We start from the raw sequence: 63,071 nt of genomic DNA on the forward strand, positions 1-63,071 counted from the left end.
ATGCTGATTTCTGTGACATGGAAAAGGCTAACAGACCCTTTTCCCAGGCCCCAAGAGATCAGTGGTTTCTGAGTTGTTTGATGCTTTGTGTAACTACGCTTCACTTTTGAATTTTTGAAACCTGCATGTCTTTAGCATTTATTTTAAATAACACTTTTAAAACTTAAAAGTACTAAATATTGTTGCAATATTTGTGTATAAAAGCCAATATACCCAAAAAAGCTCAACAATATTCCTGCTTATTTGTTTTGTTGATTTAATCCATATCCATTTCCAAGTTTTTAATTTTGTTTTCCTTCTGGTGCTGATGCTGGCACTTCAGCACGAGACACATGACTTATTTCACTATTGTTTTCCCTTGGTGCTTCCTCATTTGCCATTGCTCTCACAATGCAGGTGACATGACAGAATTCCCAGGTAAGGCTGATTTGTTTGTGAATTTAGCAGAGTCCTGTACAAGTTCCATGTTGCCTCGTTGTATCTGTGTGAACCATGGATACAAGTGAAACATCTGCAGGCAATTTCTTTTGCATGAGGCTCTTCATAAATGTTATGTTGTTCTTTTAGAACTTGTCTGACTTCATGGATTACAATGATTTCCCCCCTGTGTTTTGCAAGCTATTTTGATTTCTCTTTGTTTTCCAGTAGTGCTAATCTTCAAACAAATCCARCCCCCCAACTAATGTCTGTTCAGGTTAAATGTTCTTGAGAAATGTCGGGTTTGCACTGAAGCTTTCCAGAATTAATTCTCTTTTAATGCTTCTCTCTACCCACAGGTACAACCCCCACAATTCAYATATGGGATGCCATGAGCAAGCAAACCCTTTCCATGCTGCGCTGCTTCCACACCAAGGGGGTCAATTATGTGAACTTCAGTGCCACTGGCAAACTTCTGGTGTCAGTGGGAGTCGACCCAGAACACACTATCACAGTGTGGAGGTGGCAAGAAGGTAAAAACCAGGGGGAAACTGTRTTCCTTCTGCCTGATGGAGCAGTGCACAATGATTTGCTTTGCCACAGTCTTTGCACTAGATTTGTGTCCTTACTCTGAGTATCCAACTCCATAAATCCCAAAATCAGCTAAAGGAGATGGCAAAGGGCTAGAAAATATGAATAAGAAGTTTTAGACATCTATCTTGAGTGACAGTTGAGGAAGGAATGTTGCTTCATATAAAATTAYATGAAATTAAGGAAAATAATTTCTTTCCTAAAATACTTGAAATTCTGTGCTGGAGATAGGCCTTTGGGAAGTAATTTCCAGGAAAGAATTATCTGTGGAAATGTGGAGGGGAGAGAAAAGTGTCTCAGTTCATTGGTGTGTCCCTGTGAATTTTTCACCAGATGATATCCAACATTTCTGTGCTATTTCACTGACCCAGGAGACAGATTGTGCTATGAAAGCCTCAAATCTGCATTTCCTAAATCTGTGGGATGCAATGGAATAACCAGGGACCTTGGGAGTTGCATTAAGATGTTTGATACATTAAATAGTGTTGGGATTTGCAGCTTTCCTAAATCTGGGACACAGATCTCTAATCCAATAACAGCTCAATTTATTTGATAAAATCACATCAGAGCTTCATTTTTATCCTTTTCCCATTAACCCAGGGGCTAAAGTTGCCAGCAGGGGAGGACACCTGGAGAGGATCTTCGTTGTTGAGTTCCGCCCAGACTCCGACACCCAGTTCGTGTCTGTGGGGGTCAAACACATGAAGTTCTGGACCTTGGCTGGCAGCGCTTTGCTCTACAAGAAAGGAGTCATTGGTTCCATGGAAGATGCCAAAATGCAAACCATGCTTTCTGTTGCCTTTGGAGCAGTGAGTTCAAATTACCTGCTACATGATTTTAGGTTACTTGTATATTAAACACGCAGGTGTCAGTTTTCTTTGCTGAAATACAGCCCAGTGGGGACAGTGCTTGGTAGTGAAATGTGGATTTAAAACCTGTGCACCTTGAGATCCTTCCCTAAATTTCCTAAGCACAGTTAGGAATGTCTTCTGTTAAGTTCTGTGAATGCCTACTGCCCTGGCTTTTATTTGCTTTGCTTTGCTGGTTAGTTAGCACTTTGGTGTTTAACTTAAAAAACTGTAATCTGTTATTTTGTGTATAAATTTTTCTGCTAATGGCATTTGGTGTGACTCACGCCAGCGATACAAACAATGATGAGGTCATTAAGGACTTTTAGATTTAATTTAAATAATTTTATTTGAAGCTGAATGAAAATGCTGAGGTATCTGTTGTATCAGAGATTGCTGCTGTCTGTTGCAGAATAACCTCACATTCACTGGTGCCATAAATGGAGATGTCTACGTGTGGAAGGATCATTTCCTGGTCAGGCTGGTGGCCAAAGCTCACACAGGACCAGTGTTCACCATGTACACGACTCTGCGGGACGGRCTCATTGTTACCGGAGGAAAGGAGAGGCCGTAAGACACACAATCTCCTAAAGTGCCCAACTTTTGTCTCTCTTGTGTGGTTTTTGTTTTAGTTATTTATCCAGCACCCCAGAGATAAACAGTTCTCTGTGCTGYAGCAGTTTCGCTCTCAATTTTGCATAACCTGACTAGGTTACTCAGCAAGTGAAGGACTAAGGAAAGACACTGGAGGGTCCCAGACACACACTCTGAACATCTTAGAGATTGCTCCAAACACCTGGATGAGCTCCTTGTTGCCTGAGCTCCTGTCATAAGTGGGGTTTTCTTCATTTTTTAATTCTGTCAAACTGTGCCAGCTTCTCCCAGTGGAGATGCTGCAGGTCTTGGACTTAACCACCAGTAACATATTTGCCGAGTGACAGTGATTTGAGATAAGTGACARCAACAGTTTGGTTTGTACAAATTATAGTGCTGTTTAAAACACAAAGTGTGAAAGCATTTAATTTTTTGTTATTTACTTCCTGTTGCACCATAGAGAGGTRTCTTTACATAGAGTGCAAGGTGGTTCAATGTATGTTTTGTGATTTAAGCAGAAAAATACTGGTGGGATTTCCATATGTAAAGGAGCCATGCTTGTAACACCAGGCCTTCTTTGCAGCACGAAAGAGGGGGGAGCAGTGAAGCTGTGGGACCAGGAGATGAAGCGGTGCAGAGCCTTCCAGCTGGAGACCGGGCAGCTCATCGAGTGTGTGCGCTCTGTGTGCCGGGGCAAGGTGAGGAGGGTCCCGTTCCTTGAGGGGAAGCGTGGCTGCAGAGAGGGCAGAAGGCACAGCTCAGCTGCTTTCCTGAGGCACAGCAGAGCACAGCTCCTATTTGTTCTGTAGATCCACACAACCCCCACTGAGAGACCTCGAGTTCTGGTGAAGTGGAATGCAGTAGAAATAACGGAGTAATCTTACTTGCTGCAGTCWCTCGTACACCTGTTTAAACTGTAAATGTGAAAGGAGCACATGATGCTGCACAGGATGGGACCTGTCCAGCTGCGTGCTCCAGGGATGGTTGCTATTTCACTTTGCACATCTGAGAGGAATCTGACATATTCCTTGATACCAACACCACCAAGGAATGTTCTTTTATATTTCCAATCAAGATGCCATTAATCAATTCCAATCTTGATCTGTTTATGCTTTTTCCAAGTATTTGCAAGGAAGCTCTGGCAATTTAAACCATGGCAGTATGTTACTGTTACACTGACAACCTCTCTCCACTCTTTTGGGCTACAAACAGGGGAAAATTTTAGTGGGAACGAAAGATGGAGAAATCCTTGAAGTAGGAGAAAAAAACGCTGCTTCAAACTTGTTGATTGACTGTCACATGGAAGGGGAAATCTGGGGCTTGGCAACTCACCCCTCCAAAGACATATTTATCTCTGCAAGCAACGATGGAACAGCCAGGATCTGGGACCTCTCAGACAAAGTGAGTGTTGTAAATGTTATAGTGTGGGATTAGAAACGAGCATTTCAGCCAAGCATCCTTTTTTTTCCATTTGCACCTTTGAGCAGCCCTGGAATAAGACCAGGGTTTTGCCTCTGTCCTGAACAGGGTTTGGTCCTGTTTTGCCCCAGTTCTTTCCTTGTCAGGAGTGCAAAGGAGAGTCCTCGGCATAGGAATGATGCTGGGCTGTCCCACAGGGAGCATTCCCAGAGGAATGTAGGGATTCATCAGCACACCTSTGCCCATGGAATGCCTCTTGTTGGRCATTGCTTATTTTGGTCTARCTCTGCAGGCTGGGGGATCAAGGAAGCATTTTAATTCCACATTGCCAGTCTGGGTGGCACAGCTTGWGCTGTCACACACACAGCCCCTGCCCATCATTCTGCCTTCCTGGCAGGCACAGCTCCCTCCTCTTCAGAGCCTTCCTTTGGAACCCAACATGTTGCCTCAGGGCTTTTTCCCAAGCCAAACTAACAACCATTTTTAACAACAACAAATAAAACATTAAAAAAAAAAAAAACAAACCAGGAAGGTTTTTGCTCATTTTGGCCAACATAAACTTTTTCAAAAGGTTATTACCTGAGCCAACAGGGAGAATTTTTAATGAGGAAAATGAATATATTATAAACACAGTCAACTAGATAAAAATGCAAATGCTTTCTAGGATGTTTTCACATATGCACTGAAATGGGAAAGCTCTGCTCCAATCAGCAGTTACTAAAGCTGCCAAAGTCACCTTTGAAACAAATTAGGAAATAGACTTTTTGAGCTCTTTCTGCTAAATAGTGCTTGTTCTGGTGTGAAACTGAATGTCAACCTATAAAATAATGCAAACATGAACCTCCCATCTGAATCACATYTCTATTTTGAAGTCTTCTTTGCGACATATGCCCAGTGGGATGTAAGTCTCGGTGTGACATTTCAGGTTTATGTTTAGAAGGAAACAGAGACAATTTGTTTTTAATTAAGAGGGTTTTGTACTTTGTGTTTGGAAGCTTTCCGTGTGCTGGGGAGGTGTGAGCCTGTTGCGTGTGTCCCCGCAGAAGCTGGTGAACAAGGTGAGCCTGGGGCACCCCGCGCGCTGCGCCGCCTACAGCCCTGATGGTGAGATGGTGGCCATCGGCATGAGGAACGGAGAGTTCGTCGTCCTGCTGGTCAACAGCCTCAAGGTCTGGGGCAAGAAGCGGGACAGGAAGTCTGCAATTCAGGATATCAGGTATGAAGTGCTCAAAATACGCAGCCCTGGCTCAAGGTAATATCCATCAAGTCCCAAGTGGATTTGGAAGGCTGTGTTTCTTGAAACCTGTGTGAGCTCATGAGAGGCACTGTGGTGATGCATCAATTCAGTTACAGCCACGCTGCACAGCTGTGATTATGGAAATTAATTTCCTGAATTGCAATTCCTGTTGCTGACTCCCAGAGGATTAGTGTCACTCTGCACATTGTGCTGTGGCTTTGTGTGACTGCAGTATCAGCATCAGTTGACTATAAACAGTAGAATAGAATCATGGAATAGTATGGGTTGGGAGGGATCTTAAAGCTCATCCAGTCCCACCCCCCCCTGCCATGGGAACACCTTCCACTATCCCAGGTTGCTTCAAGTCCTAACCAGTCTGGCCTTGGACACTTCCTGGGAAGGGGGAGCCACAGCTTCTCTGGGTAATGTGCCAGGGCCTCACCACCCTTACAGTGAACAGTTCCTTCACAATATCCCATCTAACCCTGCCCTCTGTCCAAGACATCCTCAGTCTGCCTCTGCTGTTAAGCATCAAGGTTTGCTTTGGGTTCAGTTTTGCGGTCAATAGAAAGTTTTTTTGTTTTCCAGTAGAAAAAAGTTACTGTCGTGTTACCACAAGGAACAAAAACAAATCTTGCACCAAAACAGCCAGTGACTTCCCCACTCATGTTTTGTTGTCTAGGATCAGCCCAGATAACAGGTTTTTGGCAGTGGGCTCACAAGAACATACTGTGGATTTTTATGATCTCACTCAAGGCACAACCCTAAACCGAATTGGCTACTGCAAGGACATTGCCAGTTTTGTCATACAGATGGACTTCTCTGCAGACAGCAGGTACATCCAGGTATGTCTGGGATAGCCCCAGGAGTGCTTGGATTTAYTGTGCCATCATAATGAGATAGAGGCACAAGCTGTGGTAAGGGCAAAATGTTATCCCAGTTAACCCTCAGTGCAAGGAGTACAATGCTGAGAAAGAAATTGTGGATTGTAACCATCTGAAAGTCCTCCTCCWCCCTGAGGCTGGGATGTGTGTGAGAGCTGGGTTAATCTGTGAGATTTCCTTYAGAAATGTTTCTGATTTAGTAAAATTAGGTTGAGATAAAGTATAGAAGTGAAAGAAAATCTGTCAGCTCTGCATGTGAACRTCTCCTTTCATCATCATCCTGTACTGTTATTCCTTTATATAGCACATGATGAATTYCAGCTAATGAGGAAAAAAGAGAAATGTTATCCTAGATGTTTAATTTGAGACTGCTGGAAATCTTAAACAAAAATCATGTATTTCTAGCAGTTTCCAGATTTTTCCTTTCCCACTTTCAGGTATCAACAGGTGCCTACAAGCGTCAAGTTCACGAGGTGCCACTGGGAAAGCAAATCACAGACCCTGCAGTCATAGAGAAAATCACCTGGGCCACATGGACCAGGTAAAACCACACGAGAGCGTGGGCCAGGRGCCAGAGCTGAGATCCAGTCACGAGGTTTGAGTGTGTAAATGCTGAGATGTCCCCAGGGCCTGGCAAACCTGCGAGCACACCCAGGCTCTGCTTCCTCAGAGTTCCGCCTGACGCCCTTGGGATTTTACACACAGTTGTGGCTGTTTGGCATCCATAGTAATTAGTGCTGCAGTAATTACACCAGGGGCTGTCACAGAGCCACACTGGCTCATTGCCACTCGCCCCAGGCCCCTCACATGGCTCTGGGCCACTCTGGGCTGCCTTGTCCCACATCAGCAAACGCCAGCAGCACGGAAGGCCTGGAAATATGCACTGATTGTATTAAGAAGTTGTGAGTGTTATTAAAATCCATCTCCTGAYGTGGATGGACACAGGAATCTCTCCCAGCATGGCAGAACTGTGGCAGTGCTCTTCCTGTGAGAAGTGGGACAGGCCAAAGGCAGAGCTGACAGTGGRTGAGACAACCAGGCAGGGTTAGGACAGGGTAAATGAGAATCCTCCTACTCTGGCTTCTCTGCTGACATAAAGATCTGTCCCAAATTCCCTGTTTCTGAGGGCTCTTGATAGTTGGTGGGAGTGGGGCAGACACCTCTGGCAGTGACTCTGTGGGTAAATGATTGAGGAACTGAAGCCAAAGGCAGAACATCTATTTCTGAGAATKAGTCGACATCCAGACAAGCATTCCCTCATCCAGGAACTCACGGGTAGGGAACACCGCAGGCAGAAGTCCTGGGGGAGGGTTGCAGAGACCAGAGCTGCACAGGATTCTGGCCAAAATGATGACAGTGGTTTCATGGGAAATAAACCTAAGGATTTATGGATAGAGCTTGCTTAAGAATCACACAAAAATGATGTATTAATGTGATGGGTTCTGTGATGGTGTTCAGGGCTATCATTTAAAGGGGACAATTTTACTTTAAATGCAGCAGCTTTTTATTACTGGGCTGTGTTGGCTCTGCACTCTCTGGAAGAGCGGCAGCAAGTTAACTCTTATGRCCTGATGCATTTTATTTACCTTGATTTCGGGACAGCATTCTTGGAGACGAAGTAATTGGGATCTGGCCACGAAATGCAGATAAAGCAGATGTCAACTGCGCCTGTGTGACCCACGCTGGCCTGAATATAGTCACAGGAGATGACTTCGGGCTGGTGAAGCTGTTTGACTTCCCATGTACTGAGAAATTTGTAAGTGCCTGTTTTATTTTTACCTGAGTAGCTTGTGCTATTCCCAAACCCCTGAGCACTCAGTTTTACAGCATCCACCCATCCATGGGCAGCTCCCAGGGAGCAGAAAGGCCTCAGGGTTGGGATGGCTGTGCCTTGTGGCATCCCTGAGCTGCTGTCCCCTGTCCCACAGGCCAAACACAAGCGGTACTTTGGGCACTCGGCACACGTCACCAACATCCGCTTCTCRCACGATGACAAGTTCGTGGTGAGCACCGGAGGAGACGACTGCAGGTAACTGGGGCTGGGCATGAGGAGCACATAGAGACACTGACAGACAGATGGAGACACAGGCACAGACACACAGAGACACATGCACACACGGATGTACGGACAGGGACACCCACACAGAGACACACACACACAGACGCCTGCGCAAACACACGGAGACCCACACACACAGACACACACACAGAAAGGGACATGCACACACAGTTGCAGACATCACACCCACAGACACACTCCCCCACGCAGACAGACATTATCAGACATAGATACCACATATACAGACCCCTCTCAGAGACAACACAAGTGTCAATTATGATCAGACATCACACACAGACACCACAGAGACTCACACAGACACCCCTGCACATGGTGCACGCACACACATACAGTGTGCACACACATGGACAGTGTGCCCACACGCTGCACACACAGTGCAGACATGGATACACTGTGCACACGCACAGACACAAAGCACACACTGCAGATACAAAGGGCACACACAGATGCACACACCAAGATACATTCACACACAGTGCACACACAGAAAACACAGTGCACATGCACATGGACACACAGATGCAGAGACAGCACACATGTTCACAGTGCACAGACACTGCCCACAGAGCAGACACACACACTGCACATACACAGGACACAGAGACAGTGCCCACACCCATGAACACTGCATGCACACACAGAGACACACAGACACTGCACAGTGCACACACAGACACATGAACACAGAATGGGCATGCAATGCACACAGTTCACACTGCACACACAGGCCCCAGTGCAAACACCACACGCACAGTGCACACAGAAACACARCACACACACTGCATGAAGAGCTCACATACACATACACAGTGCACAGACACAGCCACATTCTGACAGTGTACACACAGTGCACACAGACACTGTGCACACACTGCTTGCATTGCACAGACTGCACACATACACATGCAATGCACACACATTGCATATATATACACACACACAGAGCAATAGTGCACACACAGAGTGTATTTCACACATGCACACACTCAGAGTCTGTATTACGCATGCACAAAGTCTGTATTTCACACACACACTGTGTTTGGATCTGCTCCTGTCGGGCAGTTCTGAAGGCCGATCCCTGTTCTGCCTTTTGTCTCCACAGTGTGTTTGTGTGGCGCTGCCTCTGAGGAGCCTCTGGCTGCTGCTGTCCTGCCCSGGCAAGGGCTGGGCTGGCTGCTGGCCTGGGCTGTCGGGAATGCCCCTCTGGCTGCAGGAATCCCAGCCCTGCTGCAGGCTGACATTTCCAGATCACTCATCCCAACTTACTGAGAGGGAAAGGGAGCTGGCGTTGGAAAGCCCAATGCCCTTGTGAAGGAAGCTGAGGTTTGAAGGATAACGTGGGAATCCCAAAGGGATAAACAGTTCACTCACAAAGCTGCTTTTTTCTAATACTGTGCTGTTCAAACCATGACTGAAAAGGGAGAAAACGCTGACGGAATGCTGGGCCCTTTAATTTCCAAATTTGTGGCTTGAACAAAGGTCAAAAAGGGGGTGRGTTTTAACCAAACCCGCTTCAAACTCCAATTTGGTGCACTCAGTAAAGCTGGGAGCATTTAACAAGCAGGCTGGGGGGAAGGTCACCCTTCAGCTTTCATTAATTGAAGGGGCAAAGTATCCTTTTTTTTTTTTTTTTAGTCCATTTTATTTTTAAATATATATATATTTGGCAGAATTTTCTATCCATGAAGTGCCTTGGAATAATTTTCTAGTAGTTTGGGCTGCAGCCTTGCCTCCCTCCACCTGCTTACCACACACGGTGCTATGACTCTCACCCAGAGGAGGGCTAACCATTCACACCTTTTCCAGCTGTACTTACATTATCCCTGTTTTCTGCTTTGGGTTTTTAATACTTTCATAAGTGAATTCCCAACTGTTTCCAACAGTGAGCGGCTCTGTGCTGTCAGAAGGCCAAAGTGATTCCAGCTCCTGGGCAGCTGCAGTGCATTCTTAACTCCAACAGTGAGTGAGAAGAGAGGGTTTGGACAGATTTGGTTAAAGATAATTTAACACCAATACTGAGSGAGTCATTCCCCAAGTGTTCCTGCATGCTCCCCATTTCTGGGAAAATGTGCTTTACACTCCTACAGGCAGTGGCTAGTCAGAATCTTGTTCTGGTTGGAAAGCCTCCRTGAATCCCTATTTCCTGTTCAGGAGAGGGCATCCTAAGCCTGCCTAAAGGAATCCCTGGAACGTTACTATAGCAGGGCTATGTCCTCCAGCCAGTCCCTGCTGCAGTCCCTGTAAGCAGAACATAAATCCCTGGTACCAGGAAATGCAGCTTTTTTTTTTTTTTTTTTAGAAGCTCAGCCTGGCTGACTCTGGGCTCCTCTYCCCATCCCTGCTTCCCCCTCACCTGACACAGCCCCTTGTCCTGGCCTGGGGGACAGCTGAGATCCCACCAGAGCTGCCTGGGTGGTAATTCAAGCCCTTCACTATGTGTTACAACATTTTGTCACAACCAAGAAATCAAGGGATAGTGGAATGGGAGAAMGTTTAGAAAGGAATAGCAAATATTCGCAATGTCAAAATATGTATTCAATTCTGGGCATGGACCAACATCCACGTTTTGAAATTACCTTTCTTAATTGAAAAAAAATAAGGGCCAAAATAAAACATTTAGACTTACATTTAGCCYCTGAAAAGCAATAGTGCTTTAGAGTCCCAGTTCAGGACAATAGGATTTTCAACTCTGGCACCTTCCTGCCTGGTCGGTTTCTGCTGCCCACTGCATAGAAAAGTAGCAAAAACATCCCATTAAAGGAGTGGATTCCTGTCTATATAACACACAAAGTGCTTCAGCAACCTCAAAGAATCACCTTTTATTTTTACAACTGAATTTATTAATGCCTTATATGACTATACAGCAGAGCAGTTTGTCAGATACACAGTACGAGTCCCTATGCAGTCTTTTTTTTTAAAGAAACCTTCGGGATCAAATCCTGTTCTGTCAGGTGGTGACATCAGTGAGCACCTCTGCTTATGTTGTAACCACTCATGTTTGCCTTCCTTCCACGTTGATTGTATCCCAAATAAAACCAGTTGCGTGGCAGAATGAATTAATCAACAGTGATGTGAGAAATATCTTCAAGCAATAGTGTCTGTCAGGAAAACACTGATTTATGGTTTCTATGTTTCTATGGTCTGGCTTCCTGTATAAAATGCTCAGAAGTAACGCTGTATTCTACTGTAAACTGAAATATTAATGCATGAATTTATATTTTTCAATGGTCGAGATGCCATTCATTTAAAATTGCATCTCAAATAAATTTGTACACGAATTTTCAATGTCCAGCTCTTAAATCAGAATCAACACATTGATCTGGAAAGATTATTGGGATTTATTTCCTTCAAACTTGAAAATGGCATCTACCATTCCTGKCTCAAAAATCCAAGAACCTGYTATCCCCTCCARAGCTYCCRGGGACACTGGAGCTGGCCCTGAGCAACCTCCTTCACACTGCAGAGAAAAGGGACCATGACAAACACACCCAGCACCGTGCTSTACTTGGACACTACTGCCACCATCATGGACAATGGATATTTATCACAATGAACTTAAAATAAACACAAATAGTATTAAACTTGCCTCAAGAACACCAAATACCAATATTATTTTATGTCTATAAGCTTTATTGATACTTGGGGTTTTGGGGATGGTTTGTTTTTTTTGCTTTTTTGTTGGGTTTTTTTTTTTTTACATTTCACAATGCATTCCACAGACTTAGTTCAGTACAGCTCAAACTGCAAGTGTATAAATTTTCACTTATCATTTCTTGCATAACAGGACAGGGCTTAAAGTTTCCAAACAACATTTGCAGCATTAGATACTCGGTCCACAGATTATCAGAGTCTGAGAGCTGGAGAATTATTTGCTCAAGATCAACTACTGTACATTTGTGCAACAAAGTGTATGCTGTAATTTTCTTTTACTCTATGTGGAGGTTCTTTGTTCATTTCTCTTTTGTTGTTTCCAACAGATGCCAGTGTTTACAGAGACTTTTTAGTTTCTCAAGCTTGTGTGCTCTGGAGCTCATCCAGGCCTCAGTCAGTTCTCTGAAGTACAAAGCACTGTGGAGCAGCTGAAAGATCTAAGCTTTGTGAAACACATATATATATATATTGGCAATTGATAAAACAATAAAATCACAATACAGCTATACTCATACCAAAAAGGCAAGATTTTTCAAAACTTGCTAAACTGGTATATTCTTCTAAAACATCTCATTTTAGAAAATCTGCATCAATCTACACAGACCATACACAGTGCACAAACTGGGAAGTGTTCTCCTCTGCCCCACCTGCTCTACACCTCCAGAACGCAGCAGGAACTACCTCTGATGAAGCAAATGTACAGCTGTCTCAGTCATTTGTATTAGCCAGTGCTGCACACAGGATAAGGAAAGATGATTAGTTTTAGATCCATACATAGCAGCTTACAATACTTAAGATGATGAAACACATGGCAGTCAAAACAGTTATTTTTCCTCAAACACTGTGTTGCTAAAAAATAAAGATCTGTGAAATTGCACTGCAATGTCAAGGGGTTTGCTATTCCCTGACCCTCCCCGTGTAAATCCAATGAGTATTTTCCCCCTTAAAAGATGAACTTCCTATTGATAAGTTGCTTCAGGCTATTTTTATTCAGTTTTGCGCTTCAACCCAGGGATCTTTGCTTGGATCCTGCAAGAGGAAGAAGGAAAAGAATAGCATTTGAGTAATGGACAAAACAGAGAAGGTGTACACACAAACATCAACATGTGGAAAGAGCCCTCACAACACYCAGCTTTATGCTCAGAGGCCAGTGAAACTGCTGAACTCCCCATACCCCCCCCAATTGCACCTGCTGAGGGGCTCAGGTGTCACCAATGGGTTGAAATACAGAGATTTCCATTAGAAATAATACAGGCTCTCTTCAATACAGTGTCAGCAATAAAGGAGCTGATTTCCCAACCAGCCCAGAATCAGAGACCTTTTCCCTCCCTGGCCTGGCACATGGAAGAACCCATTAGTCCCAGACAGAAGTTGCAAATGTGCCAGGAACTGTCACCAGCACAAAGGGAAATTAATAAACCCAAACCAACTCACTTTGCCATGGCATCTTTGATATTCGTGTTCACGAGTCCCAGGTAATGGTCGATTTGGGCCTGGAATTGAAGCAGACAAAAGTTACAGCCCAGCTGTCCCTTTGCAGTCCAGCAGAGTACTGTAGAACTCTGAGCAAGTGGGAGGTCAGCCTAGGGTATTTTTCCCAGTGTGATGCCAGAACTCCAGGAACATGCCCACTGCAGAATCAATCCCTGGCTTTGCCCTGGTCCATCAAGCCCGAGTTGTGGGTGTAGAGCCAGGCTCCTCTGGGCCCCATGGAGCAGCAAAGCTGCTTAGCTGGGCTGGGTAACCAGCTTAGGCTGCAGCCTGGCCAGAGGATTGAGCAGCTCGGGCTAAGCCCCACACACTGYCCATGCTCCTGCCTTGGGGCTCCAGGGCTCCTTTCCCTGTGGAGAAGCCTGGAGAGGACACCATGAGGCTCCACCATCTGCTCCTGCCTCCCCCCAGCCCCAGCGTGGCCCCCACGGCAGCCTTGTTGTTGAAAGGGGAGACGAACGGCTAAGCCAGAGCTGGCTGCCCCCTCCTGTGCAGTGACCTGCCCAAGACAGCCCTGGCTATAATTTAATCAAAAGCATTTTACTTTGGCTCCTTGCTGCCTCCTCCTTTTACATGGGACTCTCTCCGCAAGAGCAACACTGGACTGGAGCAAGCAGCTCCCACCTCCTGTTTTTGCCAGGGCTACAAATTCCACAGAGCCTTGGGAAACCAATCCTGAGTATCAGCTCCAAAAGGCACAGCACAATTAACACACCATGCCCAGTCCAGACCAAAGCTGGWGCAGCACAGAAAGGCTGCAGGTTCATCAAGACTTTTCCATGACTTTTTGCCTGAAAAGCCTCTTCCAACACAAAGGAAAAGGGAAACTGAACTTCAAACTGAAGTTGCATTCCCGGGCTCTGGCTCTTGGGTAAAAGCATATTTTTGAATTAAAGATCTCAGAAGACCAAAACGAATTTTATTTCTGGTTTTGCTTCAAAACAGAGCTGATTTTATGAAACGTTTAATGAATTCTATTAAACACTCACCTGATGTCTCTCATAAATAACAGGAACACTGAAGAGTGAAATCAAAGCTGGAAAAGAGCATATGAAATGTATAAATATTGACAAACAGGAATGGTGTTCAGACAGAACAAAGACTGGCTTCCACACTGACACATCTTGCAAAAAGGTACAAGGAAAAGAAATAACTAAGCTCCATGCACCAATTGTTGGTCAGTAAATTAAATAATCCCTGTTAAACGGAGCCTGGGCTGTTCTCCAGGTCTCACCAACAGTACAGTAAGTTTGGTCACAGGTCCCTTTTTCACTGTGGGTTATGCAAATTCTTCCCAAAGGCTGCTCAGGCATCAGTCGATTCTGACATCTGAAGCCAGCCTACCCTGGGATCCAAGAAACAAAATCCTGCAGTGGGACTGAGCCACAGCAGATCCTGCACCTCCTCCRAAGTCCCAGCATAGCAATGACATTGAAGATGGGCTAACCCTGACAGGGACAAGCACAACAAACCTGCCCATAAACAGTGTACTGTCTGGAAAATTAGTAATCTCAAGGAATTTAACAGCACAACTCAAAATGACCAGTTCTGTTGTGTTACCAAAAAAAAAAGGACCTAAATCTGCAATATTTGAAGACAACAGGAACAGCCTCCCAGTGTTGACTAGACCCCACTGCTCCCCACCAGGGTTATTTTGTGTGCCAGKTACATAACACTTACCCAGGATCAGTAATGTCAGACCATTGAACAAGGCACCAACGTAAGTGAAAACCCACATCAACACTGCGAACTGCARAGGGAAAAAGAGCCCGTCAGTGTGTGACCGGGACACACCACAGTTTGCTGTAAACACAAATAACAAACTAAACAGGCCCAAACTCCACTTCACCTCCTGTAACCAGAGCTGGGTGATGAGATGGCTCAAGGATTCAGTAATAGGATACGTGGTCTCCTGCGTCCAGGTCATGGGGATGAATTTAGCCCGAGTCAGCAGTGACCAAACACTGCCCTGTGCCTTCAACAGGGCTCTGCCAATTCCACGGTGAGGAATGATGGGCAAACACAGTTCCTATCTCCCATCCTCCARTGAAAGGGGACAGACCAGGCTAGAAGAGGTCAAAGGGCTGGTGCCTGACAGCCAGAGACAACAGAGGTCGCTTTTGTGTGTGATGGCCTTGCAGCCACACCCAAGTGTCCACCCACCTGCCCAGCCATGCTCTAACCACACCAAGCAGAGGGTTCTATCACATGGGGAAAGTCTGTCCAGAGGGTGGCATGGTAGGGTGGGCATGATTCACTTTTTCACCTTAAAAAAAACCCAAAGGCACTTTGGAGATTAAAAAATTTAGGAGAGAGGAGTCAACAGTACCCTAACATGCCTAGAAGCTGGCTCCAGGTCAGGGCCAAGCTCAGAGGCAAAGACATCCCTAAAGCTTCACACTGCCACCACTGCTGGCTTTTAATCYCAGCCCCATTCCCCCTCCCTGCTGACAGCACTTGTCCTGCTCCCAAGCAGCACAGGCTCCCCTTCCCAGCTCCACACAAAGGTCTGCCCTTGTTAAAGTGTCAGGTGCAGTGTCCCAGGCACACCTCTGACCTATAGCAGTGGGAGGAGGCCCAGGGCTGCCAGCTCTATTTCAGGGTAGGATTCCTCCCAAGGAAAATCAGCCGCTTTCTTCTAGAGTTGCAAGAGGAGCTGAGCAGCAGCCAGAAACAGTGGCTTTCCCAGTGTTTATTCCTTGGTCTGCACAGAGCAGGGACCCCCAGCCCTTGGTCAGATCAGCACCTGGGGTTGTTTTCCAGCAGAACCCTGGACAGACAGACAAGTACCGTGGGAAGGCTGGCACTGGCACCAGGCACAGCAGACTTGGGCACAGTGAACAACYCAAGGGGAAACTCCCATCAGCAGGAGCAGCACCCAAGGGAAGGATGGATTGGTACAAAGCACTGGCAAGAAAACCACGCATGGTGCAGGACTGTGGGTGTGGGCCAGGATCCTGATAACTGCAGCCTGCAGCCAAGGTTCTCTGAACTTACATACCCCAACATCCAATTTTAGCTTATCAAAAGATGTAAAATATCCAAACCAAACAAAATCAACAGCCAGCAACAAGATAAGGATGCAACAATCAATACAAGTTTAATTCCATGACCTCTGTGATGAAATCAAGTTGATTTCAAGAGYTTCACTCAAAACTGATCCTGTTCAAAATTCAGGTGCATTAATTGCAAGTAATGCAGTTCTTTATCCATCAGCACTTTTGAGATGTGACACAGCAGCACCAGGGAGGGGCACAAAGTTAACCCTTGGAGAGGCTGCACCATTTCCAGCAGCTGCATTCCCACTAAAGCATTCTGGCAGGTTTTCCAAGAAAAATAAAGCAGAATTTGCTGAACTCCCTCATTATTGATTCAAACCCTGGCCCAGTTCTGCCCTGCARTGCCAGGGTGAGCCTGGAGCTGACCTCCTTGCACCAGGCATYGTAATGSAGCAAACACKTCCATGTCAGAGCAGCCTGCACATGCAGCATGACCCTCCAGAGAGGGAGGAAAGGCACCAGCTTGCACTGGGCAAAGAGGCCCTGAGAGTGTGTGATGGCTCACAATGGTTCTCTTCCACCCCAACAGCTATCCATGACCTGCTCAACATGGACACAATTCCTGAAGCTCAGCACCACCCAGCCAGCAYAGCAGTCAGCAACATTGCTGTTGACTCTGCCCAGGGTAGAAAATGKGAGTTTATGTAAGCACAGGGGTAACAAGACACAAATCAATCCCAAAGTCCAACAATTATCAGAACTATCCTATWCAGTGACCACTTAATTTATGGTTCAAGAAAGATCAAAGTCCAGGAGTTMACAAAGCTTTTCTCCACCCAAAGTCTGTCTAGAGCAGCATCAGGGTAGAACCATAAACTGCTACATGTGCAGTTTTTAATCCCCTTTACTTGCAATTACTGGGTGGGAGAGGGACCCTGATGTCACCACTTTTCGCTCTGCACCCTGCTGACACTTCAAACAGCTGTCCCAGGATTATGTAGAGTCCATCTCAACACCACGTTTATCTACTGGCCTCTACTTTGCTTTTCTTATAAACAACACAAACCCAGAGACCCTCACAAACACAACAAGGCTTGTCTGCAACACACCTAAGAGACCTTTAYAAACACAAAAAAACCTCCCCTGAAACATCTCTATATAAAGGTCTAAGACAAGAAAAAAAAATAATACCAGGCAGAAGGCAGCCCAGGATCGAACTCCAGAGTTGATACTGCTCCTCCCATCTGCTCTAGACGAGGGGAGGCTCAGCCTGATCCCTGCAAGGATGTGTGTACCAGTAAAAGCCCTGTGTGGCTCATGAACTGGACCCAGTTTTGCCAGTCAAAATGTGCAAATCCAGAACTACCCTTGTGCCCCCCTTTACTATAGAATACTCAGAATACAGCACAGCTCTGTTCCTCAAAGCCACAGTTGAGCAAGTGCAAAAGCAGCCGTGGCCAGTGCCAGCACAGGCTCTTCCAGGACAAAATGTAGCTTCTCCTGGGGCTCTGGCAAGGGTTCCTCTGGAATTACAGCTCCTCAAGAGCTGTGACGAATTTCTCCTTGTGCTGCATAAATATTTAGAGCCCATTTTAAGACTTCCCTGACTGAAGCATTGTTTAATAAAGAAGAAAAAAAATCTTAACAAGACCGATTTTACAGTCAGAACTATTACACACAATAAACTGACCTGCAGACATTTTCTACATTAAAGCTCTGTAACTTGAATTATACACAAACATGTGGTTTCCTATAGTGAAGATGTTTAAACTACACAAGCCAAGATATTTTTATTTTTTAAACCAGGGCCATTATATTACATAAGACCCTAGCATCCCAGTGTTCTCCTCGAGCACAATCTCTTCAAAATCAGTAACTTGTGCTTGTGAACTGTCCTGACATTCACTGGTTTCTGATAAAGGGTTGTTTCCAACTACCATAAATTAGACTAATTAACCTACATAAAACGTTTTAAATGTCACAAGGAGAGAGGGGAAATGAATTAGTTCAGCTGAATAAACACATCTTTCCTATGGACTGTAATATTTTAAAGTGATTAGAGTGCCTTGAAGACATTCTGGCTGGAATTAACTCTGCTTCTAAGATAATTTCTCCAGAAGGCCTCATTTTTTACACCAACATTTACTGGAACAGCAGCTGGCAGCTCACTGCTTCCTTCTCCTTCACTGCAAGGGGTTGTGATCCCTAYACAAATGGTGTGAAAAGTCTCCCAACTCAGACCAAGGCACAGATCACAAAAGCTGAATCAGAAACACAAGGGACCTTGTGAGTTTTTCTGTGCTGCTGATAATCAGATCCAAACATTGCTTAAGCAGCAGCACTATAGGTCATGTCCCAAAAAAACAACTACAAAAGGAATGCACAGCCAGCTTCCAAAAACCCTTTTCCTGCACAGCATTTTACAAGCACRGAGATTATTGCACAACCCCCAGGCCAATACTCCACCTCTCTGCCTCCTGAGGAGTGAGATCTGTCCCAGGAGCAGCAGAGCCYCCTTGCACCTCCTCTTGCTTCCAGAGGGAACTGACTCACGGCAGGAGCATTGCAGGGCATCGGGTGCAGCTTTTCTGGCACAAACTGTGTTTAACTTGGAGCGTTGTAAGAAACTGGATCTACAAACTGGGTAAGATCCCGAGATCTGCCTGCAGATTTCTACTGCACAAATACAACAAAGACTTGGACAGCCTTCCTGGTTTTCCCCACGTTTCACAAGAACCCCTCCCCCAACCCCACAACAACTCAAAGGACTTTACAAAGCACTAAGTAAGGGGATTTACTGTGGGATAAATGCAAGTTTTTTTTCCAAGAAGATTAGGCACACTGAAAAAGAAGTRGACAACACACTGTACTGGGTAAAGGAAACGCCAGTTTAAAAAACAAAGAAAGGCGGTTACAGCTTGAAAGGAGAGAATATAATTCCCCCAGACAAAACCAAAGGGTTTTCAGCCAATTCTTTTATTTTGGAGGGATTTTTTGGTATGTTTTGTTGTTTTTGTTTGGGKTTTTTTTTGCAACATTTTGTTTAGTTTATTTCTACTCTTCACAGTCAGTTCTGCCACTCTCAATAAATTCTGTGAAATTCTACATGGATGTACTCAAGCTCTTATGCAGCACTGCTCACRCTGGGTCATCTGCAAACCCATTTCAGTAACTCAAATCATTAAAAGCAGCAGCTTTCACTCCCAGATCCAGGGGCTGGAACAAGTGTCCACCTTCCCAATAATACAAGGGCATTGCTCAGCCCCCACTCTTCCAGCAGAAAGTGGAACAAGAAGTCCTGTTTAGGGCAGGGAACGGTGCACTAACCACAAAGAGAACACAAACTCCAAAACCTAGCCCAGACCCAGGTTATTCAGAGGGACACACACATCCCAAAATGCCCAGACTGCAGYATGGCTTGTTTTTTAAAAAGATTCCTGTTGTGAGCATCAGCAAGGAGATGGAACAGGGCATTGAGCTTACTTCTGCTATCCATTTGTTTTACTGCTCTGTCCACATGCAGATCAGGTTATCCTTCACAGTTATCCCTATCACTGCAGGCAGCACTCGATGACCAGCCCTGTGCCAAACACCACCTCCCATGAGCAAACTACACCTCGTTATTTACTTAAGCASAGCCATTGTTCATTCTGCAAGGACCAGCAGGCCTGGCTAACCTGGGTCAGAAGGAATGTCCTCACAGAGGCAAACTCACCTTGAGGGAATCCACCAGGTCATCGACGAGGAAGAGGCGCCGCAGCTCCCGGACGGTGCCGTTCACGTGGCCCAGCACGACATTGCTGTACTTCTGGATGAGCTCCTCCGACACAGCCACATCCGAGTCCAGGTAAGCCCTGCGAGAGAGCCAGGAAAGCTCAGTGTAACAGTGCTGCCAACAGGATCCATGGGCTGGATACAGTATCACTATAACCTCCTTTCCCTGTTACAGASAGACAAACCTCACCCTATGAGGAATGCTGAAAGGACAGAACACAACAGCACTAACTTATTCTTTAATCAAAAATCCATACTCTCTTAGAAGAGAAGAAAATCATCTTTTTCTCTCTCCTATTTACTCAGTCACCTGCACCAGGCAAAAAAGGTGGGGAGGCTAAGACAAGGAAAAGGAGTCGTACAAAAACAATGTATCCATTTCTGCCCCTGAGGGCCCCTGTGGAGTTACCAACTGCAACATACTATAGCACAGGAAAATCAGCTACATTTCTCACCCTTTGCTAAAAAAAAATATTTTACAGCTAGGGACAGCAGTTCTTTTACATAAAGATATAAAACCCTATCTGGTTACATGTTCTTTCCACTCCACTCTTACTTTTATCTGTAGTTGCAGTGGCTATGGCACTTTAGAGTCTTTAAACAAAGTATAAATTATTTATCTAATGTGTATGCTTGAGGCAGAAGGAGAAATGCAGCACATCTGCAACAACAGGGAACTCATTTTACTCATTTAAAAGTTGTTAAACTTTTTTTAGTGGGACTCTGCTTTGGGGTGTTTTTTGTTTTTCTTTTAAATTAAAAAATTGCACAGTGATTCCCTGTATGTCAGTTAAGGCAAAACTAAACACGACCTTGTGGCAAGTCCAAGATAAATGAAAATACTTCAAATGGTAACTGCAGCAAGTGGCYATTTCAAGGCTACATTCTGCCATCCATCCTTAGCTTCCATCTGCTCACCCTTCCCAGCTCATCCACACGATACTCAGTACCCGCATCCAAAATCCAATTGCTCTCACAGGATTTTTCATGTAAAAATACCCTTTCTGGAGGTAAACTATACAGAAAAAAGTAAGCAACCAGGTATATTGGACAAGAATGTCTGGAAGCTACTTAGGAATACCAGTATTTTTAGAAACAAACTGCAGAAAGAGCACAGGTAGAACAAGTTCTGCTTGTTCTTGCTAAGAAAAAAAAAATATTGCTAGGATAATGAGAAACAGACAATTTAAACTGGGAATTATTCACCCGAATAAGGTGGGGTGTTTTTTCCCCAGAATTTTGTCCCACAGACTGGCTTCCACTGGAAAAGGAGCCACTGCACATGGTCTGGGAGGAATAGAGGGAAACCTACAGAAACATTYTGCTTTGCCTCACAGAAGACAGCAGGAAGGGAACACCACAAAATTAGTAAGAGGGCTGTAGACAGAGGGGCAAACAGAACTTTCTGRAGGGTGCAAGGGGAGACTCATCAATAAAAGGGAGAAGCAAGGCTGTGCAGAGTGGGACAGGGCTGGCATGGAAACCGGAAACACTCACTCCTGCAAGTCCTCCMACACAGATTAATAAGGTTTTATTTCTCTTAAGAGGCAGCTCTGCAACAGTGGGTACCTGGATCCTATCACTGACAGGGAAGCCTTGCAAGTGGGGAGCACAGCAACACTGCTGCACACTAAACCATATTTTAAGGGCCTTCTTAAAAGTTTCAAAAATATTAAAGTAGTCCCCCTGTCATGGTTTAAAACCCTGCTAAATTTAATCTGATTTTTTTTTTTTTCAATTCCTTGTGCCCTCGGCCCATTTTCTGTATTTATGATTTCTGAGAAAATCTGAAAGTGAGGAACACATTTTCCAGTGCAGGGTCTATTTACATTATTATGCAACATCTTCCAGCACGTGTCACCCATTGCTTCTGGCACCACCAACACTGCTGCTGTCCAAAAAAACGTACTTTTGTTTAATTAAAAGAGAAATCTCACCTGAAGGGGTGGCCCTCATCAGACTTCTGGATTGCCTGGATAACTCCCTTGTATATCCTAAAGCTGATGGTGACAGAGAGCAGGGCCAGGGCAATGTAGGCTGTGACGCTCACGATGCTGAACACTGTTAATGAGAGCAGCAGGAACAAGCTGGCTCCAAACACCACCCCGGTCTTCTTAATGTCTCGCCAGTAAAGGAGGTCAACAACTGCAATTTAAAAGAGGTAAGAAATTAGAACAAGACACATTTTGCAGCTGTATGAAGATGGTAAAATTTTCATTATTCATTCAGCTGCTGAGAGTCACYGAGAATGGACCTGCACACCTCTGTCAAACCAGAGCTGAAATCAACCCAGAACTAGGTTATTTRGTACTGGTTCTGCTCTGGACTTCAGATTATCAGGATTACTGCTATTAGGATTACCCCAGATGCAATTGTTAAAATTTAAAAACAATGCTGCCCTTAAGCAATGTCAGAACTCATCTCTTCAGCTACTGTGCTCTGTTCTGCACCAGAACCACAGCAGTTTGTGCTTCATTTCCTCTTATTGTCGGGCATTTTGTGGAGGTCACTCCCTGGAGAGACTGATTCCAATTCCCTGTTAGGACAGATTACAAGACACCAACAGATCTCTAAACCATTATATCTATCCAAGCTTGGTAGAGGCAATGGCASTGCTCAAAGACTCATTAACAGTTCATTTTGTTTTCTTTTGATGAAAGCATTCCCATGGGATTTTATAATGTTGATTATGGGTGACAGACTGAGCCATCAAGAGGGAATACTCTCCCTGAAATGTCAATCCAGGCTAAATCTACTGTGCTCCAATGCAAAAGGCTTCATTTGCAAACCAAGTTTAGTTTTCCTTAAGTGACCCTCATTAGAGAGCACAATATTATGCCATTTTTAGCATCACTGTTCAGAGCAAACTGCACCCTTGCACAAGTCATAGGTAATGGCTTAAYACACCCATTGCAGATCTGTTTGTTAACAGCAATAACCTACTAGAGAGTTCAAGATAAATTATAGAAAAATAATTACTATTGCACTGCATATTTAATAATCCTATCTCATCCTAAGCATCATCAAAATGAACAGTAAAACAGTGTATCACAGCTTAGAACAGATTCTTTGTCTGCATGGCTGTAAAAAAATTTTAAATATAATGTCTATTATTTCCTGCAGGATGAAAACATGGTCATGCACCAACATTCAGTACTTGGTGGCCTCTGTAGGGCAAAGTCTGTGCAGCCCCTTTGTAGGTACAACATGCCAAGACCCATGAGGCTGGGGTATATTTTCCCAGACTTTCAAGAGCTGAAGTCCTTTCCAGTTATTCCCATAGGGAAACTGTAGTGCATAGCAGGAAAGACAAAAACCACGGTSAGAAACTTAAACCCACCATAATGCAAAGCAGCTTACCCAATATTTAATTCACATTTCAGTAGAAGTTTTCTGCTTCACAGACAAAGCCAGGTTAAGCTGCACCAACGCCTTCAAATCATCACAGACCAGAAGTGCTGTGGAAAGGGCCTCACCCCTCCACCACCATCCATCCCACTCCTTTCTTCCAGCCTGGCTGCCTGTGCTGTGTCAAAACCATCCCTGAAAGCCAGGAGCCGACCAGATCAGGTCCTGGAGCTGCCACCATGTGACTGCACAAACATATGGGCTGAGAGATAGAGCAGCATGCCCAGAGCCCGGCATCTCCAATCCAAACTCCTCCTCCCACGGCAGCCTAGGCTCCAAGCAACACAATTTTTTTTAATGTTTGTAAAAATCAAACAAAAATCAAGTCATCGYAGATTTGCTTTTGTGTGAGTTGCAACCCCTAAAATTTAACTTTTTCTTTGGGTTCTCTCTTTGCTTCCAGACACAAAAGTATCTGTTTGTGTCTGTACACCTTGCATTAAACATCAACCAAACTGTGAGACTGACCTAAGAATCCTTGTAACCTGTAAACCTAAACGGAGCTGCAAGGAACCATAACAGCTGGGTGAGATCTTCCCAACCAGTCTTGCCAAAACCAGTTTAGGGATTTTTAATTTGGCAATTAATTCGTGTAAGGAATCTCAGAAAAAAAAAAAAAACCTCATTTCTTTTGGAGTATTTACTGCAAGTACTGAAATTACGTTTATTTTTAAATGCTGCAATTTGAGCATCCATGCACTCGAGGTTGGTTCTGCCCCAGTATCAGGTGACACATTCAGTATGAGCCCTACTCCTCCCTGTCTGCAGACAGCATTATTTCTGTAAATGAAAGACTCCCTCCTCTATGCACAGCTTTAAAGCTCTAGGTTCTTCCTGCTCCATAGGAAATCACTCCATGCATTAATGCATTATACCAGTTATAAGGAATGCAAAGAGAGTAATTCATCTGTGTGACAGTTCCAGAATGCCAGAAACAAAGGTAGATTGCTGGAATTAAAGCACACAGCAAAAGCCAAATGGCCTTTAGCGACCCATCAAGTCTTTTGTTCTCGGTAATCAATAAGAAAAATSCCCGCGCCAGGAGCTCCCAGTTAAGCTGCACATAAAACATTTTTCCTCGTTCCATCTCCACTCCTTTTGGAGAACRAGCAAACGAGCCTCACCTTACTGACATGCAGATCTGGTTTCATTGTAAATTCCTCAAAGGAAATTCGGTGTTTAAATCACTGAAAAACTGCTTTKTAATTTTGCAGACCAAGAAAGCAAATGATACCACTGATTTGTATTCTCCAATTGATCAGAAACAGGTTCTTTACACTTATTTTGAAAGGAAAAGCTTAAAAGCATTGCTAGAAGCAGCTTTCTGGCTTTAACTTACACGCAAGATATTCAYAGCAGATTAAAAATAAAACCAGAAAAACAAAACCCCCAAACCAATTCTCAGCAACAGCCCTACGACATCTTTCCTTATGGAAACCTTTCTGAACTGCATTTTATACAATATTAAGTATAATAAAATAAATAATATTAATGCACGTCTTGCAGGCCAATTCTAAAAACAAGAACAGCTGCCTACATTTGGTAAGCACGAACTGTCACTTGGCACGTCTAAAAATAGTCCTGTACCATCCGTGCCTTACATGCACAACTCATCCAGTTACATTTTGCTTTTAAAGCAAGTGCTGCGACAGCTTTGGCACTGTATTTTTTAAAGTCTTTTGTTTTCAGATATTTAACTTAAAACTGAGCAAGTCGTATCGGTTTTTGATGACAAAAACAAGCAGTCTAATATATTTAACCTGATAATCCTCTTTTTAAATCCTCTGAACCAAGCAACCCTGTCTTTTTTTCTTTCTTTTTTTTTTCTAGAAAGAGAAATTAAAAGCGAGACCTACGAGCCAGTTGAGTTCACGTGTACCAGAGAAAACCAGGAAAAAGGGACTAACCCATTTTGGCATCCATCTTGAGCGTGCTGCAAGCACCCAGCCCTGGCACGGCTCGCTCCCGGCGCTTTCCACTTCCTGCGAGGGCACTCGGAGGTCGGAGCTACGCAACCTCCGCCCGCTGCCATCCCAAATGCAGCGGCGGCCGCCCCGCCAATGGCTGCCTGCGCGCTAAGTCCTTGGAATGCAGCTGCGATGCCACGGGCTCCCTGCACAATGAACAACTCCCCTCAAGCCAGTATTTACAGCCCAACAAACCCCGGCCTTCAGCGCCAAAGAACGGCTGTTTGTGTCAAAGGGGAGGGGAGAGGGGGAAAAAAACACTGTGCGATTTACAAGAGTTGTTACATTGGAAGCTTTCTGTAATGTGAGAGATAGGCGCAGATCCTTTATATTCTCCTAATAACAGTGCAGACACACAGGGAAGAGCCTCTTCTGGATCAATTTAGAGTTGTGCCAGTAGAGAAATGGGACAGCAGTGCCGAGAGTGGGCAGCTTTCAGCGCGGTTGGGGCACAATGTCCCATCTGTCGCTGAGCAGGAAAAGCTGCTGGGGAGAAAATCCATGAACACAAACTGCTCTGCGCTTYGGCTCAGATAGGCCTTTTCTACTTAATAAATTTCCTCCTCACACAGACTATGATCTTCAGGGTTTCTTCTTATATCTGTGCAGAGAATCTGAGTGCTGACCCTGCAGTTCCTCCAGAGTGGGGCAGCCCCACTGGACACAGCCCAACCCCCAAGTGAAGCCATCAGCTACCCAGTGGTTGGTGTGTGGAGCACCACCACCACTAGCAGACTGGGGTTTGACATTTTCAAGGCTTCCTGCATCAGATTAGATTATTCAAAATCCTGGGTGACATCCTAAAAGGTGCAGAGGCTGGAGCACAGAACTGCAGCCTCCTTTAACCCTCATCGGACAGGTCAGAAGCCAGTTGGGTCCTTGACTGTCTCCTTGCAAACCAGGATCAACCACCAGCSCCAGGCTGGAGAAACTGGGTGGTGACAGCAGGGCTGCACGCGGTGCCAAGCACGTGGGATTGCCACCAACAGAGCTGTCCCTGTCCCAGGGACAGGCATCCCCGCAGAGCAACACGTCCAGCGGGACCAGCGGGCGACTCCAACTCGGTGCCAGAGGGCACAAAACAAGGCTGCACCATGCACTGTTCAGGCTTGGCACATCTGCACCACGATCCCCAGCAAGAACACTGATACAGATTTCACAAGTACATGCTAGAATGACAAGGCCAACACTACCAGATCCTCAAAAAAAAAAAAAAAAAAAAAAATCCCAACTATTACCTAATGAGCCAAAGCAACATTTTCCTTTTATTTCTACTTGGCCATATACTCATGCACATCTGCACAATGTACCAACTGGGAAAACAATTCCAAAGCCCCACATACTCGTGACCAAGGTTGCTTATGCAATCTTTGCCATCATTTAACCAAGCTGATTTTCTGCACAATAATTAAAAAAGAATCCTGGGATAACCTGGAAGTATATATGTGCTGTTCATCATACCAATATTCAGCCATTAAAACCTGACAATTCATTGAAATCATTAAAAATTAAATAAATAAATGTTACATTTTAGTACCAATTACTCCATAGGGCCTATCTTTAAGAGCATTAAAAATTAAAATCATGCTACCCTCAGGGTAGACTATTTCATCCTGCCTATCTAGATGACTGATACCACAGGTATTAACCAATACCACTGGTCGTACCACTTGCATTATGGTGGTTCCTCAACTACAACACATGTAACAAATCTAAATTTAAGATAATATTTATTAGAAGGTAGTGTTTCAGCTGCAAAGTCCAGCTACTAACCATACTTCTTGCTGGTCTCAGGTTTTAGATTTGATTTTATTTTAAGCCATTTTTTAGCATGGAAAGAAGCATGTTGCAATACTTGCTTCTATATTTATTTTGGGGCTTGATGAATAGTGCAATCAGTCCCTGAACTTTACCCATCATTTTCCATACCACTGGAGTCTGACCTAAGGAAGAACATGAAATACAGTGTCTTCAACTTGTTCTAAACAAAAAAACAACACTAAACCAGGCTTCAACAACAGCTGCAAGAGGAGTGGAACCAGGRTCTTCTGCTTCCCCAAAAACCTTCATTTCTGCTTCTATTTTCTTTAAAACCTGATCTCTGCTCAGGATGGGCAATTCATGGGTTTTAAACCAAAAAAACAGACTCCATTATTCTCAAGGCCTTAAATTCCAGGGTTGGAAATATGCTTTCAGATCAGCACCACCCCTGCTCGTCTGAGAAACCTGAAAATTTGGTCTGAACACAAAAAAGGAACTTGCCTTTCAATTTTTGCCAAAAYCTTCTGACCTCATCCCTTTTTTTTCTTCCCTTTCTTTTCTTTCTTCCCATCCCCAAGTATTTCAGGCCTGACGTATGAAGTGCTGAACGCTTCAATTACTTACGCATCAACAACACATTACTAAACACTGCACAATATTTTTTCCTAATAATTTACAGACTTTTAATGAAAGATTAAGCTTTGAGAACCTGATTGTGCAGGGGCAGTGTTTTCACTGCAGGGCTTTTTTTGCTATATATTTAGAACATTCTATGAATTTCAGACAGCTAGCAATTTTGTTCAAATAGAAAATTGTTTTTAAAACTCAGATTCTGAACAATAGTTCCAAAAAAACAAGGAAAACTTCACAAGCACCAAGCACAACAGGGCCCTTTAAAGTATATTTAAGTATCTAGAGATGATTAAATTTTTTTAAAGCTTGTCCTGTTGATAAAGTATGAAGATTACGTATTCAAATAAGGCTTAAACTCTAACACACTGAGCACTAATGTAATGATCCACAGAGATTTACACTGGAGATCTCCCATTGGTGCTTACAGGAACAAAGGTCAGCACCACACTAATTTAAGGTTAGCTACTTATTTACCTAAAACAATTTGATATTATGGCTGTAATTTCTGAAAAATCAGACACAGTTTTACCAAGAATTCAACAGAATTATGAAAGATATAAAGCAAACATGATTAAGGGTAGATTTCAAACAGAATTTTAGAGAAAACTCCCCTACCCTGCTGTAGCCTGCATGCAATTTTTCCTCCTAAAAATATTAAAATACAACCTGCAGACTACATGGTTTGGGTTTTTTTTTTTTTTTCAGTTAATGGTTAGTATTGTTGGGTTATTAATAATCTCGAAATTTCCAAGGAAKATGGACTAGATTCGGACTATGCCGGTATTTGTGTCATGCACAGCAAAACAAGCCCTTCATTATTATGCTCTATATAGGACTGGAAAAGATCTGCAGTGTCACACAAGCTGTTTCACGTACATAAATTATTTATTCTTCTGCTTTGCTCGTATTTACCCATTGTATCCTGCAGCTTTTACAATTCGGCATGCGGCACAAAGAGACCCCACATCTTCAGCTACATTTCCCAATTAAATAAATACATGCTACAAACACCATTTGCTARAAACAACCCACGGCATCTTTAAGGAATAAAATAAGGGAAAAAAGGTGAAAGAATAAATACCCTTATCCTTCCAACTGCTCGGCTGACTGTCCATCTCTCCAGCTGGGCTTATCAATTATGCATTCCAATAGGGGAGAGCTGCGGGAGAAGCGACCTGCAGCCCAGGGAGGGAACCATGGGCTTCCCCGGGCTCCGCAGTGGTGCTGCACTGGTGCTGCAGGAGCGGGTCAGCTGACGGGGTGTGGAGCTGACGCAGTGCTGGCACCGCACGGCCCCGCTGCGCCCGGCGCAGCCCAAGGAGCCGCTGGCACGGCGGGAGCGGCTCCTCCCGGCACGGCGGGCCCGCTGCATGGATGGCAACGAGGGCTCGCAAAGCCCGACCGCGCTAAGCGGCTTTTCGCGGCCCTGCTAAAAGTAGTCACCAGACGAGCTTTAAATAGATTGCTTTTCAAACAGAGGTTCAAAGGCGTTTACAAATCTCCCAGATGTATGGCTTCCCCTCGGGTTTCTGTAAACTAATGTCTGGCTGCTGGAGGACTAACAGAGACATCTTTGTACCACCTCTCCCTTCACAACAAGCAGAGTGAAGGGAAACAGAAAAGRACCCTTTCTGTGCCTGGAACAAAAGCAGAGGCTCATGAAGAACACGACTAATCCTTTTGCTGGTATCTTAGTCCCCAGGAGCTGCTCAGCCATATTTATTCCTCTTAATGAAGGCTGCAGAAAAAGTTACTCAGCCCTTTACCTAATTCCTACAAGCAAGCACCTTCCCCTTTTCTATTTTACATCAGCATTCTCTGTCAGCAGCTGCTGACCTGACAATTCACTGTTCCCTTCACTGAAACAAAAACGGGAACCTGAAAGTWTACAGTAACAACATATAGAAAGTAACACATGGAAAGTATTCCACAAATATGAGGAGAGCGTGAACTCACCTGAAAGAAAAGAGCTGTGAGAATCATGTTRTCATTTTGTTTCCATCCCTGCTGAAAAAAAAAAACCTCACAACTTCTTTCCCAGTTTGGAGTCCCTTAAGATCTGGGGCTGACAACAAAAAGCTAAAATCTTCCCAGCACTGCTCCAAAGCCTCTGTACTAAAAATTTAGTACACCATTTTCTAAGGAACTAGAAAAGGGCAATCCCACATTTCCACAAAAATACTGTAGACCAGGAAGGCTAGAGATCCCAATTCAGACCTTAAATAGAGAGTTTCACTTTTCATTAGAACAATCTTACACTGAGAAAGATTACTATAAAGATACCCAAAAGCCCTGTTTATGACTTCAACTGCTACATAAATTTAAGGCCTCCTTTGACAGCAAGATCAGTTACATCTCTTTTTAACTTAGACAAATACATGCATTTCAGTTCCAATTTCAACAGGTAAATCTGGACAAATCCAAATTAGGAGGGATGTGGGGAGTATATATTCCAACATCACAGTGCAAACAAATGTGAAAAGTTGCACTGTACAAAAAAAAGAAGTACAAAACATGTCTGTAAATCTGCTTCAAGTTGAACTGGAAACCACCAAAATCTGAGTCTCCCTCCGTATTTGCACTGTAACTAAATTTGCCAAAAAGGTGATGCTTTCAGAGGTCTTTCCACTAATTATCAAWTTTTTGAAGATACACAAAGCCTCTTCCTTTCATATTTATATTCTTTATATCTTATACTTAAAATAGGGCTTTTATGTAACTCTAACCAGAGTTTGTTAYGGCCACAGCAGAGCAGCTGCATCACCAGTCCCATTCCTCTCATCTCCAGTGTGCCCTCAGTAYCCCCCAGGAGTTCCTCCCTGCCCTCCAGATCCTCCTCTTCGCTCTTTGCATACTCAGTGCTCTCATCCCTCCATGCTAACACGCCCAAAACGAAATCCATCTCCCATTTCAGGCAAGATGGGACCCTGCTCTGCACATAAACCGGGCACCAGCACTGCCAGACTTCTGGAGAAGCTCTATTTTCAGTAGGGATATTGCACACCTGCCTCCACAGCAAYGTTTGAGCACCAAGTACAGAGGAGGTGGCATTATCAGGTCCTCCAGACAAGTCAGACACAATCAATGCTGAACACGTGTCATGGAACGCCCCACGCTCCAAAGGGCCATAATTTACCCACTCACACATGAAATTACCCTGTGCAGGGTCATTGAGGGCAGCATTTTCGCACTGCACCTCCTTCTGCTCTCCCTCAGTGCTGATGTSTATCTGTGCTCCTGGCAAAGCTGGAACTCACCCCAAAAGCTCTCTTTTCTTCCTAATTCTGCCAYGCTGAAGGAACTTGCCCCAGGCTTTGCTCTTTTAGCAGCCTCGGCTACACAAGACTGCCTCTCAACAGGGATCCCAAGAGTTCTAATGAACCACAGAAGGTCTGTGTCTTTCCTTCAGAAAAGTTTCACTAATTGGGTTTGGTTTCCTCCTCATTCCTCCTACTCCTCCACAAATTCTCTTCCYTGGAATGGAACTCTCCATTTATTACCATTTACCTGGTAGCATAAAAGATGAGCTGAACAAGCAAAGAATCTAAGAATGCAATGAGATTAAATTAAATCAAGAATTTTATGTTGAATTAAATGGAATTTAGAGACATTCCAAGTCCTCCAGTGAAAAACAACAAAAAAAACTGAACACCTCCCACCTGCTGAGTGGCTCCATTTAACTCACCACAAACACAAACTAACAGAAATTACCCAAATGGGTACAGCTGGAATCAGGCAGAACTTCTAAAGTCCTTTAAGCTTCACACAACTGCAATGACCTGGTTTGTGTCAGGAGTTATTTGATTTCTGTCCCCATATCGTGGGAGGAAAAAGAAAGATTCAGCATTAGTACCACCCTCTCAAAGCATATTTCCCACCTGGACATCACCTTTGTATTTGTTCCCTCAAGWAAATTCAGGAACTGTAAAATATTAATAATTAGCTGCATTTCTGAGTGCCTGTAATGAAAGCAAATAAACCACTTAGATTTAATCTGAAAGGAATGTCTGCAGTGCTGATGGTCAAAACCCACCACGAAACAAGGGTGCTGTGGGAAACTGAGTGTCTTGACGGTAAAGATCTCAACTTTATTTCCAAATATTATTGTAATGCTTAATATGTACACATAGAGATTTRAACAGCCAATTTCCATTTTAGTATGTAACTTTGTTGTGGTCAGAGGTTTTGAGTCTGTAATTCAATAATATCAAAACCTCCACCTCCCATCAATCAAAATCAGGTTTAAGGAAAGCATGAGCTTGAGAAGGATTAATGATCTGCATGAGAGAAGCAAGTCTATGCAACAGAAGGGCTGAGATATGTAATGTGTATATTTAGCTATCACCTCTCAGACTCATTTCAAGAGTTGGGAATTTCTCCAAACCTGGGATGGATTCCTTCCCGTCCAGCAGGCGCTTGAGGTTCCACCTCGATGACAAACACTAGATGGCATTAAAGCCCTGTCACACAGGCTGGCCCTAATCCATGGCTCTCCCAGTGCTGCTGCACGTACCTCCTGCAGGAGCTGGGGCAGCAGCACCTGAACCCACGGGAGCAACCCTCTGAGGTCATATCTTACCAGACAGTGTATTGATGGAGCTTAGGAATGAGTATTTTGAGATCTGGTGAGGATGACAGAGAAACAAGGCCATTTGCTCAAAGCCAAATACAGCAGCTAATGAGAAATACAAGTCTGAAAAAAAAACCCCCACTGTATTCAAGACAGAAATTGCTGGTGTTGCAGGGGGGCATTTGCCCTTGAAATTGTTCTAATTGTTACCTACTGCTCTGAAGTTGCTTGGGTTTGGGGTTTTTTGGATTTGTGTGTTTTTTATATTTGTGCGTTTTTTATATTTGTGCAGCCATGAAGATGTGCAGGTTACCCAAGGGTGTGCCAGCCACCATTTAACGAATCTTTTACCCAGAAGGCTCTTCAAAGCTTTTTGCTTCAGCAGAGTGGAGATGTTTAGAAACTATCTGCAATCTTTTTAGAACCCCTGTTAGCTCCCCACAGTCCATTGAGGCTGTGGGAAATTACAACACCCCGGCATTTAGGTTAGCTTCCAAAAAGCAGCACTGTTAAGTAAGCATTCCACAACCATATATTTAAGTGCGCCAGTAAGGCAGCTCAGATTAAAGCTTTAACAAGCTTCAGTCACACCATCACACCAGCTGAATTCCTCAAGTCTTAAAGACACAGTAAAATCTATTTCAGTTCCACTGATGGGTAGAAAAAAAAACCCCAAAGAATAAAGGTAGTTTCAGAAGGCCAAACACATGCACAGATGCACTTGGCCTTGYGATGAACAATCCCTCCTTGTTAGCTCTTCAATGATACTTTGAAATTGTGCCTAAGCAGTGTGGTATTCAAAGCAGACAACTGCTGTTGTTTGTGGCTTGTCTCAGAAGTCYAGTTCTGTATTTTGCAACACAGCAGAGCATGGAAGAAAATACAGAAAATAATGGCCTATTTTTGAGTTGGTATGTTCCTCTCTTTAGCTTTAAGCAAGTGTTCTCCTGGAGTAAAGAAAAAKATTTTCTTCCCAAGCAACACAGCATGTCAAAAATGAAAATTGCAGCTGCTTTCCAGAGTGAACACAACAGTGASAGGCTGCAGCTCCCCAGCCCAGCTCACAGTACAGTGGACAGATCTGTCCYTGCACTGGGCCATGGATGGGAGAGTGATGACTGTTCAAACTCCCAGCTCTGGCAGCTGGGACTGTGCAGCTTCCCGCAGATGGAAGAGCAGCCACTGTGTCCTCCTTGGACSAAAGTGAGGGTCTGCCTTCCCCAGGCAGGGATTTGCCACCCCCAAGCCTGCTACATCYACTAAATGATTAAAGACCCTCTGCAAAGGTTTCTCTTTAAAAGAACTAACACAAAAGCTCTTCTATAAAGTGCWGTGATTTGTTTCAGTTTTTTTCTTTTAAGTAGCTCTAAGCAATTAACCCCTTGACACGAAGTCCAAGATACACAGCAGCTGCTCTCTAGCCAGTACGATCTGCTGGAAGCCTGAGGATCCTTCACAGAACACACAGACACACAGTGTTTTAGCAGTGCAAGTTATCACTGAAATTTTACCCCAACAGAAAAGCAAAACTTTCTYCTTTCTTCCTTACCTGTATGTAGAGAGGAGGTGAGACAGGAGAAATGGCAAACATCAAAAATACATTTTTTTACCTTATTTGCAAACCTGTTTCAATTTCAACACTCTAACATTCTCCTCAACATTCACCTTTTATTCCCTTCCAGCTCAGGGTATTCTATAATTSTCTTTTATGAACTGTAGGCTGCAGCTACTGCATAAAKACAGTACTGCTGCTGAGTCAAACTAACTCCTGGTTTTCTATTTAGAGCACTGTGATTTCTGCAGTAGCTGTTTTTTTGGTGTGAATGCTTCTAGTCAAGGCCTAAGTAGAGACAGAGTGCTGCAATATCAAAAAGCGAAGTATTCCTCTAATCTACAAAAAGCTGAAATTTCATCAGGTGTTCAGTTTAGAGAACAGAATACAACTTCCTGCTATTGCAACTACACATTACTGTAAGAAACATTATCTACACTGAAGCGCAAGACCCACCTGAAAAGAGAAACAGAAATTAATACCTGTGCTGTGTATAAAGCAATTTTAGTGTTTGCAGAACACTTAACTTCTTAATGACCACTTTTCTAGTAACCTGCATATTAAGCTCCCTCATGTTCACCACTTATTTTAAACCACTGGCCTTGATCTAATGGAGGCAGGAGATGCACAGGCTCTTTTCCAGATTCCAGGCACATACAGGAGCAGCAGGGGTATTTTCCTGARTTTTACAGTCTAAACTGTTAAAAAAAGGAAGAAATGCCTCTTCAAATCACAYGCACACAGCAAACACTATCCCAGATTCAGAGTTTGGGAGGCCACCTAATGCCCAGCCTGTGGACAACCTTAGAAGGGCCTGCAGTGAGCAGTCACTTATTTCTGCATCGATAGATCACGAGCAGCAGAGCTGAAGGAGAAACATGGAGATGCTGAGTTCATCCCTAATAAACAGAAAAAAGGTACTAAAGCAATCAGAATATGAAAAAGGCACAAGTGCAGGCACAAATGTTTTGTTACCCTTGGCCTACAGAGAAGTTTACAGAAAGTGATTAAAAAAGAATAAATCGCGACATGCTTAAGTTTAGCTAAAGAATTATGCAGATTAGCAAACTGCAAAACAGCATACACAGATTACCTGAAGACTTATTCAGCTTTGCTGAAAATACAGCAGTAGGTTTTTTCTTTTCTTTAACAGAAGCAGCTTCTTTCTCGGCTTCCTTCTCAAAAGCTCCTGGTTTTACTACACTGACTATCTCTTTTCCAGCAGATAAAGGAGAGGTATCTGTGGCTGGTAAGGACTTGGTGGATACTTCAGGCACTTCTCTGTCCACAGCCTCCAAGGACTTTTTCAAGGCATTAGTATCTTCCTCAGTTTTGACTTCTACATTCTTCACAGACAGATCACAGGGCAGCTCTGGGCAAGGCAACTGCCTCTTCTCACCCTGGATCACCTTACTTATGTCTTCACCTTCATCTTTGTGCATTATTTCTCTGTCAGGGGCTTCTGCCACAAATTCAGGAGCAGCTTTAGGATGACCTAACATCACAAAGTCTTCTTCCACTGAGACTGGGGAAGACTCCAAAGGTGAGAGAGCTTTGTCATCTCCTGTTTTTGGTTCCATAGCAACGGATACATCAGTTGAATAAGCCAAAGCATCCAGCTCTTCCATTTGAAGAGGAATCTTCTCTGCCTTRGCTATTTTTGCAGGTGTTGGCTCAGATGGTGGAGCAGCAATCATTTTGGAAGAGTCCAGCTCAGGTTGGAATGACTCCAGATAAGGTTTGCCCCTGGCAGGTACTGAATCCAACAGTCCTTCCTCATGTTCTTCATCACTTGCAATACTSTCAGTTGATTTACTTCTTTGCATGAGAGATGGATCTTCACTYGCTTCCTCAGCAAAGTCAGATATCATCTGGCTATTAAAGAGGCCAGCTTTTCCAAACTGTGGAGACAGTCTTCCATCTAGTTCCTTGKGTTCAGGCACATCCTGAGAAATGCTTTCTGTTACCTGTGTCTTGGAATATTCCGTGAAGGATGGAGCAGGAGATTCACCAGAGACCTTTGTTCCCTTAATTAAGTCACATGCAATAGATATATAAGGAGCCTCCAGATCTTCAGGAGTGGTGCTACTSTCACCATCAGATTCTTTAAATGCCAACGCCTCCTTTGCTTCCTGGGCCTGTGTCAGTGGTACATTCACTGCCTCTTGGTATACAGGTGGTTTTTCAGCCTCTTTTACATTCTCATACTTGGCAGTGGGAATAAATGTTTCTAATGGGGAAGCTTCCAGCTGCACAGMAGATGCTTCAGCCCCAGCAGTCCCAGTGTTTAGCGGAGCTTCCATAACAATATCGGGCAATATCGGTGACGGAGCAGCTTCTGAGCCTTCRAAGGAGGGGCAGATTTGTGCTGCGGGTTTCAGAGTCTCCTGCGCCGCCTCGGAGGTTTGCACTAAATCAATTTTGGGTTCATAAGCCAGTTTGGTGCAGGCTGCATCGTGCATCTCATACGCCTCCTGCACCAGGTCGGGAGTGAGACCCTCGGGCATGTTTGCAGTGCTGTCGGGCAGCACTGGCGGGACCCCCCGTGCTTTAGCAGAGTCAGCTCCCTGCCCTTCCTGCCCAACTGCTCCAGCGCTAAAATTACCTTGTTCTGGGCCCGTCTGAGCTTTCAGTTCTGCAATTTTTTTCTCATCGTCGGTTCTATTTTCTGAAGTGCCTTCCTCTAGTGGAGAAAGAGATTTGCCTTTGTTACCACCAGGACTTGGAGAGGAATCAAATTTAGTACAAGTGATGTAAGTCTGTGAAGGTTCTTTTACAGCTTCTGGGGTGCTTGGGAAAGAGGGCTCATCAGCACTGCCTTCACTCTCTCTTTCGTAATCCTTCTGCACAYTCAGCTTACCCACACCATATTTCTCATCCAAACTGCTCTCCAGTTTGGCATCTATCTTACTTCCAACATCCTCTCTCATGCTGCTCAGTCCATGACTAGCAYCTTTGATTTCCCATAGTGGCTCAAATGGTTTGAAGTCTGCATATTCTTCCCTCCTGAGAGGGTCTTCTTTCAATACCCCTTTTTCATCATGATCCCCACCTCCTCTGTACTTGTCTTTGTTATAGAAGAGATCTTCCTCATTTCTCTCAAACAAATCTTGGGGAGATTCAGGAGACATTTTCAGCTGCTGTGCAGGCATTTTCCCCAAGTTAGGTAATTCTTCAGGGCTCTCTRTCTGTGTTTTTTCTTTAGCTGGAGATAAAATGGCTGCTTCAGCTTTAGCAAATGGGGGTTGTGAGTTTTTCATCTCTGAAATGTCYTTTTCATTTCCCTCTGCAAGAAAGGGGTTTCTGGCATTCTTCATAGGTTCTTTATAAGCCTCACTGGAGCTCTCTTTGTAAGTGCCTCTTGCAGAAAATCCATCTGAGAGGGTACCAAATGCTGTGTGCTCTTTAAAGGGATCGGCTGAGAGAGGAGAGAAGGAAGGAAGAGAAGGAGCAGGATCAAGCGGGACTGCAGTAAAATCCTCTTGACCAAGCGACTTAGTGCTACCTGGCTGCTCCTGCAAGTCCATAACTTCTTCTGTGACCGTGGACAGAAAGGAAAGTTAGAGAATGCAAGTGCTCTTAAAGTCAATGCAAACTTTCAACAGGTTCACATGATTTTAGCTACTAAAAGGCTCTTCCAAGTTCTAGCATGGGTACTATGAGTCATTAATACTATCACTTAAAGCTATTCTATTTGATTTCTAGGAGAGAAGTGAGCAAGAGGCTCAAGAAGCAGCAACTTTATGCAGTGCAAAGACCTCAGTAAAGCTGAAGATGCCAGACATGTACAGGGGGCAATATTAACAAAGCCAGAGGAGGAGGTTGGCAASGGGAGACAGAGAGAGGGGATGTGTGGATGCTTGGGCATAAACATATGCACAAATATGTGTGCCAGCAAAGTCTTTTTTGACACCTTTTTTTAAATGRGAGTTTGGTGGATGGTGTACCAAACAAAAACCACTAAATCACTACTACAGGTACAAATTTTACTTATTTTATATACTGCAGAAAGTTACTATAGATTAAATATTTCTGCTAAATCAGTAAAGCAATTATGCTCTGATGTGTTAACCTGTTAACAGTATCAACTTCTCTCCTACATCAAGGGTCCAAGAATTCACAGATGGCTGTATCTTGTTTATGAAACACTTTACCATGTAAAGAAATGAATGCATATTAAAATCTGGAATAGATCAACTTGAAAGTCAAAACTGAAAAATGTGTCAGAGGCTATTCTTGGACCCATGCTGACTTTTACTAAARGCGGGCTAATGGGAAAGGGTTAAAAAATGAGATCAGAAAGGCAGGAGGGACTCAGACAAAGGGGAGCAGAAAGAACTTGCCTGCAGAGGAGTGCATCAGAGGCGCAGATGTAGCAGGAAGAGCAAAAAGGGTCTCATCTGAAAAACAAACAAATAACCTCAGCAGAAGGAAGAGCTAGGGTGAAGAGGGGTGAAAGCACACAAGCAGTCAGTTCCCAATAAACCCAAGAGATCCATAGCCAACACCCAAGAGAACCACGGAACACAATGGGAGTCAGGTGATTTGGGAGAGCCAACACCCAGATTTCCCCATTCACCAGATCTTTACTGAGGGGTCTCCACCCTCCAAGCCAGTAAACCTGCCTTAGGGTGAGACATACCTTGGCAGCTACTCTTTATTTTCATTCCCTGAATTTGCACACCACYGAGCAGCTAAACCTGCCATTGCCAATGGCACACAGTCCTTACTCAGCTCACCCCACCCGAGGTCCCCTCACACTCCCTCACTTGTGTGAGAGCAGCCTCTGTTGAGCAACAGACTCGACCAAACACTGGGGAAAGTTCAAATGACTAAAGCAAGCTCTGAAATACCCCACWAACACAGCACTCATCAGACATGGCCATACTGGGCAAACTGGAAAGAGTAAACGATCTACTATTTGCTTTGTCTTTACCATTGTCCTTTTGGTATGACACAGACAAGCTCCCAGAGAAAGGCATTATTTTTAAAGCCTTTTCTGGCCTCCAAGGAGTGCATCTGGCTTTGCTGAGTTTAAGCCCAGTATCTCCCAAGACAAACCCAGCTCTCCAATTTCCACTCAGAGCAGCAATACCAGCCATCACGAGGAACTAGGCAAAGCAAAACCAGTCCTTCTCTGGATTTCTGTGTCAGCAGCAGTAGTTTTCCCAGRTCCATCATGGCCTGTTGGCTTTGCATTGATGTAAAAATACCTCTGGGCAACTTAAGRTAAAACATTTAGGTAAATTTATTTTATTGTGTAAAAGTGCAGGACATTTCCAAATTGAGAGTGTTAAAGGATATTGCAGTTTACATCAATTGTATTAGCAGAGTGCAAAATCATACTAAAGCACTTAAATCAGATTTTTAATTTTCAGTACAGATAACAATAATCTTTAATTTTGCTATGTGCCCAGAAAAAAATCAAGTACTGGAATAGAGGTGAGGGGGTTTTAGTTTGGTTTTTAGAGTTAYTAATTTCTGCTCAGTTTTCTAAAAATTACATTTTCCGATTAAGTACCATATAGAGAGAAACCTCAATTCCAAATTTAGAGCACATTAAAGCAGTGTCACAGTTGAGTGATGGTAAAGCTTTTAAGGACAAAAACCACACTGGAGGACAACTGATGGGTACATGACACACAGTCACAGAACTGCAACACCAAGTACCACTACAGGCTCCAGGAGCTGCTCGACTCCACATCCCCTGGCCCACTGGGATCTTTTCCACAAGCAAAGACTACTCCTTAGCCCACTTCTTTCCAGAAACCACACACTCTCCCTCATCCAGATCATCCCAGAGCAAMACAACCTGGATTTCCTGGAAGGGGTCTGCACTTTGGGGCAGGACAGAAAGCAGGATGGACCTGGATGGGACCAGATTGTGAACAGAGAGACACTGATGGCCCAGCAGAAAAGGGCTCAGCAGGGAACCAACCCCAAGGCAGTGGAGAATGGTTGCTGGAAATGCAGAAAGAAGGGCAAAGAAACACACCAGAGTCGACTGTGAGGTAAGGAGGTGAAGGAAAAACACAGAAGTCCCCCTGAAGGTGCAGTTCTTATCCTGTCCAAAGACCAGCTGCAATCTCTACCAAAAATTCCACATTTAAAATCTTTTGAACACTTTCCAACCCCAGAGAGAGGGGTTTCAGTTTCTGGAGAAAAGCACTGGTTTTAYGAACATAGACCCTCATTTTTCAGTGTTTTCCTTAAGACAGCATAAGGCAATAACCACTTCTGATGTTTGACTTCCATTTACTCAACAGAGAACCATAAAATAGCTATGCCAGCTTCTGAATTCCCAGGTTCTCTTAATGGGAGGATATCATGTCCACACCCAAACTTTATTTTCCACACATAGCTGGAGGGTTTAAAGAGATTACATAAAAGCAGTGTTTCCTAACCAGCCAAGGGGAACCRCCCACTTTCCCTCCACCCACATTAGAACGGCATTTTTCCTGCTGAAAGAWGATAGAAAGGTTTTTTTCCTGCCCTTGTGGGTCCTGTGTAACACCTCCAGGCAAGCAGGGAAAATGGATTAGGACAACTCCCCCAACAGCATCAGTGCTGACTGAACCACCACTCTGCAGAGKGGAATTGAAGTGACATGGTGAAAGGAATTTTTTCCAGCAGTGACAYGGGCACTGAAGAATCCCCACCTCCCGTGTGGAGGTAGAAACCTCTCAGAAATACAACTCACTGGGTAAGTAGGACACTTCTAGGATCCTTCACCAGGGGTGGCTTCTCCTATTTGCATCTCAATAGCAGAAATTAGGTGACAGAAACAAACACCCAAACAAGTAGTACAACAGAACAAAGTAAAAAAAACTTGAGAATWCATCAAGCTCTGAGCAAGATTATTGTCAAGCAAAAGCAGATATTCAAAACACCYTAACTGACCTACAAAGTGAGCTTCACCCAATGACATACAGAAAAATCTAAGCCATTTTCACTTTTTACAAATCATAACTAAAAACTCCTTCAGTAACACGAACTGCTCAATTAACATTTCCATCAGAAAACAGTTTTTGTTTCATGAAACACAGAATCAGATGTCAAAATGAACACTAAACCTCCAGGAAAAAAACTCCTTACTCCAAATTTTATCTGCCTAAAATCCATAATGAYGCAAGCTAGTAAAGTACTTTCAGCATTGCAGTCAAGATAAAGGCTGACCTCTTATTTATGAGTGGTACCACTTTATACAAGTCACTGAAGCACTCCAATTGATAGCTTTTAAAGAGAACTTTAAAGACTCAGCCTGACTGCACTCCTGTATTTAACCAGAAACATTCTGCACATTTTACCTTAGCTTTTCACAAATTAAATATTCCCTAAAAAAAAACAAAACCCACCCAAAAATAGCCCTGTAGCTATTTTCATTAGCACGAAGTCTCATTTTAAAACTGCATTATGATTTCAGCTAAAACATAACATCCCCCAACGAGAATCATATTTCAGGTTYGTTTAAAAATAAAGACCCTGACACCAGCATGACAAAGATGTGTAATTTTAAACCCTCATTTTAATTTTTGCTGATTTCCCACCAACTGCTGATGTTACAAAATGCTGACATTACCAGCATAAAACTTAACATTTAAATATCGAAGTTTTGGTTAAAAAGCAGAGAAATAGAGATTTCTCATATAACTAATGAAATAAAAGTTATCTGCAAAGACTTTCAGAGAAAGAGAAGAATGTTTAAAATTAAGCAGCAGTAAAYTGACAATTCTGTGAAAAGCGATTTATGAAAAAAGAGCCCTTTTTCTTCYCACAAAATATACTTGCCTGAGGAAAGCAGAGGACTTCAGTCTAGTCAGAGRCAATAAGAACTGAGCCAGAACAATTCCTATCCCTCATCACTGGCTTTGTGTAAATGAAGGACCCTTCCATCTGCTCCCATGCACCTCCTTCAAGCATCAGCAGCAGGACTGTGGTAAACTGAGTTTATTGCTCTGCTGCTCCACTTATTTTTGTGTATGGGTTCAGCATTAAAACATACAAAGCCCTCAAAAATATGGAGCAAACTTCACCTGATGCCCAGCCCAGTTTAGCTTTGGCAGGAGACTGCATTAAGCTGCTAGATGGCAGTTTCAGCCTTCAGAGCTTAAAAAACACTTCCTGCATTAGTTTGCTGGAACATGTGTGCTATTCTTAAAACAAAATTAGCAAAAAGGGAGTCTTTAAGATCTACTTCATCTCTGCAAGATCAGCAAATTATCAAGATACCAAACTAACTGGCCAGGGACTGCTTTAACCTTATAGACCCTCCACAGTGGGACGTTGTGAAAGGCCTCTCCTGTTAACATAAATATTTAACAATGAAGGAAAACAGGGTAAAATTAATACTCCAAGGAATGGCATCTGTGACATGACTCATACATCGTGTAAAAGTTCCATTTGCAGCAACCCCTCTAGGGCAGATATGAAAGGGAAATTGTTTCTTCAATGCACCAAATTGTTCATGTGCCTGCAGTGGAGGCTGCCCCAGCAGCATTTCTATCTCAGGCTGTTTAGCAATACATGGCCATTTAAAAGTTAATTATTTCAAGTTTTTGGATGCCTAATTTCCTACTGCAGTACAAAACAAGGGCACTCAACTTCACAAGAATTTCCTGAGAAAAAGCAGCTGCCTACACAAGCTCCATTTAAACCATCTCCTGTTATGATGCGATTGTTCTAAACACGGGATTTCACCAAATATTTAAACRATTCAAGATTAAGAACATTAACTATTAATAGCACCTTTCCACATCATTAGGTCAGGCTGCAGAGCCACAGCAAATAATTAGCTTTTCTCATTTGGCTCTTTTTAGTTATAGGTGTAGGTTTTTAAAGAGAAGTTTCCAGTTTTGGAAATCTTAGGAGGAAAGTATGCAAACTGCTACAGAAGAAGGGAATTATTGAAGATTTAAGGGGAAAAAGGAGTTTCATTTTTAACATCCTGAAGACATCACAGCTGGGATCTCTAAAGGAGCCAAGACCTTTGATTGTTAACAGGCCCAGCTATAGGTCATTTCAGGCCTTCAYGGTAATTACTGCAAAGTGGAATCATGTATCACCTGCAGAGAGAGTMGCAATGAATGCTTCTGCAAACAGGTCTCCAAGCACGTAACATTTTCTTGTTGTCTAAGCAGAAATCTATAACCAAACTGAGTTAGGCCATTTTTTTCAACATCATTTTTATATGGTCTGATTTTGCAACTTGTCCTCTTTTATAAAACATTCACTTGAGAGAAGCTGTCCAGCAACACAGAGACTGTAAAGCACCGGGACAAAGGTGAGCTATGTGTCATTCTTTTGATCTTGTGCTCACCTATGTAGTGGAAAGAAAGGCAGCTCCACTCTCCTGCAGTACCCAAGTGCCAACCAAGGGAAGAGACATTAACTATGTTCTACCAACACYACCTATTACAATTCCCAGGCTGCCCAAGTGAGAACCCACCACAAGGTTTTTTTTTTAAAAGGCCATTAAATACTTCAGACACAATTAACAGTCCCACCTCACTGTTATGACCATTTTGATCAGTAACACCATGGACAGGATGCAAAGCATTTCAGAGAGTGGTTCTGTAAGGCCACTTTCTGCTAAAAGTCCCTCATCCATTGAGCATCACCCCATCTCCYCAGAGCAGGGACAGGATTTTATTTGGCACCTTTTGTTATTAAAACTAAACAGACAAAGAAAGGAAGTYTCACAGTTCAGTTCCAAAGAAACTTTTCACTATTCTCACACCAAATACACACAGAATTCCCAGAAACAGAATGCACATACCTGCCCCAGCCCAGCAATCTACTGGAGATCATCAAGAGAAAATGAAATCCTCTCAGGAACAAAGAGAAAGCTGTTCTGCTCCTGAGCACAACCCAAGYTCAGGAAGGAGTAAATAGCAGAGCACAAGTACCACACACTTTGGCTACGCCTTCCCCACAAGGGTATCAACTGCCCAMTCACAGAAATTCTGCTTTATTACCCAAATTAGCATCAGGTGCTGGGTAAAGCCTCCCTCTATCCAAGTCAGGTGGCCACAATTAACCCCAACTGTTCACAGCCAATCTCTGATGGCCTGAAACACGAACTTTACAATCACAACTGTACTTCATMTATAAATCAAATTTATTTAATAGCAAAGCTAAAAATTAATTTAGAACAATCTCAGATATCAACATTCCTAGATTGACTATTTACAGCTGACAATTCAAATTGTTTCAATGTATCTGATTAAAACATGCAGAAAGAAACAATCTAGCCAACTGTAAACACAGGCATTCAGCTAGACACAGCTTTAAATCTAAGCACTCAGCCTTTGGCAACATTTGTAAAAAAAAAAAAAAAAAAAAAAGTAATTCCTCCAAAAATTAAGGTGTTCTTCCTAAAGACCAAAACTCTTTAAACCATACGTTGAAGTAACAAAAAGACGTTTGACTACTGGCAGCGCCACAAAGCAGAAAAATCTAGTAATTACATCAGAACTTAATCAAAGGCAGGAGGTCTAAAGAGCCATGCAAATCCTATCATTATGCAGACATTATCCAATTTAATTTTAGAGATTATACCAATCATAAGATTCTCTTTCACTGATTTGTACAGATGGATTTTTTCCCTGCTTTCCCCACAATTAAACAAATTAAGCAGTATTTAGATGAGCAGCCTTATCATTGCAGAAGAATGTATTTATTAGCTAAAATAATCTTTACAGAATGGAGAAGAGATGCTACTGATTTCTTTTGGCATCTCTTCCCAACACATTACCTTGTGTGACAAGCCTCTGACATGAGAGCTTACAGTCTGCAAAATAAAAACAAAATAGTGCATAAGATGTCTGATCTATAGGATAGGAAAAATAGGAAGCAAGAACGTGGACCCATAGCCATTAATTAATATCTGTAGAATGCAATTTAATTAAAGGGAAAAAGCAGTGTGAAGATTCATAGAGTCTTGATGTCCTCCTGACAACCAACGGGATCAGTTATCAACAGCACTGCAATAGATTTTCGTCAATATAGGTTTTGCCTATCCACTTCATTTTTTTTTCTCATTTAAGACACAATACACAATAAGGCAAAATCCAATTTTATTACCTAAAAATGCAATCTTTAACGAAAACGTGGGTTTAAAGCACTCTAAATCCATCCCTCCGAGCAGGCTGAAGGCATCATCAGCAGACCTGTCTGAAGCCCACAGAAGAAGGAGCCTCGCTGCCACCAGTGACATTTTTCTCCTCACTTGTTCCTTTCTGTTCTGCAACTACAACCTGTTTTTGAGGGCCTCACACATGCTCTTTCATCTGTTTTCCTTGGCACTGGTTTCTTTGCCACACACAGAGGACACAGAAYGACAGGCATTAAGGAATTCTCTCTCCTGTCAGAAAAGAGGGGACAGCAGAGTTCAAGGCAAACTGTCACAAACCAGTGCTGACTGGATAAGCAGGAGGATTTTGACAGACTGAGAACATTTTTAAGTGGCAACAAGAAAGTTTATATTTATCTCTTGTTTAAGTCTTGTGTCYTATTTGAAGACATCTTAACTAATATATTCTCTCTAGCTGATGAAGCTGATGACATGATTGCCCTGTTCACTAAAAAGCTGCCAGCAGAAGCTGAGAGTATTTTCTCAGACACAAAGTAAGCCTCCCAGTAAAACCAGGCAGGCTCACACTKGTATGCCCAATACTTCTACACAGAGAGGGGAGATAAAGTTAAAAGTATTCTTCCTTTATACATCAGAAAGCAACAATTTGAGACAAATGCATTTAAATAATGGGGAAAAGCAGTAATTTTAAACCATAACATCTAACCGAACCTAAAATCATCATATTTTGACAGTTACAGTTGGCAGCAGATTGATTATTTCCATTTGAAAGATAAAAACCATTCTACTGAGATAATTTGATTTTCTCAGACTTTCTGAATATTAATAAGGCCATTATTTTATTGTCGTTCTAATAGTTCTTATTGACGGAAAGACCAGTTAAAAAAATCCATCCACCAAGCATGTGTCATCTGTCCAGAGCACAGGATCTCAGTGCTGGCTGTCCTGTGCTGCCCTAAAAATGGAGACTGCAGAATAAGTAGAAAATATTATGCAGTATTTCCAAAGCATACACGGGAGCAATTTCTRTTTTAGATTATAAACGAAGAAATTTTAAAAAAACCTGCATAAAAACATYACTTTTCTACTGAGGCCTCACAGTTCCTATTTTTACTTGGCAATAATAGCTCTTTTTTTCTTTCATTTCTAAAGCAGCTTGATAGTTACACAATTTTCCTCCTACTTCATGCATAAGCATTTCTGAATATCTCAAGACAATTTACCTATAAGCTATAAGTTGCTTCCAATTTTTTAGCCAATAAAAGACCAAGAATTATTTTCTTGCCTCCAAACTAGAACCGAAAGGACATTTTCAGATTGAACTAGGCTTTGCTAATTTTTGTATCGCAGTTTCATAGTTACTATAGAAATCTGCCAGCATAAAAAAAAAAAAAAAAAAAAAAAAAAAAAAAAAAAAAAAAAAAAAAAAAAAAAAAAAAAAAAAAAAAAAAAAAAAAATCAAAAAAACTTCTGTCAAAATATTAACAGAAAATAAAGAAATACAACTCCAGCACACCAAGTGCTCCAGTTGGAGGTTAACCACCCTTTGTTCTTTCTCAGCACACAAAGGCCAGGCGGATCCAAGAGAGCCATCAAGCAGCTGGGTGTGTCAGAATGGATATGGAAACAGGCAGACAAAGCCTCCAAATTCCCTCAAAACTGTGTGGCAAGCACCAGAGACCTCCCTCCCAAATTCCTGCAGCATGAGAACATTGGTCGCCAGGGTTAATAAGACTGATGCCTAAATRCCTCCTGCTAAGTAGCCAGGCTCCCAGACTGAGTGCTCTCTAATATGGTGTGCACTAGAGGAAGAGGAAGGAAAATGAAAACAACATCAGCTTTCCCAGTAACTTTGAGAAAATCTGACTGGGAAACCTGAACACTCCCCTAAACTTCCACGAACACTGCTGTTCTTGGTAATCTGTGAGATAAGAAAGAGGTCCTGTAGCCACAGKGGTGATGCAACAAGGTGGACAAGACAAACCAGTAAGGTGGACAAGACAATGGTCACTCCACAGCCATGCTCCAAGCTTCCTTAAGTACAGGCTGGGAGAACAGRGAAAGAGGGCAAACAAACAGTGGCTCTTCACTATCTCTTAACTTGTGGTTTGKAGGATTTCATCTCCAAGGGGAAAACTCCCAGTGCAATTCAAAACTTCCCTGAGGGCTACATCATTATAGGGTAGGTGGAAGCTGTGTGGTTTTATCCTGGAAAGCAAGTCAAGGGATAYACACACAAAGCAAACATACCTGGCAGGACTACCCAACCATACCATCAAACTTGGCAGGACTATCCTTGCATACACTTCTRGTTAACAGAAGAAAGAGCTGTTTGGCTTCTGAAACTCTTACACTAGCTCAATTACAGAAGCAGACCCCAGTGCTAGACACTGCACATAAYAATGAATACAACCGAATAAATAAAATGATCCTTTGTTGAACTCACCAAGATGGGAACAYGAAATATGACAATGAACATACCAGCTTTACTATACCAGTCAAATTTCTGATTATTCTCCTTTTTACAATAGAAAAAAATCCCATTCTAAGTTAGATAACACAGGTTATGAACACTTCCCTTAGACCCTTGCTGACTATACCTGGGAAGAGAAAGGGTCTTGCACCTCAGAGAAACACTGAAGATCAGTGAGTACATATTTCAATAGATGAAGGCAAAAAATGAAAGTCACCAGTGGTAGTATTCAAGGACAGCTCTATTTTCTCCAAGTCATGCTGCATCCTGTCYTTAAAATGCACACGACTCTCTGAAGGAGTCCATGCAGACACAGCAACACAATAGAAAAGAATCTGAGGAGCAAAATATGCTAGKTTACAATTTGTATAAAATGCAAATGCAGGATGTGCAGGGTAAAACATTCACTCTCTGGAGTGAGCAGGAGCAAGTATAGATCTGCATTTATTCAGTACCTCCTGCGGCTGGGCTCAGCCCGGGCAGAGACAGCTCTGGGCAGCTCTGCTGACCTCTGCTTCACACTGTCTGGTAAACCTTCCTGAAACCTCTCCTCAATATGGATGAATTAAAGAAAAAAATCCTAGAGAATCAAATGGAAAAGCAWCACTAATTAATAAACTGGCCCTTCACAATGCTTGCATGTGTATTTAACCCAGATCAGCTAAAGGCAACAGACACACAAGGAGACATCTTTATTCGCTCTGCATGCTGGCCTAGGGCCAGTCTGGTGGATTTCATACACAGGCTTCTGGTAAGTGCAGTTTAACATCAAAACACAACAGTCTCTTCAAGGAAAGTGATATATGACACTCCTTTTGCTGCAGGATCTATGGCTTGAAGAAGGAAAGTGGTGTCTACTCATCATAGTATATCAGTTATTCTTACTTTGGGCAGCTAGCCAAAAAAGGGGGGTATTACTTTGACCATGTACAACTACCTCAAACTGACTTTTCTTTGCACCCTACATAAATTTAAGTAATCAAAAGATTTAAGCAATTATTTCTCCAGAACTAYAACTTCTGCTATTCAGAAAACAGCAAGTATCAAAAGCCCAGAAATTGCTCAGGAGAAGCCAAGTTTGACTGCAGAGCTCCTGCTTGTTTTTCCTTCCTGCAAATGTTTATATTAGCTCTTCAGAAGGTAGGCTGCTGTTACCCTGCCAGAGACTTGCATTACATATAATTATGTCACAATGATACYGAATACTCTTTAGTGTGTAACTAATAGCAATTACAAAGGTTTTCTTTTAAAAAACACCTCCTTATATGTATAAAATACATTTTAATGGGCCATCAAGTAGGCAATACATTTTTGCTATTGTTCCACTGACAAAAGGCAACACCATGGCCAACTGTTGCAAATAAAAGAAGCTCTACTATTCTCWGCACACTTGCTACATGCCATACATGTCCTCCTCTTGGAAACAGAATTTCAAAGTGATTTGCTTCAAATCCTCATAACTGAAAGCATTTGATTTAAATACTAAGAAAATTTAAAAAAAATATTCTAGATTGTGAGCTGTAATTCTTCAGTTATACCTTAAATTCACACAGCAGAGTTCAAAGTAAGTGAAACCACAACTCTGCAGAGAGCAAACCACAGGGCCACGTGGCTGTCCCTGCCATGGTCACCCTGCTACCAGTTGCAGGCAGCAAATTCATTTTGCCAGACTCCCAGCATGACTAAAAGTGAACTCATTTGAAATCAAGCCAAATATCTTGACCCAGACAGTTTTAACACCAACTGCTAAATGCATTTTGCTAAATGCAAAACTAACAAATATTTGGTATTTAAATGGTTATTTAAATACCATTTAATGTATGATGGAAACTAAGTGCTCCTGCATCTGAGAAGGCCAAAGTACTCATGAGATAACCTGGCAATGCTTTGATCAACACAATTTGCTCTCATCTAGGAGTTTCAAGTACAGAGCCTCTAATATTTCARCTCATAATTAGATGAGCATTGTATTACAATACCTTGACTTTGGAAACCAGGCCTCCCCCAGTTGCCAATCCTCACTTCAGAACCCTAAATTAATCATCACTGACAAATTAAAATAACTCTTTGATGCCACTTCTCAGCYATACTACGCAATTCTCACAGTTAGGTCTGTAACACAGAACTATTTCAGGAATTACTGAGCTCTTTTTGCCTTATCCTTCGGGGGTTAGAGAGAAAAAAACCCAAATCACCCTCAGAAAATATACTTTCATCCCTATTTTTCAAAGCAATATGCTTTGGTTGATTGTATTTCTTCCATTCAGGTCTGTTTAAATCATCCAGAGCTCCACTCAGAGAACATGCCTGGAAAAAATTCTCTCCATCCATCCATCATATAGAATCCCTCCTCTTCAGTCTGTTGGAAGCTTTTGTCATCATCTGTCCTCCAAATGGTGGAAACAAAAAAAATTCATCTCCTTGGCATATTGCTACAYAGAGAGCTTCCAGAACTAAACAAAGTAGGCTTCGTGAATGACAACAGCACAAGTAACTACAAAGTCCTATCACACATGCAAATAAAATGCATTGTGAAACTTCCCTTGAAAAAATTTAATTCAGGTTTTAACGGGCCTTTTTAAAAATTATTGTTCCAGATGCCTTTTTTATTAGATCTTGAGTACCATGCCCCCTCATATGTGATGTTTTGTCATCATTGAAATCCTGCATCTTTACAGCATACCAACACCACAACAGCAATGAAGATAAGCACACACCATTATGATCTCAAGGCACTTCGATTTGTTCCTGTTCATGTTTAGTGGCCTCAAGTCAGCTCTTACACTTTGAATCAAGCAGAAGTGGAGCCAAAGCACACCGGCAATCCGTATGCAAGGTATTAGTCATGCGGGTCAGCTCCCGGATTAGACCTAAAAAGGGCTCTGGCATTCGGGCAGCACCAGCAGTTGTTGGGGGGCGACACGCCCTCCACAGCTCTGGATTCCGGCGTACCCCCACATTACAGTGTAACGCCTTGGAGAAGCCTCAGGTGACAGCCGTGGCTAAGCCACGGCCATCCAGGACGCGAGGTTGACATTCTTCTCCAGGACTGCCACACCTAGAGCAGCCAGCAGCCTGGTCGCCCTTTGTGCTGCCACACATTCCTTCCTAGGTCACCGGCTCCCTCTCTGGGGCAGACCGCGGCCGGGGCGCGGCGTCCCCACGTAGGCTGCGGGCCGCAAGGCTGTGCCGGCCAGGTGGAGAGCTGGCGGCTCCGCAGTCCCTCGCCTCGCCCCTCCCTCCCAGTGCTGGGTTAAACATGAGTAAGATTACAAGTATCTTATGTTTCCCTCCTCCCCTGCGCTCCCACGCCCAAACCCGCAGTACCGGGCCGCCCCGRGGGAAATCGTGCCCGGGACAATGCGTCTAGAGGCGAGCTGTGCCGGGGGAGAACCGGCCAGAGCCGCGCGGACCCCGCGACCGGTCCTTCGGGTCTCTGCCGGTACCTCGGGCAGGGCCCTCCCCGCGGGGCTCAGCCGGTACCTCGGACACGGCCGGTCCCTCTGGGCTGGGCCGATACCCCGAACACGGCCGGTCCCTCTGGGCTGGGACGATATCCCGAACACGGCTGCCGCTCCCCCCGCGACGCGACCGTTGCCAGGCGGCGGCGGCGGCGGCCTCGCCCCCGGGCGGCCCATGTGCGAGGCGGYGGCCGGGGCGGCGCTTCCCCCTCCCGCCATTAGCATAACACAGAGGGGAGGAGGAGGGAAAGAGAAGAAATTACAATAAAAAATATAGAAAAAAAGAAGAAAGGGGAGGGGGAGCCTTTTCTCCCGCAAGAGCTGCGGCGGGGCCGCGGGGAGCGGGGCCGCGCCCGAGCGCGGCTGAGGGGAGGGAGTGATGCCGCAGGAGGCGGCCGAGGGCCGGCAGACAAAGGGAACCTCCCGGYGGGGCAGCGGGGCTCGAGAACCGGAGCGGCTCGGGCGGAGGCTCGCCCGGCCAGCCGCCGTCCTCCCGGGGCCCGGAGCGGGAGCACTCACCAGCTGACCCGGAGGAGGACCCTCTTCTCCGGGGGGCGACGGCAGGCTCGGGCTTGGGTGGCTGGGGCTGCGCGGGCCGGGCAGGGGCCGGAGGCTGATCCTGCGAGGGGGACGGCGTGGTGGCGGAGGAGGAGGAAGAGGACACGACTCCCCGGGGGCTCCAGTCGGGCTGCGGAGGCTCCGGAGCAGCGGGGCGGGGCGGCTCGGCGGGGCCGCCGAGGTCCAGCAGCTGCGGTGGCCGCTCCTGCGGGGCTGCGGCGGGAGCCGCGGCGGGCTTCCTCTCCATCACCTCCAGCTGTTCGTCGAAGTCTTCGTCCTCGTCTTCCTCTTCCTCCTCTTCTTCCTCCTCCTTCTCGTCGTCGAGCACGAACTGGTAGTTAAACTGTGGCTGCTGCGGCCGGGCTGGCCCGGAGGAGGAGGAGGAGGAGACCAGGGGCGACTGGTCCAGCTCGTCCATGGTGCCTGGAGCGGGCGGAACAATGAGCGGTGCGGGTGCGGGGGGAGGCGCGGGCTGCGCTGCCGCCACCGCTGCGGGACCCGCACTCCACGCCCTGTGAGTCACCGCCCGGGAGGCGCGGGCGCGGCCGCCCCGCCCCGCGCCCGGAGCGGCGGCGGCGTCYACCAATGGGAGCGGGAGTGGGCAAGATGCCGCCAATGAGGGGCGGCCCCGGGCGTGGGCCCTCATGAATATTCACCACGTGGGCGGGCCTGAGGGCTGGCGGAGCGGGGCTGAGAAGTCGGGTAAAGTTCAGCACGGAGAACGCGGGTGGGGCAGGAGAGGAGAGGGGGCACAGCCTGGGGACCCTCCATCGCCCCCGTGACAGACAGTCTGAGAGGTCGTGTCGTGATTCACTGCTTTACTCTGCCGGGAATAGTGATTTTTCCTCCTCTTCTTTTTTTTTTTCTTTTTGTTTTAAACAGCGTCCAGAAACCCTCAGCTCTTCTCAGAAAGGGAAGGGGATGGCTGGGCACTGATCCGCCCTAGCCCGGTTTCTCTCACCCTGGACGTGACCGAAGTATCCCGAGGCATCCCGGGCGCCGCCGCACTGCGGGGCCGGGAGGGGGTGAGGCGCCGTCCCGATCCTGTTCCTTGGGCATCGCGCCGATCACGGCAGGCACATCCCCCTGGGGCGGGAAGCGGAATCAGCCAGCGCCTTCCTCCGATGGGAATGGAAGTTTTAACCAAAACATGATGCAAAACCTTCCCGTGTCTGAAAACAACAGAGGAGACATTGTCAGAAGAGACAAACTTGTTTAACAACCCGTGTTAGTGCAAGGCAGCGCCACGAGCAGATCCCATAATCTCTTTAAAGGATGAATTTAAATTGTGTAACTTCTGAGGGAAAAATTGGAAAAGAATATAAAAACGAAAGAAGAAAAACGAAAGGAAAAAGAAGAAAGTAAAGCAAAGAGGAAAGGAAGGAAAARGAAGAAGGAAAGGAAAGGARGGRAAAGGAAGGAAAGAGGAAAAAAGGGAAAGTAAGGAAAGGAAGAAGGAAAGGGGGAAAGAAAGGAAGAATAAAGGAGGAAAGGGGGAAAACAAGGAAAAGAAGAAGGAGAAAAGAAAGGAAAGGAAGAAGAAAAGAGGAAAAAAGGAAGGAAAGGAAGAAGGATAAAAGAAAGTAAATAGGAGAAAGTAAAGAGGGAAGGAAAAGTGAAGAGGAAATCAAAGAAAAGAGGAAAGGAAAGGCAAATGGAAAGAAGTAAGGAAAGAGAAGAGAGAGAGAAGTAAACTTGGCGCCTGCCTCGTTAGACTCTGGTGTGGTCTCCAGCTTTCTGCTCAGAGATGGAACATAGGCCAAAGCCCTTAGGGTAACACTTAATTTAACTAAAATAGCATCTATTTGGATGTAATTTCCACCCACACAGCTGCCTCAGTAAGACCAAAAGGCCTTATAATTCTATATTTAACATTACTCCAACATTATTATGAGTTTTTAACCCACAGATAATTTATTCTCCCACATATGCCCATACAAAGAGATTAGCTCATGGAAACACTCAGAGCAAGCAGCTGCCAGTTCAGTGAGACACGAGAAGTTAAGGAAAAGAAGCAGCTCTCCTGTCACTTCCCTTCTGCCATGCAGGATGCAAAGGATGCAGAGATGGACCTTCCATGAGCTGTGTCATTAAGCAGTGACTGACATCCTGGAGCCGAAGAAGCTCCTGAGTGGGATCAGTTCAGAGAGATTTAGGGGCAGCTGCATCTCCCACTGCCACAGGGARCAGTCTCTGGCAGGAAACTGGGGTTCGATCACCAGCTTCAGTCACTGAAGAATGGAATGACAACACATGAATGGAGGGGCTCTGAAGGAATCCAGCACTGAGTCCTCTCTTGCCTCAAGAAAATATACCGTATTCTTTGCATGGAGTGTTTGAACCCAAATATTTGTTGCTATTTGTATTCGGGAAGGCCGTTCTAAAACATCCTGTTTTCTAAATAATTAGAGACCTTCCAACCTCCAGGCTTAATCTGCTCAAAGCCAGTGTACATCCTCTTACACTTTTGCCTTGAATTTAAATTGTTCTTTTGTCTGAATTTTAATGCCTAAGAACACACTTTGCCCAGCCTTTGCCCACACTTTTTAGCCTTTCCTAAGCTAAAACTGGGGAAGCTGTGATGTCACCCTGTCCCCTGCTCCTCCAAGCAGCCTTTCCCTGCACCCAATCCAGGCTCAGTTCAGGGACAGGAAATTYCAGATGAGACCTTTTTTTCCATGAATGTACAAAGACATCAATATTCCCTACCACCACCAGAAATTACCAGAACAAATGTGCAAAGTATTTTTATGAAAATGGTGATGGCAACATTGTTATCCTGATGGAGATAAATGTTACCAGCAGGTGAATAAGCCCTTGACAACCTATGAGGTCATTAGATGTTATTCTTTGCCCCTAAGAGCTTGCATGTTCTSTTTACAAATTATCCATTTCTATTTTCAAGTCAGCCCCTTTTACAATGATATAAGGGATGTTACAGCAGGAGCATGGATGTATAGCAAATAAAATATTTTGATTGAATAGGGTCTTTATAATTTCACCAGCAAATCTACTTTTTGCATCTTTTGGTTAAACAACAAAAATGGATTTTAAAAATTCCATTATAATATAGCCTAAGGCAACAAGTTACCTTAAAAATTGTAAAATTCTGAGCATAGACATGGTGCTGAAAATAATTTTAACATATTTAATTACAGGGGTTTTTTGACATCTACAAAGAGGAAAAGTCTATATATAATTTGGCTGATTTTATCAGAATACTTGGAAGACTACCTATCATCAATTAAGGACAAATGAAAGGGGTTTTTATTTAGAGACAGGAAGTGACTAAAGGTTGRTCTTGGAGGGAAACAGGAAGGGAGTTCCAGATTCCCTGAGCAAGTCRAATTAACAAGAGAAAAACAGAGCTCCACAGTACTGAAACTATATTGCAAAATACCCCGGGTTTTAGCTCTTTAGAAAAGTATTTTACAATTCTGCTCAGAAGATTATCAAGTAGAAGTATTTTGCAGATATCCAGCGATTTAATTTACAAACTTAGTTTTCATGAGCTGTTTTCCTCTAGCAAAGTTAGCACTCCAYGAGTGAAACCCCAGTGGGCGTGTTTCGGAATTTCCACAGTAGTGCTGCCAATGTTTATGTACTGATGGGATTTTTTCAGTCCACTCTGACCTTCTGCTTGATCTTACACARAAGTAACATGACTTCACAGCACATCATAGACTAAAATAATAGTGGTGATAGGACAAATGCAGTACTRTCACTTCACAGCAGGATCCAACAGRAAAAAAAMMAACCCCATTTGGTCTCAGTGAATTGAAAAGATTGATTTAAAATTGCGAGGGTGGCTGTATTTCTGTCCCTCCTTTTAAGCTTTAAGGACAATCCCCCAGGTTTCAGACATAATGTCTTTATCTCTGCAAGGATAAAACTCTGCAATTCTTTGTTTTCAGATTATGCCTGTGCTGCAGAGCTTYGGGCATCGAGCAGATTTGCCTCACAGGTTTGTCTTCGCTTGAACACCTGCTGTACTTCTTTCCAAGATCAGCAGTGGGATATTGTGACAAAATCACTGCTTAGTTTATTAATACAAATGCAGCATATGGAGGGGGAAAAGTGTGAAAACAATAGAACAAAGGGATTTCCATCTCTTGATGGTAACTGAGCCAGGCTAGGCTTTATCAGAGTCTTCTGTGGGGCCTGCCTTGTTCTCTGCTAYAAATAACATTTTCTTGATGATAGCTTTTTTAACCTGTTATATTCTTGAGTGTTCGGGCAMTTCCTATTCTGGAATTGTTTGACTGGAATCAAACCCATCCATTYCTACAGTAAATGTCCTAACAACCATGTCAATATACAGCATTCTGATTCAGATCTGTCACAACACATCCTTTGGAACTTCCTTCAGCCAGCCAGGTGCTGAGCCTGTCCATCTGCATAAATGAGAGCTCTAAAAGACACCAAGTGCCACCAGTGAAAAGCTGCCATTAGCTGTGGCTTTAAATTCYTATATCCAGGTAATTTCTTTTTGGTCTCCGTAAACTCGCATTCAAAGGGACCAAAGCAGATGCATGGCATTAAAATGATGTTACAACAGYGAACAAGAACACATTTGTGCATCATTCAGATACGTAGCATTTGAAGGTAACCAAAATAAAAAAAATGCTCTCCAGCAAATGAGACTACAACACAAAAAATTCACCTCACTAAAGCTGCACAGGGATCCACTGTTAATGGAATTTTGGTCTGATTACCTTTTTTCTTGGAAAGAACCATTTAGGTTTTACTTAAAAGACAATACAGTTAATTTTATGTCTTACTGACACTCCCAGAATTTTCTAATTCCAWGATAAGGTAATTGCCCATATTAGCTTTAATGTTACTACTCATCRGCTCCTCACACTTTTAAGAAATACAATTAAATTAATCACTTACCTATTTGTCCATAATACTTCTCACTCTTGAGGAACATAAGGACCATCAGCTCCATTGGACCTAGACACAAAAAATCTATTCCCTATTAACATCTCTTGCAAACAGCTCCAGGTAGTATCAACTACTTTTTCTAATTCATGTTCCCCCCTCCCACTTTTCATTTCAAATCACCTCCACATTCTGATTCCAGGTACTGAGATAGTGATGCCACTCACTCAGTGACTAGAACTTACAACAACAAGAATGAACTCTCTGAAATCATGGCGTTTTRCCTACATTATTTAAAGAGCTTTTTCAAAACTTAAAGATTTATTACAGTTACAATAAATTGGAATTTAAACTGCTTTGCTTTGTAAATGGAAAAGTGCATATAATTTATATTAGAAATCAATTTTTGCTCTTTCTCAGCATTGATATTGACCCACTTAGGAAAGAAACAGCCTGGTAACCAACATTCAGGGTTATTCACTTGCCTGCCAAATGTGCCCMAGGAGAAAACAGATTGATGGTGGCAACATTTTCACCATTACTACATACAAAGCTGATGGCATCACCACTGGAATTAGGAAACWTAACTATACAGGCAAAGTGTGCAGAGGGACCAGCAGCACTGATCTGAACCCACATTTGAAAGGAAGAGCTGCTRCTTTCCAGAACTTTGCTCACTGCTTAACAACTTGTCCCTTGCAACTGCTTTTAGCAGGCCACAACAGCTGAAGTCTTCAGAGTTCATCTGGCTGATGGTGGTATTTGGGGCCACAGAGCATTTCTGATTTCAGGGACTGAATGTGGGGCAGCTTTGGAAAACACCACCAGGASTGGGACTTCTTTCTTAGACTATTTAGGGAGCTCTTCCTTTTATCTGGGTCAGACAAAGATAGGACAGCTAAGAAATGCCCAACATGACTTCCCTGCTTTCTCAGCATCATGTCCAGCTGGTCATACATCAAAGCCATTTCTCCCTCACCTTTCCCCATATAAAATATTCCAGCTTTTGAACACTTTGGACAGTTTCAGTTAACTATGGTAACAACAAAAGATTCAAGGATATTAAATTCCTGATAGTTTTGTAGAAATAGCAGCTGGCTAAATTACCGACAGATGATGGGCTCTCCTCACCTCTCTCCAAGGAGAACTTGGAGGCCCCCCCATTCCTCTGGTGTATACACAAGTAGTTTTTAAAACCCTGTCTGTCATTTATGCAGATGGMAAAACCAAAAAGGAGGATGAAAGGTGTGAGAATGGCTGAAGATACTCCAGGATAGAGATGCAAACAATATAAGACCTGAAGCTATAGGAAACCTGAATTTGCTTGTTTTACTGGTTTTGGAACTAGTTTCTAACTGGTGTAGATAGGGACATATTTYAGATGAGTCATGCCTGTGCTGAAGACTACCTAAGTACAACCACAGTGTTGGCAAGGGAAAAAAAGAATGATAAATCTTGTAGGCTAAATTCTTTCTAATATATCCTTTTAAAAGGAGTAGAAACAGAAGGAAAAGATACTGAGAAAACAGCACATGAAAAAGAAGTGCCATAGGGCTATTTTTTTCCCCAAAGAAAAGCAGAGCTCTTCGGATTTCTAGATCATGATGTTTGGCAGATGTCCCTTAATCTAAACTATTTTCAATACATTTTTTCAATGTAAATATAGTTTTCACTCTTCTCACTGTGAAAAACTAACGTATTTCAGTAAAAACTAACTACTTGAATGGCATGTAACTTCTGTTCAAATTATTACTTCAGCATGGGCTGTTAGCTAGGATTCAATGAGTTTATTCCATTGGGTAGAATCAGGTTGCTAAACAGTGCAAGTTTTAATAGATAAGCCTGGAAATTACTATAACATGACAGTATCCTGGGTAGAAATGCCTGGGTAAATTGAAATAAAACCCAATCAATTTGGCTTTAGAGGTAACAAGTTGTACATTATTTGTTTCTCATTCAATTTTACTCACTTGAAGTTTGGAAAACAAAATCAGAATTTAGAATTAGTAGTCTTTAAGAGTTACCCAATGAATCTGTTTCAACAGAGYTCTTGTAAGTAGCAGTTGCTTAAAAGAATGAAACAATGGGATCATAAAATGGTTTGGGTTGGAAGGCRTCTTCAAGTCCATTTTGTTCCACCCCCTGCCCTGGGCAAGTACACCTTGCACAGTTTATTTGTCCTTTCAGCACATTGTATTTGCTATGGTGTAGAACTGATTTGTAGGCATCCCATGAAAAAGCACAGACTCAAAATAAGGGCCTATGGATTGACATTTTAAATACATTCTTTGGATGGTGAGAAGACAATCTCCTTGTTCTTTTTAGTTACACCTAAAAATTCCTCTGTTTTGCTCAATAAGTGRTGATCCCAGATTATATATAGGCAGTTGCTTGATATTTTGGAGTCCTCATGAACTGATGTGATGATCACTTGTGGTCTCTTTGCAGTACTTACTTATACAAATGGCATGTTTACCTTCTACTCTTGTCTCAGAATCCTCAAATTCAGTCCACTTGCAGCCAAAGCCCCTCAGCAGATCATCAGTGCCCTCATGTTCTGCACATCCGACCTGGTTTAGCCTTTCTTATGGCGTGGAAGTCCATTGAAGATGTTCAATAGTTGTACTGAATTGTTTCCTTGAAGCAAAGTATCCTTTTTTTTTTTTTTTTTCTTCAAGAATATAACAAAAGGAGCAATTGTAAGGCCATGATGTATATGCTTTTTATATTAACTAAGTATAATGTTTTATCAACATTTCCATCTTGGCTTTTCTGTGAGGTGGGTGATGGTTACTACTTTTGTAGAATCAATCTCTTTCCTCATCTAAGGTTTTTTTTCCCTGCCTTAAAATACATTTCTATGACTGCTCCAGAATGTTGAACTTGTAAAAGTAATTTATGTGTCCCACTATGGGATAAGACAAAGACAGCTGGGAGCAGACAAAAAGAGATTCCAAAATGGACTAGACCTCCAGCTGCTGACCCRCAGAACAGAAAGATCAGCACTGGCAACTGGCACCATCTCAAACCATTAACTTTAGTTCCCCCAGACTAAAACAGCCCAGGACTGGGTAATTCCTACTTCTCCATATAGCATCCATCTAAGTGCAACTAAATAAAGATAAACATATTATCCCTAAAAATAGCACAGGATATCATCACTCATATTTTTCAGAAATAGCAAGAGCTATTTAAACYGCTTTGACAATGAAATCAGGTGCCACCACATAAATACACAGTATATGATACATTAATTCAGTTTTAGATAATTTTATGGCAACTGAATGATATTTAAATTTTTATTGCATTCCTATCAATATATAAGTTTTGACACATTGAGTTAGGGATTTTTTCTCTCTGCATAGAAATTTTAGTTCAWCTTACAGATATTCCTTCAGTCTAAGTATTTTTGCATTTATAGTTACGTGTGGTATATATATGGATGGATGAATAAACGCATATCCAAAACGTGAACCAAAAAGGATAAATGTATCAGACTGGCTGTTGGACACRAATTAGGTTCAGTTTACCCTATGGAATACTCAGGCTCCCCAGTCAAGTATCAAGGCTCAGTACGTTACACAACATTGGTGCATTGCGAAGTCAATTCCTCCTACACATAATTCACAAAGCACAATACAACAGGTGGATGAAAGATGTGTTGCGTAGGGGTGTTTTGGAAAACTGAGGCAACAACAAACCAAAAGGGTCAGTGGAAAAAGAGCAGTCAGCTTTGCCACCTCCCATTCTTGGGTAGTTGTTTTCTCTTGCAGATGTTTGGGATTTGCTTGGATTTGCAAGACAGGTCTAGAACAAATAAGGAAAGATATATATGCATTGAGGAAATAAGACAGCTCAGAATAACATCCCATAATAATAAGTTTAGCTCCATACCCAGACACTACCTCTCCTCTGACAGGTAATGGCACATGCTCCTGTGAGYCCTCCTCAGCTGTAAGCTCCTAAGGCAAAGCCCCCATAATCTGTGATTTACAGAGCRCAGCACCATGAACCCACAATCCCGATGGCAGCCCCTGACACTGTGGTGGGGCTATAAATACCTTCTGCCAGCATGGGCTTTTTCAAATCTTTTCCAATCAGATTTCCCACCACTTGGCAGTCAGACCAGACACGTCAGCTGGGAGCCCTGCTGAACCTGGTAACCCACACTTGGCAAACTTCAGAGGAATTGCTATGCCCTTGAAGTTAATGGCATGATACAAAGACCAATTCAATTTCCATTTATTCTGTGTCATGTCAGCACAGGACTGGTTTGGTCTAAAATCCTCTCTGAGTCCTGGCAGCACACAGATGTGTGGGATTTGTAAATGCCGTGTTTGTAGCCATGTCACCTGGGGCAACATCACATGGGATTGGATAAGATAGGCGGGTTTGGGGTTTGGCAATRACCTGGATAAGGAACCCACAGGATTCCTGCAGGTATTTGTGTTCTCAGTGCTGCTACACAGGAACTCTGGCCCTGCYATAAGCCGCCTGGTGCTCTTCCAAAATTCCTGGCCATCTAACAGAGTGAGCACGAAGAATGGCTGGCAGTTCCTGCCCATGTGCCTGAATAAAGTAATTTTCYCAGAAAAAGCAACCAGCACTGGAGYTGGCAATTTTGGGGCTCACCAGCAAAGGTTACATGGGGGAGATTGAAATGGCAAATGGGAAAGGTGGGAAGTTGTGCATGGAAGCTGTGCTGGCCACTGAGCAAGCTTGGGGATGGGAGGACAAGCCAAGCAGAGTCCGTCAGCAGCAGGTGGAGGAAGAAGTAAACAAAATGGAAGCTGTATCCCTGAGGTTTTGGAAAAGTGGGCTGTGGCCAAACATGAGAGGGTTAGGAGAAAATGAATGTGAAATGAATCATGAGCCTAAAACAGAGAAATTGTAACAGATGAAGACAAAAGGGAAAGGTAGGAAATCCCCCTTTCTAACTCAAAAATAGATGTGGCAAAGAAAGAGTGAAAAGTATAATTTCAGGTTACCTTGCTGTACTGAATGTATTAATAGTTTGATTCAGTTTTACTTGAAAAGCAAACAGAGGAAAGGGAAGGGCATAAACCCCTTGCTACATGCAGAAAACCAGATGAGGCAGAAGACAAAAGAAAACAATTCTTATTTCAGGTTTCCCCTGCTGCACTGAGTGTATCTAAAGTTTGACTCAGTTCTGTTATTTTAGATATACAATTAGGTCTATATTTTCTCTACTCCCTTTTTATTCAATACTTATTTCTGAGAACTAGTTTTTCTCTCAGGGATGTGTATCTAAGTGTTACTGCAGTAAAATGCAGCTGCTTATGGGTATCTGAAGGCAAGAGAACTAAAATCTGGTGCAAAATAAATCAAAAGGTAATTGTTACAGTATTGTCAGTAATACCAGGACTGACTTTACAGTCCGATCTTCCATTCTGCTTGTTCCAGTTGTACAAAGATATCAAAATAGAAATATGCTATCCTGAGACAATACTCTGAAATAGCCATGCATTCATTTATTGCGCAGTAACAAATTTGAGTCACTGCATTTATGAATATCATTCGGATTAAACTTCTGGTAAACTAAGAATCCACCTTCAGTCGACTATTAAGCAAAAAACACCACCCACAAATAAAAGCTGAAAAGAAATTTGAGTGTATAATAATAGTAATAAGCAAAACCATTAGTATGATTAAAACTTTAATGTGATTAATGCATTTTGGAAGGATTACACCTAAAACCTAGAAAGCACAATGGAGCTGGGGAGAAAACTCCAAAGGTGTTTAGACTTGGAAATGAAGAGTTGAAGAGATGCAGCTGCTCAGCTCAGCATTTCTACATCTGTACGTGTACAGGAATGACAGCTCAGCCATTCAAGCCCAGGGACTGCTGGGACCAAGGGAGAAACACAAATGAGCTGAGCTAACCAGRGACTGGGAAGGCAACATGAAGCCCAGCTAGCAGGGGAGAAAGGACATTTTAAAAGGAGTTGATGTTATCCTAACACAGTTAGCAATATTGACATAATCCCCAGTGCTCACAAGGGTTTGAAGTGCCAGCAATGTGAAGCCCTGCTGCAATGGTTGGAGCTGTGSATTAGGGAATGGATTAGGGAACTTTCTGGGCATGTAGCAAGGGGGAGAAATCTCCCTCTTGGTTCTCCAGAKGGAGCTTTTCTGCACAGCTCTGAAGTGGAAAAAGCACAATCTCCTTCTAAGAATATGCAGCACTTTGTCATAGCTTTACACATCAGTGGCATTGGTAAACTACAGCACACTCAAAAGACAACCCCAGAAGTGTGTGAAATCATGCAAAGGTTTATTTGCTTTCAGGAAAGGGAAGGCATCTGTAATTTTTACCAGCCTGGGTAAAGATTAGCTCTAAAGAGTTCATAGTATTGAAGAGAATTGTCTCTAAAATCAGACCCAAGCTTCTTAAGCAACGAGCTATTGGACGAAGCCCTCAGCTTGTATGGATTCAGGCTGCTCCACTGCAGCCCCCCTGTTGGGGATTGGTGTGAGCTCAGCTCCTGGCTGGCTGCACTCAGGCTGAAGAGGTTCAAGATTACCTACAAGAAATGTAGGCTGCATGAAGAACACAGTGTCAGCAGACATCTCTGTGCAGGACAACACAGGAAGCTAAGGGCTGATATCAAACTCATCACRTGTCACTGACTCCCAAAGTCCACTTTCTACATGTTTAAAGACAAAACCACCTCCCAATGCCCTACTACGACTTTCATCCCACAGC

At 43.5% G+C, this 63,071-nt stretch overlaps 2 protein-coding genes across 6 annotated transcripts in view; one reads left to right on the forward strand and one right to left on the reverse strand.

The window, feature by feature from the left end:
* EML6 (EMAP like 6) overlaps window positions 1–10,360 on the forward strand; it is an 86,778-nt gene extending 76,418 nt beyond the window's left edge. The window contains exons 31-41 of the mRNA XM_057382133.1: window positions 777–950; window positions 1,609–1,817; window positions 2,269–2,426; window positions 3,034–3,148; window positions 3,663–3,851; window positions 4,865–5,085; window positions 5,789–5,951; window positions 6,428–6,531; window positions 7,593–7,746; window positions 7,919–8,019; window positions 9,173–10,360. Of these exons, the coding sequence (XP_057238116.1) occupies window positions 777–950; window positions 1,609–1,817; window positions 2,269–2,426; window positions 3,034–3,148; window positions 3,663–3,851; window positions 4,865–5,085; window positions 5,789–5,951; window positions 6,428–6,531; window positions 7,593–7,746; window positions 7,919–8,019; window positions 9,173–9,197 (1,613 nt within the window). The 3' untranslated portion in view covers window positions 9,198–10,360. The remainder of the gene's footprint in view (window positions 1–776; window positions 951–1,608; window positions 1,818–2,268; window positions 2,427–3,033; window positions 3,149–3,662; window positions 3,852–4,864; window positions 5,086–5,788; window positions 5,952–6,427; window positions 6,532–7,592; window positions 7,747–7,918; window positions 8,020–9,172) is intronic.
* Window positions 10,361–11,679: 1,319 nt separating this feature from the next.
* Window positions 11,680–52,005, reverse strand: RTN4 (reticulon 4). Of its 5 annotated transcripts, XM_057382147.1 has the most exons (9): window positions 51,422–52,005; window positions 38,220–38,276; window positions 34,970–37,411; window positions 21,923–22,130; window positions 19,927–20,065; window positions 14,893–14,962; window positions 14,202–14,248; window positions 13,156–13,214; window positions 11,680–12,750 (listed from the first exon to the last, which is right to left on the reverse strand). In XM_057382147.1, the coding sequence occupies exons 1-9, from the start codon at window positions 51,876–51,878 to the stop codon at window positions 12,708–12,710; spliced, it is 3,522 nt and encodes a 1,173-aa protein (XP_057238130.1). In that variant the 5' UTR covers window positions 51,879–52,005; the 3' UTR covers window positions 11,680–12,707. The 5 variants fall into 5 exon arrangements, with proteins under 5 accessions (XP_057238130.1, XP_057238139.1, XP_057238147.1 ...); XM_057382156.1 differs by lacking the exon at window positions 34,970–37,411 and having other exon boundaries at window positions 51,422–51,989; XM_057382164.1 differs by lacking the exons at window positions 34,970–37,411; window positions 38,220–38,276 and having other exon boundaries at window positions 51,422–51,988.
* Between the last annotated feature and the right edge of the window lie 11,066 nt (window positions 52,006–63,071).

This window comes from Malurus melanocephalus, unplaced genomic scaffold (genome assembly GCF_030028575.1).
Source record: "Malurus melanocephalus ecotype Western Australia unplaced genomic scaffold, MMel_1.1 scaffold_13, whole genome shotgun sequence".
Classification (NCBI taxonomy): domain Eukaryota; kingdom Metazoa; phylum Chordata; class Aves; order Passeriformes; family Maluridae; genus Malurus; species Malurus melanocephalus.